We start from the raw sequence: 72089 nt of genomic DNA on the forward strand, positions 1-72089 counted from the left end.
GAAGTTTTAAAATAAGTATCTTATTGAGCCAAGATTTACGTTCATTTTTTATATTTTATTTTGAAAAGTAAGACAGATAGTGAACGAACATTATGAGCATGTCTATCATTTAATGTCGTCCCGATATCGGGGCGATTTATATTTGCATATCGGTCCTATATCACTGTTTACATCGAGATCGGACTTGTACCACGGCGTGATGTCTGTCCGACATAAACTACGGCATTCTGCCGTCGTTCCCCCGCAGGTATCTCAGTTCAACCAAACATCGCGTCGATATAATTAAGTTCGTACATCGGTTCGATATTCGAGTTTTGCTACGGCCCGGATCACGGCGCGATTATTACTTAAATAGAATAATACTATTTCAATGAATCGTGAGAATTGTAATTGCGGAAGTTACTAGATACGAGCTGTAATTGGACTCAAATTTCCGCTCGCGTCGAAATGTCGAAATAATAACATGTGAGCCATACTAAAATGTTTTCTCCCTGATGAAAACAGTAAACAAACGCAGCTTAATTTCATCGTTGTATTGGGTTCATGATGTATTTTTTATCTGTTGTTGTTATTCTCCTTGTTAAGCATGCTATTGTTGTCTAATACGCTTCACTGCTTCGTTACAAAAAAAAACACGTGTATCAATGTGCTTTTTAGCATTTAAGATCGCCTCCAATATTTCCGGCAGATAACACAAACTATTTAAATTTATGTTCCTTATTTGCTTTAGCTCTCTACCAACAGTTTCACTATGTAAAGGAAAGAAACAATTACAGAACACTACGTTGTGTTGTAACTGGGTGTTTATTTTAAATGCCATAAAACAAATTCCACTGTAACTAACCAGCAACCTCTTGTTAGCCGAACATGTAAAGTAACATCAGTTGTTTTACCTTATCTGGGCTGCCTGTAGCGCCCACAATAAGAGTATGAAAAAGCAAAGCCAACCAATGACAGAGTATTTTTTTCCAGAAACCAGGGGAGGAGGAGGGGTGGCGGTGGATTTTCGAGTAAACAATAAACATGTCTCTCCTCCAGAATTTTTCAACAATGATGCTAATGCTGTGCTCCGATTTATTAAAAACCGTCATGTGACAAATATCCTGTCATTGATTGGCTGTGCCTCTCTCGACTACTTAATTAAGGTCAGCGAACACTAAATTCAATCCGCAAAACATCCACATAAAACTTTTATGAAATCATAAAATACATTTATGTTCCTTATTTGCTTTAGCTCTCTACCAACAGTTTCACTATGTAAGGGAAAGAAACAATAACAGAACACTATGTTGTGTTGTAATTGGGCATTTTATTTTAAATGCCATAAAACAAATACCACTGTAACTAACCAGCAACCTCTGGTTAGCCGAACATGTAAAGTAACATCAGTTGTTTTCCCTTTTCTGGGCTGCCTGTAGCGTCACAAGTGACAACGACCGCCAGACCAGATGAAACTGTAGGTAGAGCTTTAAGGATAGAGTATCAATAACGACTAGACTAGACGGTGTTCAAATTATAACCAAATAAATTTTGACTAAATGTAAAGGGTTGTGCTCAGTATTACGGCAACTGGCAACTGTTTGATGTAAAAATAAAATGCACATGACAAGGGTAATACTGAAGACTTCGTACCCTATATACAAACATGTCTGTTATAAATTGACATGTTAAGGCTATATTTTAGCATGCATAAACTAGTGAAATGAATGCAACAGCTTTAACAGAATATATTCATTAACTTTGATTTCACTTTAATCAATTAAAGCTTTCCTTTTGTATATATAACATTTTGGCTCTTATCTACGGGTTCGGCGCATGCCCACTGTAAGACTCCAGATAAATAAAGAAGGACACGTTTAAAGGCTATTTGAGTATCAACTGATTCATAGAGCAATCCATATCGCTTCTACCATGTCGGAGTATTATACCGTCTCAACAAAGCTGGCGAAAGTTCTGGTAATTGTTTTCCTTTTTGGGACTATTCCATCAATAAGTGCTTCGGGTTTATGCTACGTTTTGGAAACGAACCAGACGTTACAACATTATTGCGAATGGAGCAACTGGTTTCCATGGAATTGTTTGTTTTGCGGCCGAGGCATACCTGGCAGTTTCTCCCTGGCCTCCCGGACACGAAGCATCTGCTGCGACCAGAAACTTCTACCGGAATCCTGTCGCGATTCGTGTAAAGTAACAAACGATGACGTCAAGCAAACGGGCATATGTGAAACCGAATGCCCACATTTATACTATACTACGGCAAAGCTGATTTTGCCTAGTACAACGAACGCACGCACTTCGACTTCAACAGTCACCAGTAAAGCGGATTTACATAGGATCACAAGTCCGAGTACTACGCTTCATCGCGAAATTCAACCAATTTCGACGCTGCCTCGTCTGATACGATCATCTTCAACAAACTTGGTGGTGTCAACGTCTGTCGGTGTGTCTACTTCACACAAAGACACTACGCTTCACATCGAAATCCAATCAACTTCGACGCTGCCCCGTCTGATAAGATCATCTACAACTAACTTAGTGATGTCCACATCTAACAATATGTCTACGTCAAAAGTAATTTTAGAAGAGACCTCTGCAAAAACGTCAACAATAAGATCAACGACGTTTAATGAAACATGTGTACCAAACAAAACAACGTTACCTATTTCAAATGCAAGTTCGCGATTAGCGCAAACAATTTTATTTCGATCTACAATACCAAACGTGGCGACAACGGACTTAAACGTACATTCAATTAACCAAACTTCATCTATTTTCATTAGCCGGAAAACAACCAATCCGATTCGTTATATAACTTCATTAAATTCGTCGACGAAATCAACCCCGGTAACAACTCGGAAATCTAAAGGATCTCAGAACATATTGTCTTCTAATTCGACTACCACGGCGCCCTATGATGCCACATTAAACTCACTCTATACGCCAACGGCATTATCACCGCTTCTTAATGTTTCCGTACCAGTGTCAGAGACGGCGTCAAAGTCGCATGGCGCTGCACAAAGACTTCCTGAGATGGCCACCAACTATGGCACGACATTCCCAAAAGACATAACGCATGAAAGTCCTACTTTCAATGCAGGCTTAGCATCGCCCCAGAGCAAGGTAACGGCTGTCAGCCAGTCTACTGTAAATCGGGGCTTAGCATTAGATCAGAGCACTCTAACGGTTGACAACAAGTATTATGTCAATAATGGCCAGGTATCATCCCAGACAAACACAACAGCTTCGAACCAGTATACGCAGCATGGAGGCTTAGCTGAAAACATTGCTGGTCACGGAAATTCGAGTATTTTATGGGCAGTGGTTCATACGCACGGAATGTCTAGCGATGATCAGTGTTGCTATCTTTGGTCTTGGAGGTTGTACAGTAGGGGAAGTTTAAGATGTAAGATATTTTACTATTTTATTAAACGCATGCCACTAATAAATGAATTAATGCATATTACACGCATCTTAATCGTTGTTTTTTTGGAAAAGAAGTTACGATTTTCATCAGAATGCATTATTTTAATACACAGTTGAAGCATATACGTACGTATTTTAAACGTATGCATAAGCAAATGTTGTCATTATTATATGCAAAAATATATCAAATTCTTGATCACCATATTTCTCTTCTTATATCAATATGTATGTGTGGTTTTTTTCAGTATGTCTGTTTATTCTGGTGTCCTTCTATGTAACCATAGCCACCACAGGGTTTCTGGTCGTCCTGCGTATAGTCATGGGTTACAATAACCGGAAGTCACGTGTGCATACAAACGCTTAACCGCAATTCAACGACAGTGTGTGGTAAAACGACTAAACATTCACACGGTAGAAAACGATCTGTTTTAGTGTGTCGTTAAAGGGGCCTTTTCACGTTTTGGTTAATTGACAATATTGAAAAAAAGTTGTTTCAGATTCGCAAATTTTCGTTTAAGTTATGATATTTGTGAGGAAACAGTAATACTGAACATTTACCATGGTCTAAAATAGCCATCATATGCATCTTTTGACGAGTTATCAAGTGTTGCAACGCGAAACGATTGAATAATTTGGAGAGTTCTGTTGTTGTCGTTATATTTTGTGAAACTACGAGGATTACTTATATATAGTATAAAATACATCTGTCATTGTATCCGGAAGCATGGCCGAGTAGTCTAAGTAGTAGACTTTTTACTCCAGGGGTCAGTGGTTCGAGCCCTGCTGAGGGTTACCTTTTTTCTTTTTTAAATTTTATTCTTGATTTTTTACTGGAGCTTTTAAGATCAAATGTTTACAATTATCAATATAAAGCATTTAATGACAAACTTCAAAACATGCCAAAATCGGTGAAAAGGTTCCTTTAAAGGTGCCTTTTCACAGATTTTGGCATTTTTTAACTTATTCATTAAATGCTTTATATCGATAAATGTAAACATTGGATCGTAAAAGCTCCAGTAAAAAATCAAGAATAAAATTAAAAAAAGGAAAAGAACATGGCCCGGACCAGGTTTCGAACCAGTGACCCCTGGAGTCCTGCCAGAGTCCTGAAGTAAAAACGCGTTAGCCTACTGAGCTATTCCGCCGAGTACACTTAGTAAACGTATTTTATACATTATATAAGCAATCTTCGTAGTTTCACAAAACTTGACGACAAAAACAGAACTCTCCAAATTATTCAATCGTTTCGCGTTGCAACGCTTTATAATTTTTAGGTTTTAAAATCGTCAAAAGATGCATATAATGGCTATATTAGACCATGGTAAATGTTCAGTATTACTGTTTCCTCACAAATATCATAACTAAAACGAAAATTTGCGAATCTGAAACAACTTTTTTCAATTTTGTCAATTTACCAAAGCGTGAAAAGATCCCTTTAAAGTTATAAAATTTAATTTTGGACCCGAAAAATTAACTCAACAAAACACTTTAATGACCCTGCTAGGACAGTTGCTATACTGGTAACAACTTTACTCTCCGTTACGAATGCTATGTAATTGCTGTTGTTTGTCTGTTCTCGTTTATAAGAAGTTCTTTGTTTGTTTGCCTCATTTTTAAGAACATATATAGCATTTATAATGGTTTTAAGAACGACCAAATAACACGCTCCGCCACAATTTATACAAGTTCAGTTTTCAGTATTTATGATAGAGTGTTGGTGAAGTTCATGACGTTAGGATTGATGACCTGTTAACTTTGTTGCGATGGCAAGGGGATCAACCTGCGTAATCTGTATGCCTTCAGTTGATATATATTGATGGGGTCTAAACACTACATTTCATTAACATGACAGAGTGTCATCCATGAAAAGCATGTGCAGATTGCTTTACGCGCCTAGTGCATATGGCCGTGTTTCCGAAAATAAGTCTCCTTTTTTCGCACTTTTCATGATATATACTTTGTAGAATATATGAATTTAATATCAGATATCGATTAGTTAATATAAGAGATGTGTTGCTTATGATACTGGACTCTCAATAATATATTATAATTTATTTATACTTGATATAATTTTTGTATATATTAATTTATGTTACCGAGCATTTTGTAAGTGTACTTGTACTTGTGTAAATTTGTTTTTTGTACGCGACCCAGCGAATTAATGGATACAACCGTCGCAATTCAATTGATTCTGAGTATATGACTCAAACATCAGCGGTCATAAGCAATGCCCGCAAGCTGAATAGGGGAATAAGTCTACAAATAATTCCGTTTGAATAGAAATACAGTGCACTGCAATTGACAACTGAACCCATCTATCCATTACATATTTATGAAATATTACTTGACTGCCTTTTTCCGTCGGCATTTATCGAACGTGTTCATCGTGTATTCGACGAGCCATAAGAGTGAAATGATGTAATAAAATCAATTATTGCGAGACACCACGCCGGAACGCAACACGCAGGTAGTATTCCATTTTGTTTTGTACTTTCTTACGAAAAAAAAACTTTTTTCGAAACCTAACAGTTTATTTGAAAGAGTTTTTCTTTCAAAATCAATCACAAGTTTGCACCGATAAGCATTCATACTTCGATTGACGTGCTCAGTCTGGTGCCGTGTCTAAAAATATAACACTGGAAACAAAGGGTTTTTTACCAAGGGGGCATGTGTATACGTGAGTTTACCGGGTAAAAGTTAGGTTACTTGAAACATACTTCTAAGATGGCGTCGTTTTTGTGTTTTTTTCGTGAATGAGTAGCGGAAATTTTCACCCGGTACGTCACTTTGTATTTATATTGATTTTTGACGATGCTGTGAAGCAGCTCGTCTAAGTTATCATACCATGAAAAAAATTCACAATTGGGACCTATGTGAAAGACCGAGCAAGTCCGATTGAGATGATTATCATTGATAAAGGAAAATATTAATAGAACAGCATATTCTGGGAAAACAGATTGAATAATTGTATCAAAACGTTGATTTTAAATTAGTAATTTTACATCCATTTTATCTTAATGGACCAATGAAACAACTATATATTTGCTCTATTGTGTTTTATATTTGTTCTCGATTTTGAAAATAAATTGCGAATGAAAACATGTAAAATAACTTTTTACGCGATCACAATTCTTAAGAATACGAACAATTTCGAACCTGCAAATTGTAAACTCTGCACTGCTATGATATATATATTAAAAACAACATTTCTTTGAGCTGTTGTCCGTCCCGCTTGCGCAGTTGACGTACGCTTTTTCACCTCTACGACACCGTTCGATTCCCGCTCCGGGCGCAATGTTTTTTTGTGTTTGTTTTGTGGTCACAATACCGGAAAGGTGGGGTTTTCTCCGGAAAATCCTATCCCCCCCCCCCCCCCCGCAGCACAAAACCATATCTAAAATTAAAAAGTATTTCAGTAAAGAAATAAATAGCTGGAAATTGCAGCTATCATTTTAAATTCGTCCCAACTGTCGTCAGTCTAAGCTTATTAGGTAGGAGTGCTGGACACACTCCGGGTCCCAACATTATGCAGCCTTAGGCGCGGATGTAACTTATAACCTTGGAAATACACAAATACACACTCTGGGTGCAGCCTAGGCGCGTATAGACTTAAAAAAAGAAACAAACTTACGTGCGGGCACAATCATTTTAAATGTACATATTTAATACGATATTCTAACAGAAATTACACAACCACCTAAGTGTACATAACATGTTTGATAATTCGTTCGTTTGTTAGATTTCAGCATATATAAGGTCATATCGCTTTGGTTAGTTAACTTATCCATATGTTCCTGGGCGAACTCGGGTAGTCAAATGCTCTTACGATTGAGCTCACTTGGGCCGGCTATGTGCGCATACCTACTTTCGAGAATCGTCATGAAAGTATTGCCATACTCAATGAACAAACATGACTATGCGTATTGAACTTAAATTAAAAACAATATTCAACATAAAAAAGCATATATCCATACCCATGGGCATGTGAAATCACGTCCGTACATATAAAATTATTAAATTAAGAACGTAAACAACGAAATAAAGGTAGGATATGATGTACAGGTGTTATTAACGATCATGCCATTTTTTGTATATATCTGCTGAAACGTAATTTTAATAACCCACAAACATTTAATTGTAATAGAAAGTTTTTACGAAAAGTATTACAGAACAAGAGCTGTTTGTAAAACATGCATGCCCCCCATATGGGCTGTCAGTTGTAGTTGCAGCCATTGTGTGAATATGTTTTTTGTCACTGTGACCTTGACCTTTGACCTATTGACATGAAAATCAATAGGGGTCATCTGCTAGTCATGATCAATGTACCTATGAAGTTTCATGATCCTAGGCCTAAGCGTTCTTGAGCTATCATCCAGAAACCATTTTACTGTTTCGAGTCACTGTGACCTTGACCTTTGACCTAGTGACCTGAAAACCAATAGGGGTCAATGTACCTATGAAGTTTCATGATCCTAGGCCTAAGCGTTCTTGAGTTATCATCCGGAAACCATCTGGTGGACGGACCGACGGACCGACGGACCAACGGACCGACGGACCGTCGGACCGACAGACCGACGGACCGACATGAGCAAAACAATATACCCGCTCTTCTTCGAAAGGGGGCATAAAAATACACACCGATTATCTTTTTAAAGATATTTCTTGTTAGATTTGATCGATAATGTAACCCGCCTCCCAGTTTCGTACCCACATTTTTTTGTCGTACCCAAAATGTTCGTACCCACAAACACAATTGTGGTGATATAGATATACTTAAATTGATGCTTTTATATTTATCCTCTTCAAAAGCATCGTCACACCAGTACTGTCAGTACTTTGATTAATGAATACCGGTACGCTCTGAGGTGTTTGTTCTTCCCTCGGTTGTTTGTTTCAAGATCGCCGACGTCGGAATAAATTAGTTGTTAACGGAAAACCGTCCACGAACATGTGGTCTACTTTCGTGACATTCGAGACATTGGGTGTACATATATCAGTTATCGTTAAAAACACAGTATTGACGCACGTGTACAGTAAAATATAAATGCAGTCACGATTATTTCTTTTTTCCGACGCCGTTTCATTTATGAATACTAATTTATTGCAAAAAAAATGGTTTAACCCCCATTTTTGGACTGACTTCCAAATGACAAACAGCTCTTTCCCATGTGTCGCCCTTTAAAGATGTTTCCTTCAGCTACTGACAGAGTTATGTGTTATGACAATATTTAACATGAAGATTCTCACATTGTAATATGCAATGATAACATTAAGACCAGTTCATTTCGTGGAGTAAATCCAGTACTCATTGTGAGCACTGGTTCTCACATACACATGGAGGATTAGCATTAACCCAGAGCAAGGTAACGGCTGTAAGAAAGTCTACTTTAAATGATAATGACGTTAGCGATAGTTATACAGGCCTGTTAGGGGTATACTCATGTGCTTATTGTCTACTGCATTATCAAATAAACTTAAGTAAACTTGTCCAATATGAAAGTGTCCAATAGCATTTATTGTTTAACGTCGATCTGTCAATTTAAGACTTGTATTGCTTTTTTAACTGAAGTCTGTAAATTCATTTACAGACTTGTTTGTTAGTGTTGTTTTTTAACTTTGTGTAATAGTCGAAAATCAACAAACGCAAGGATGAAATCGTCGCAATACAATTTATTGGGATACGTTAAGTATAATTGAACCAAAACCTAACCCGTCATGCGCAATTTAATTCCCGCATTCCAATTTGTGACAAGTTTACTGGTGCAAGTATAGATTGGGGTGAAATATTTTTAAATGTATTACTTGTGCTTGTGGACATATTTATAATAACAATAACTACATCATTAGAGCAGTGGGCAGTTCTGCGACCTTCACTCAAAATGTCAATCATCTATGTGTGTGTAAAGTTTAAGAAAAATCACTTATGTAGTTTTGATAACATGGCCAATAAACACTGAAAAGGGGCGAATTATATAAGTAATGCCGTGGTCATATGAATTAAGTGCACTGCAATTTGCCACCAGAAACCATATATACATTAAATATATAGGGAATATATATGACTGCGTTTTTTCCGTCGAGTTGGAACGCATGAGTTGATCGTGTTTCTGAAAAGTACACATGGTGATACGATGTCAAAAAATAAATTGATTTGAAACACAACACACCGGAACCTCATAGCCGTTTTGTATTTCATTTGTTTTAAACTTTCTAACGATAATAAAAACTTGAATACTTTCTCGAAAGCTACAATTGTATTTGAAATAATAACACTTTCATTCGAAAAGTATTAAACTTGTTCGTGTCATTTTATTTGGCGACTATTAATAACAACTTATTATTTAATGGTATGTTATGTTGTGATATGATCAGAACAGAACGGGATTGTATAGCGTTTAACCTTAAGAGTTCATTGAACAGATATTTATAACAAACTAGTTTTACCGCAAATGGTAGAAGTGTTTCTACAACATATTTATATAATGAAGCGTTTTAGTAGGTTGTTTAATAACGGAATATGGAGGGTTTGGGCGGCGACAGCGCTATAATTAGCGCCTTCCGTGCAAAGTACGAACGGTTTCAATAAAGATGACAAAATTTAAGTATTCACGAAGCAAAACACTTTTTTTATTCTATATACCCGGTACCACTTAAGATAGTTCATTGTATAATTATCCATTAAAAGTAATGTTTTTCCTGGAGATATTGACAGAGATAAAGTGAAATGACAATGTTTTACGTGCAGAAAATCAAATGGTAACCTGCGCTGATAACGGTAAGACCAGGTCGTTAAGTGGATTAAATCCAATACTCCTGTTGAAAACTTGTTCTCACATCCCCGTGTGAAAAGAAAGGCATACGTACTATCAGAAGAAATTGAGCGACATGATGTACCATTACTAAATCATTTAAGAACCTAGTTGGGAAAACCAGATTAAGTGTTGATTCTATGTTTTTATGGGTTCCATTATGTTGGTTAAAAGCAATACTGAAATTTTCATTAATATTTATTTTTAGATTACAACAAAAACGAAGTCGTTGAAAATACACTTGCATGGGAACATGCATGGCGTGAAGTGTGATAACCTGTTAACGAAGAAACTTTTCGGGGCACGATCATTCTGCGACACCCGGCAGCCACATTCTAGAGACTCGCATTAGTGCGTTTCCACTAAACGTTTTACCTTCAAAATGTTGAAACGTATATTTCTTTGTGAAAAAACTATAAAACATGACACTACATATTATATTAATTTACCGTTATTGCCTTGTATCAGTTATAGGGGAAGTACTGCTATTCCTCTGTCAAACTGTTTCGTGATGTGTGTAATTAACAAATTCATTATGCACAGTGCAATAAACGTGCTTTCTTATTTAAGTACATTTTATTTATTAGCTATTTTTTTGTTGATCATTATACAATTTATATAGTGTCTTATAAGGACGTTTGACGAAAATCTAACAAAACGTGCACATAAAACATTCTCACGTTCCAAAACTTGATAGTTCGACGTGGTGTAATGGATATGGTGTCCGCCTAGCGACCGGGATATCACGGGTTCGATCCCCACAGTGAGAGCGTTCTTAAGATCTCCCCCAAAAGCACATAGTACTGGTTCTAGGCCCAGGAAACGGACTCGAGAGCGTTTATAAAAGTATCAGGCTTTCGATGCATTCGAGCTAAAATAAATAGGTTTAAACTAAAACTTGATGCTTTTGAATATTGGTTTGTGTGATTCCTCTGGGTTACGCATTTAAACGTCAACGACACTAATACGGACTATGAGTCTCGAAATTATGAAATTCCGGGATAAGGTTATATATCCTTAATACTAACTATTGACATATAGTGTTGAAATTGTTTGATTTTGAATTGTCTATTGAGGCATTCTCTATGTCATACTCTATTTACAAACGGTCGCTGTATGGTTAATCTCGAGTGGTAATGTTTTATCCGTTCTTTAAATCACACATGCCAGTACAAAATAGGCAAAAGCTGTTGCGTTCTGTTTTCAATATGAATAAAGCGTTAGCCCAGCTATTTCCCGCGATATTATTAAACTATAAATCATTTCATAATATATACTAGAGCTTTGAATTCAATTGTTCGGTTTGACATTGCGTATTTAATTTCTGTGTTGGTACACTATAAAAAATGATTTTATTTGAACTGACTTTCAATAGCGCTTGAGATAACACAATAACTGGATGAGTTAACAATATTGAAAGACTCATCCTTATACCTCTTTATCCGTTATTGTCAATTTCTGGCAGTTGCGAACTTGCCGTTTATTTTCATAAGATTGTTTGTGACTTGAGTATGGTAAGACAATTAGACAAGAAAATACAACGGTTTATTGTACATACGTCACCAGCCCTTGATACAAGTGATGATGCCTAATTTTATACATGCAACGCATTTTGTCACTGCACATAACATGATAAAGCACGAATAAGGTTAGATTCAACATATTGGTAGGGTAATTGACAAGGAATAAATCGTACCATTAAATCTCATATTGAATCAAAACTTAAGATATTCTTTCTTGGTTTGGAAAATAAGAATATCGACCCCTTGCATTTTCAAGTTCACGTACAGAAGACCCAATGCATGACGACACATTGCATGCGACCATATCACATCCTGACTTATAGGCTTGACAACATAGCACATCAAAAATATCATGAAATATCACATTACTACATATCACATGACAAAGCACAAAATGACATATCACATCACGATGCAACACATGATGATACAAAATAACGATGATAGGCTCTTGAGAGATGTTGAAATAACAAAGTTTTATGAATGTAAACTATGAAGTAAAACTACATAGATGATATATTTACATGTTGCATGAAAAAGAGGTATTTTTCGAAAATTGAATAAAAATAAACGAATCTATTTTTTTAGTTGTTCGCTTGCGAACAACTATGGTAAATTCCGCGTTTTTCAAGCCAGTTTTCTTAGATACGATAAATCTGATAACTGTCGCATCCGCATCCGCTCCGAGACAGAGTTGAATAATTTATATCAGAGGTTTCAGTTTTCTTCAACTATATTCATTCACAAATGGGAACATAATGTGACTATCGTGTTAAATGGAATATTTTTTAACAGAGTGTATATAGAACAAATCAATAAACAATTTTTGAAGTAAACGTGTCGCGGAAGAGAATGTTTATGAATTATTAAAATAGCCCAGTATTTACTGCGTCTTAATCACGTGGTATTTTTTCGCAGCACAGGTCATTCAAAATCTGAGGCTTTTAATAGATACGGGAAAAAAAACTGCTGCTGATTAACAATTATAGTGGAATATCGAGAGTCCAATACACTGTCTGTTGCGTAACCTTGTTGATAGTGCTTGCTAGTACAGCGGGGTTAAATTTGATATGTCTGGGAAACGTTCTTTTGTTCTCAACAGGTAGCAGCGATACTTCATGTATTCTCAATTGCACGGGTGATAACAACGCAATAGTATAAGGTCAAGCATGTTTATATTTGTAATTCTCATTTATAAAACGTTGAACATGAGTTCACCAATAACTACAGGTATACTATAGACAACAAGAAACCGCCGAAGACGGGTGATGCTCCCTAAGTTTTTTTTGTCACAATATTGCACTATATATTCAGATAAAAGGAAACGTCTTGAGGGCACAGTAGTTGGGGACAATAATTTTTTTATAGAAAATTTCAAAGGGCCATAATTCTGTGAAAAATCATCCGACCAGAACCCGCTGATAATATGAACATCTCCTCTTGGTAGTAAAGCTTCCCATAAAAATTCATTGAATTCCGGTTATTAATTGTTGAGAAATAGCCCGGACAAAAATTGTGCACGGACGGACACACGGACACACGGACGGACAGACGAAGCGGCGACTATATGCACAACAAAAAACTTTATAATCGCTAAAACCGAAAATAAAAAAAAACTCAATATAACAAGAAATATATTTTAAAAAGGTATTTGGTGTAAATGCTGACTTTGAAATAAAGTTTGAAATTTACGCTTCTAATTTAATTGATATTTGTTCTTACTCTTTTCACTTGTTAGTCGCATATTTACCGCATTAAATATGTGTTATTATAGTCAAACCACACATTAGTGTAAGTAGATAAAAATCATACTACGGGAAAGCACATCATATGTGTCGTCACATGGCTTATCATGAGTTTATTTCTTCACCATCGAAATATATCGTATGTTAATATTTGATTAACACGCAGTTTTCTTTCGACACATTTCAATCACACTTTCATAGCCTCATCGTGCGAAAATGGGTCTTATGGCTTTTCGGCCAGCGTAGCTCAAGCCCAACCTATGCATTTGCACAGTCTGATCAGATGCGATGTTGTTCGCTATAAAATCACTCAAGGTGTTATGGTTTCATTACGTATCTACTGACCAGACAGAGAGATGCGCAGACTGGGTGGGCTATATATATATGATGGGCGCATATGACATAAGATCAATTTTCGCATGACGATGGTATTTAAAAATCTCATTGCGAATTGTAAATGGCACATTTTAGCACAATGCTTTTCGATACAAAATTGATTTCAAAATAGCAAACTGGTAAATAAGAGTAGACGATCCAGGTGTTCAGGAACAATTCCAGCGTGCTGACCTAATTTAGCTAGCGTTTGTGGTTAGATAATTAAACGATTTTGCTCTTATCGTGACACTATACTATTTTGGTAGTGTTCTTTTTCTCATCTTGAAAGCAAACTGTGTTTATCGATAGTCAAATATGTCTTCCCGGACGATTAAGTGACCGAGTACAAACCCTGAAATTCAACGAGATGGATTTTAACGCGTAATTGTAACTGGGCCAGAATTTGTGTCGTTTGAACATGCAGAGAGTAGTACGGAATTCCTTACACTGAACATTGCTATATCCTTTACGCTGTGCACAGACACAGTGATGTAGCCCAAGTTCAGGGGATTTATCTCGAATTAGCGTATGGAATACTCGAATATATTCATTCGTGTCTGCGTTATGTAATGTTCATTTAAGGCGAAAAGCCAGGTAAAACAGCTATGCCTAAAAAGGGCATTAGTGGTCTATATGTTACGGTCAGGGACCGGTTGACACCGTGTGAACTGCTAGGGTAACAAGTAATGCATAAGCGACAAAGTACGGGTCAACAGGTCTGTCTTTATGACTACCTAATTCGTGAGTAAAAAGTATTGCTCGCAGGTTTATTTTTTATTGAATTTCATTAATATTCGTATTGTATATTTTGAATTTGTATATGGTGTCAAAAATTAAAAGTTTTGTACATCGAATTTCCATCATGAAATTATATTATTAGTGTGATCGGTTTTCGATATTCCAAAAATATCAAATCAAATCAAATCAAATAAATTTGATTTTGAGTCGGCAAGACATATAACAAGTAACATAATTTGCAAAGCTTTTGAACCGACTACACAACAAATGTATACAGTAAAACATGAGTAAAACAGCTAAAGAGAAAAGTCATATACATGTTTAAGGGTAAAACACAGATAAGAACAATAATTACATGCAGCATTGAACTGAATTTGACAATATTTGACTTTCCTGCTGGTATTGCACATGTGGGGCGGAGAAAGACTGTGGCATGCATATAGGCAAAGACCTAGAATATATTCTAGGTCTTTGATATAGGGGCTAACTGTTTTATCAAAAATTAATGCACAAAAAGCTTTACCAGCAGCAGAGTCAGTGTATGACATAATATAATTTCAATAAAATACAAAAGCATATCAAAATCATATCAAAGCATAAATAAAATTGAAAAAATAGAATAAAATAGGAGGCAATTAAAAACTGTGTAGGAAGCTGCTGGTCTAGACATGCAAGTAGGTCTAAAAACTGCAATAAGACGGCAACGTAAGAAACTGAATTCAAAAAGAAACACAAAAGTGCGACAGATAAAAAAAAGTGCTAAAGACATATATCACCACGGATCAGATTCGAGATGAACTGATCAGCAGCTTTCTCACAACAAAAATAGAATAAAAGCATGGAACAAACTATAAGCAAGCAACAAAATAGGAGCAAGAAACAACTAGAAGCAAGCACGTGCAACCAAAAATATATACATAAGCAAAGAAAAGACAGCAAAAGCAACTAATCACAGTGTGGCATACAGCTCCAGAGAGAATTGTTCCTAAGTAACTTTACAGGCAGAACATTTACATTCTTTGCCATTCCAGTGCATCATTAAGCTTTTGAATTGGTTAAAGTTACTAGCTTTTCTGTTGCTTTCTTAGTAGTCTTGACTTGGGGAATCTCAAGAAGATTGGTATATCTGAAATGATAACGAGATTCACGTTTGATAACCAGGTCATTTAGAGCAGGTGGAGATATACTATTTATAATTTTGAATGCTTCAAGAGCCATAACTCTGGTTCTTCTAAAATATAGACTAGGCAAATAAGCTTTTGTCAGTAATTGTTCATACGAACTATTGTAATCGTCGTATACAAAGCGAAGAGCTCTCTCTTGTATTTTTTCAATTTTGTCTGTGTTGCTTTTAGAGCAGAAATGCCAAGTTAGAGGGCAGAAACTGAAATCTGAGAGGATAAATGAATGGAAAATGGTCAATCTACTGAGACGACAGAGGTTTTTACCTATTATTTTCAAAATGTTAAGCTGCTGTGCTGCCTTACTACAGATGTTACTTATGTGGTTATCAAAATTTAGGTTTAAGTCTAAGTTTACTCCAAGAAGATTGACAATATCGTCACATTTGCGTGGATGCAGTAGCGTGTATCCCCGTACATATCTTCGATGTTGTTATATTTTCAGCCTTCAGAGGCTGGTAGCGGTATTGTTTTTTTATTATTTTTAGAAACCTTGTACTGTTTGGGCAATCGGTCACTTGCCTTAAATAAAGGACCTACTAATTGTTTGTAATAATAATTCAATACTACTCCAGCAGCTTGATTTTCACTTATTTATATTGAATTGCACAACAGTTTGATGTGTGCTGCGTGGATGCAATAGCGTGAACACCGTACACATCTTCGATGTTGTTATTTTTTCAGCCTTCAGAGGCTGGTAGCGGTATTGTTTTTTTATTTTATTTTTTATAAACCGGGTACTGTTTGGGCAATCGGTCACTTGCCTTAATACTACTCCAGCAGCTGGAGTTTCACTTCTTTATATTATATTGTGTTTCTTATATCGAAAGAGGTTTTTTTTCCAATAGCTATAGCTTGAAACTTGTCGGATTAGCTTGGATACAGTTAAAAATAAACCAGTCTGTTAGGACATTGCTTTCTTCTTGAAGAACTTTAACAATGTCGTCAAAATTTGTGGAACAATAGGAAAGTGTGTTATCATCTGCATAATTATAGAGTGTGCCCTTGTGAATAAAATAGAATATATCATTAATGAAGACATTAAATAGGAGAAGCCCGAGTATGGAGCCTTGAGGCACGCCTTTGATAATATGAGCCCAGGAGCTTACAGAACTACCTATTTTTATTTGTTGTTGCCTATGGGATGGATAAGAAGTTAAAAGATCAATAGAGGTTTTAGAAAGACCGTAACATTTAAGTTTGCATAAGAGGGTGTCATGGGGTAGGCAGTCGAACGCCTTAGATAGGTCCATCAGAACCGCAGCAACATATTGGTTGGAGTCGAATGCAGATTTCCAATCCTCGAAAAGTCAATGGTTAGTTGATTAGCCAAAGCCTTTTCGAAAAATTTTGAGGGAGCAGGTAATATACTCACAGGTCTATAGTTAGACTTAACTAGGGGATCATCTTTCTTGTAGACTAGGGTTACCTGTGCTTGCTTTAGTCGATCAGGGAAAATACCAGAGTCAACAGAATTGTTTACAAAGTATTATAGAAAGGGACCAGTGTCTGTGAACCTAATTTTAAGAGTTTTATTGATATTTTGTCAATTCCAGTAGCTTTTTTCGCATTAAACTTCTGTAAAATATTTGAGACAGTTCATTGTTTAACATGTGAAAAATTAAATGAATCTGGGAAAATATTTTGTCCTTCTATTTTTTCTATACTTGGATGGCTACGTTCATCAAAGGTAAAATCTTTTCCAATGTCTTTCGCAACATTTACATAGAAACCATACGTCACTATTATCCGAAATTGTCTTTTGATTTTCATTGAGTATGATTTTGCTCTGATTATTTTTTGACTTGTTAAACATATAAGGTTTTATTGTTTTCCAAAAATCTTTAGACTTACAGCCACCAGTACACCTTTCCTGAAAGATATTCATAGATTTACGTTTAAGTTTATTTACTATATTTCTATTTTTACGATACTGTTCCCAGATTTTCGAATTTTTAATTTTGGTATACTTGTTATAAGACATTTTTTAGTGTAAATAGCTTTTCTGAATTCCTTATTCATATAAGGTAACTGTGCAGGCTTTCTGTATTTTTGTTTAAATGGAGCATGCTTGTTCATAATTTCTACAACATCGTTTCAAAAGGGTTATACACCAAATCTTAGTTATCGGGAATACATGAATAATTTTCAACATTCAGTTTGCACAGGTCTTCATTATATGAATCAATATTGAAATTTTTAAAGCTTCTGTAAGTAATTTTCTGTTTCTCATTCCTCGAAACAGTATTGTTAATAACAGTACTAATCATATTGTGACAGTCACTAATGCCGGAAGAGAAATTTAGAGTTCTGATACATAATGTTTTACTATTTGTCAAGAAGACATCCAGTATGGATGGTGAACAACCCTTCTTAAAACATGATGGATTCTTAATAATGTTGGGCAGATTAAAAATTTCTAAAATATCTATTAAAATTTTGCTTTTAGTTTCACAAAGGAGATCATATTTCAGTGCTCCAATGACAGCATAATAATCAAAAACACTTATACATTTGTCTAAAGTTTTGCAAAAGCTATCAGAAAATGAAATATTGTTCATGCTTGGTGGCCAATAGACACAGATCGAAGAAACACCATTTTGATTTATTTTGATTGACCTCATATATGATATTTTCGAAGTTGTCCGACTCAAGGTATTTACGTCTTTTAGACGGGATGTCATTTCTTATGTATGATGCTACACCACCCCCATTACTGTCTCTGTCTCTACGTTCAAATTTGTAGCCGGGAACCTCAAAGATAGTACTGCGATATGAGTTGTCAATTTTATTTTCAGATATATATAACAGGTCAACAAGTTTATTGTTCACTTCTTCGTGAAGTTTGACAAATTTTGATTTTAGGCTGTTTATGTTCAAATGCGCTACAATAGAATTGTTCGGATATGTTTTGCGCACATCTTCAAGTTCTTCGAAGACTGAAGTTATTGAGTTTGAGCCAAAGGATGAATTTATATCACTATTTATAGTGTAATCGCTGAAAAAGGAGTCCGAGAAATGGAACCTTGGGCAATCGGCACATATCCATGAGTCTGGTGATTCCTTAAGTTTATTGTATTCAGCCGCAGATATGTTGGCACAATTTATGTGGAACCACTGGTTACGCCTCACAGAGGACGGCTCTATGATTTGCTGCAACAGTTCTAGTTTTCTGCTTACAAGTTGTACTACCACACAAGTGCTTTAGCTTGGCATTCGGACCTGGGTTTTGCGCAATGTCGCCTGCTAAGATCAGAAGGTAGAACCTGTAGCAAGCCCGAAGCTTAACGGCCTTTGATGGGACCCGCCGTGTGTGCGATAGGTGGAAATATATCACACTGTCAATATTTATTATTGAGTTCAGATTTGGAGCTTTTTTATATTGATACTCATTGATTATGCTGGTCATACTCACAGAGTGGTTGCTTACGTCTCTCAAAACCATAACACGTATCGGTGAACATGCCAAGATATATAAATGTTACTTGTGAAAACAGTATGGATGTTATTTTCATGGAGGCTGCCATATTGGATTTCTTCCTATTCCGAAAAACGCTCGTATTCATTTAATTTGATGGTGATTGCAAATTTCCTTTATATTGGGTTATCATTACAGCGAACAACTACGGTGCTTTCAGCGCTTTGATTTATACATGTTATCTTCTTCTTCTTCCGATACAGCACTCCTTCTAAATTTGTATCATCCGTTTTGCGGGTTTTGCATTTAATCTCAACAAATATAAATACATAAATACATGTTTAACCTTTAACTAACGAGTAAAAGAAAGCATAAATACGATTATTTAAGAGACATTGTGTAGACAAAAGTGTTCTACAATTATATAAACCCGTTTTTTTCTGGTCCGACTTACCAAATTAGTTGCATGCAACCAAACGCGCAGCTACAACAACAACAACAAGATGGGAAAGTGAAAATGATTTTTTTTATTATTATTTAATCGCGTTCATGTAAAATACGTGGTATAATTATGGAGTTGGTTTACAGTATTGATACTCTGCAAAAACCGTTCTTCCAGGACTGGATTTCTGAGGAGAGAGCATGTCTTTGTCTGTCCTGCAAAAACATCCTCGCAATTTGCAAACATTCGGAAAATGAAATCAGGTAATTATACTCAAACCCGGTTAACTCGCAGATCGAGTTATCTTGGGGTATTTCATTAGCCTCTCTTGATTTTGTTCATAAACAAACCTGCGTGACCTACTTATCAAATCTGACAGAAAAGATCTCTCGCTATGAATGGAATCGATTTTTGGTAATTTACTCATTTATCCTCCAAGGCCCGAACATAATCCTTCTTTCTAATATCGCGATTTTATCACGTGATTTTGTGCAGTGAGGTCACACACACTACTGTTTATTGACATACAGTGAAACACAAATGCAAAAACGAAAAAATTCGTAAAAAAAACAGGTAATACATGTATTTAAATCCATTGAACACTCAGTAAATACATTGTTTGGTAAATAATTTAAGCTATAGTATGCTTTCAAATCCAATGGTAACATTTTTTTACCCACATTCGTGTTGACTGGTTTTTGTAAGTCACATGATCAAGATGATGCAAAAGCTCATGATATATTTGGGTCCCTCATGGGGTATTTGTATTGTGCTCATCGCCTTTAACAGCGACGCAGTTAATTAAAATCGAATTCAAGTGCTAAGACAGCGTCAATTCATTTCATCTTAGATTTTGGAGAAACCCAAGGTATTGTCATAGCCAGCTCGTCGTGTTGTGTCTGTCGTCGTGTCCGCCGTCCGCATTATGCTAAAACCTTAACATTTTGTCAAAGTTTTGTACATTGGCTCTAAAATCAAAGTGCTTCAATCTACAACTTTGAAACTTCATATGTAGCTGCAGCTTGATGAGTTCTACATGCCACACCCATTTTTGGGTCATTAGGTCAAAGGTCAAGGTCGCTGTAACTTCTATAAAAAAAATAATTCTGACAAGCTTTCATTTATTAAAAACTGCACCCGCAGCCGAGTCTGGCACCCGTTATGCGGTGCTCTTGTTTATCTTTAATAATTGTGCCCTTCAAGGAAATTCCATTCCAAATGCAAGAATTATTTGCCAAAAAACTTACTAAAAGCTGAGGTTGAGGTAAAGAGAAAAAAACGATCGATCCGTCGGGCTGCCCAAGAATATGGCATTCCATGCAAATGTAAGGAATAATTAATCATTAACCCATATGTTTGGGTTTTTTGTTATGTGTTTTAATATTAGGTTTAAAGTTAACAATTTTTGACATTTGAAACAATAAATACTTAACTTAATTTTATAGTGTGGCCTGAACTACTTGTGTTAAGCTTCTTTGAAATTTGATTGGCCCGTTCAAGTCATGTGATGATGTTTGGACTCTGCAAATGGCAAATGAATATTCTTAAAGTTCCGTGAGTCAGTCCTGATGCAGTATATATCACCAAATTGTACGCATAGCATTAACAAAGTGCTTTCATACAAAACTGTGTTGTGGTTTAAATTAAATAATGGCAAATATACAGAGAGGCTTATTATCCCCACGCTTTTTCGGAGGAAAAGAGTGGTTATGTGGTTATCTCCGCCCTCTGTTCGTCTTTTTGTCCTGGCCACTATCTCCTCCTACACTATTAGCACTAGAACCTTGAAACTTACACACATGGTAGCTGTGAGCATATGTGCCATGGTGCACTATTTGGAATTTTGATCTGACTTCTGGGTCAAAAGTTATGGGGGTTGGGGTTGAAGTCAGAGATTTTCCTGCGACCGCAAATCGAAAAAGGCTCATAACTACTGTGTCCCTTGAGATATTGCTTTTATATTTGTTATGCATCGCCATGTGTATCTGGACAACACCTTTCCATGCGCATGAAATTTTTTAACTTGGGGTCCGCGTTCAGGTTTCGAGATTTTCTCTCATTTAATTAGGTTATGTTACATTAACTTCTTCATTTCTACACCAATTTACTTCAAAGTGATACTGAACACTTCTTATGACAATACGGTCAATCTCAACTATGCATGGAACCTTTACCAACCCTGGGACACCCCTGGGTCAAACGTGGCGTGGGGATACGTGTCGGCCTCTGCTGCGCCATTTCTAGTTTTTTATTGCTGTTAATTATCTTTTATGATAAAAATATTGAAATTGAATGTTAAGATCGAGCATTTACAGTAATCAGGTGACGGAGAATAGCTGTTGGAAGTCTTCACTAAGAATAAAGCCAGGTCTTTCAATTTTATTTTTCAATTTTCCTATGTCAATATTTGCATGCTATAAATACAGTACACTCCACGCGTTTTCCCCAAAAAACGTCCTCCGCGGGTTTTTTCTGCTAGCGAGTGTTCACGCGGCGTTGGAAGAGCGAGGTGAACTCGATAAAACGCTCGGCGTTACGCCGCGTTCGCTAATTCCCGCGGCGTGTATTACTTTAGGCTAGGCGGTAAATGCAGACACCTTCCGTTCTAATCAGTGATCGCCGCGCAACGCCGCGTTAGCAGTGTGCTACTGGGCATGCCAAAAAATAAAAACATTGTTATAATAAATTGTTTAAATACTGTAGTACAAAGATAATTGTATAGAAAATTAATACGTATAAAAATTATGTTTTTTAATTCACAGGTACGTTTACAATATGAATTAGTCTAATATAATACATTTGACAAATTGATATTTAAATCATAACACATAAGACACAAGAATAAATGTTCCGTAAAATTTCCAAATGAGAATAATAATTAGTAATCCGAAACACACTACGATTTTTAATTGTTAACACGACGTTTACAAATGCTTCCAATATACAGTCATGTATATTTCCCGACAAAAGCGCGCGAAAATTATGCTGCAATGTACAAGGTCAAGGTACAATGTATACTCCTGCAAAGCGTGCGTGTATTGATTTTTTTGATACAAACTTTGTAGCGCAGAGAACATTGTTGATTTCGGTTAAAAGTTTCTTTGGTATTTATTTACAAAATTATATCGCGAATAAGTTGATATTTCCTCTAAAATAATTTCAAATCGAACAAGCCGAATCTTTATCGTTACGGTATTTTAGTAGAGTAATTATTTTAACACTAATTGTACTGTAAACTGATTACAGAAGACATTTGGGCGGAACTGGATTTTAAGTGTTTGACGTTATGAAAACACGCAAAGCTTGTCTACTGACCTATTGTGTAGACTGCTGTATTCGGTGTTTTGACAAAAGGGATTAACATGTGTGAATGTCACTCTGCCGATTTGGTCCATAATTACTGGTAAACATTGTTTAGAATGTCGACGCAACAAGAATACAACTGTGAATATTAAATGCAATTATCAACTCAATAGTTACCACCTTTTAGCAATCAATGGAATAACCTACAAACAAAGAGAAAATCAATGCATTAGCGAGCAGAGAATAGACTTTGTTCCGACAATTAAAACCATTCCTTATGCATTCGTTGAACGTGTTTACTTGAGTAAGTTATGCCTTTAGACAGGAAGCGGCTTTTCTTTGATTACGTCAAACTGTCAATTCACACAGATTTGCGAGATTTTTAGGGTCCTTGGTCATTTGTATACATGTTCATTATAGAAAATCACCTGCTAACATGAAAACTTTGGATTAAATTATCAAAATAAAAACAATGTTGCAAACTGTAATTTATATTAATTGGTAAGTATTAGTTAAAAGACGACGTTTTGTGTGTCGTAAATCAACGAGTTTTCTATACAACCACAACTACTTCTACAACCACGTCGGGATCGATCTATCTTGGTTGTTTTTTTTAATTGTAAATATTATACTACATGTACATGTATGTACTTGTAATAAATGTAATTTTATTTGAAAATCAGGAAGTCAAACAAAATTAAATTGATCGTTATCTCGTAAAACGCGGAGTTTCCCCCGCGTTTCCAACGTCGAGGGCCGCCGCGTCGGTTTATCAGTTTTGCCGATCGTTAACCGCCGCGTCCAAAATCATGCAAACGCCGCGTATAGCGGGATTTTCTTAATCTCCCTCCAGGTCGAAACCCGCGGAGTATGGAGGGAAATTGGGGAAAACGCGTGGAGTGTACTGTACTCTTAAAACTGACATTGCAGGGGAGGTTACTTTATTAAGAAAAACAAGAAATATCTTTTAAAAAGATATACGGCGTTGATGTGGTTGTGGTTGATGAAAGATTAAGAGTTATATCAATGAGACAGCAAATTCCTTTTTCTACGCAGTTCTTAGCAGCATCACATGCAAATCAATAACCTTGCGCCAGCTATCGTGGTTTACTTCTCATTATTAGATATTGTTGACCATATATCTATAGATATAGAACAAAAATGTACAAGAAGAATAGAAATTAAATGAAGATATACGAGTATATGGCCAAACACGAATCAACCGTACATATTTGAAATATTAATACGCGCGTTCTTCTGACATGTATTGTTGTAGTGGTTTTTCGGACATAGTTATTTGATTGTTTGTTAATAGTATTGTGAATCATGCTTAGTAAATTGGTCGCTATGGTGGAATAAGTCTTATTAAATTAATCAAAACTAGTACCTATCATGGAATTATTGAAAAACAATCATACCATACTCAGAGTGATGTAGGGAATTTGAAACATATAAAACCCAAACAATATAACAGCTTTGTTAAAAAATCATTGGAGTAGGGACAATTTTATTGGGTGGGTAGGTAATGGCAAACAAAGACATTTTTATTGTTGGCTTAAGGTGTTGCTTTTAATATTGCCTCTTAAAAATTCGTCATGTAAGTGTGCATATTTGATTTTAACTTAAATTAATGACCTTTTCATTGAGAGCTAAATATAATAGCTCAAATTTTCTAATCTCTCTCAAAGAAAATGGTAGCTTTCTGAATATAAAATGTTAAATAAAATAAAAAATTGTTCTCTCTTATACAGAGTAGGAATTTAAAGCTGCTACAATGCTGGTTTTTGCTATTATTAAACATTTGATGTAGGAACTCTTTCAAATAAAAATACAATAAACATGTCATAAAAAATTGTTGACATATGCACTGCACACAAAATTTTCATATCCTTATTGAAAATTAGATTTAATTGGAAACATATGTTTTTCTTAAAGGTCTTTTACATTACTTTACTGGATTTGCTGAATTTTATTGGTAAGATTCGAAATTCCCAACTTTATGCCTTTTATTTTGTACAATTTTGACTTTATTCTTAACAGTAAATGTGTTTTATCTCAGCTCTCATTTCAACCGCCACTATGAGGTGGTTGTGATTGACATTGACAAGCCCTGGGAGCCTCATCTCGTTACCACAATAACCCAGCAGCTCCTCCATATAGCATGGGACACGACGGGGCGACAGCTGCTGCTTATAGACACAGAGGGGCAGTGTCATCTTTGGAACATGAAGGTTGGAGTTCAGATTGTAAATGATGATTTAGTTGAATATGCAGGTGTTGTTTGTGTCATTGTGTGACATGTCTTGGTTCCAACACACTATGAACTTTATGCACATAAAAGTAAATGAAGAATTTATTCCTGTGTGTGCATGATGTTCTTTTAGTTTGATTCATCATTACTAGAAATTTATTTTTCAAATGTATACTAGATACCAAACGGGGAATACACGTTGAACAAACATTATCACAATTCTATTGGGTAAAATAATGGACATTATATGCAAATAGGCAACTCACTATTCAATCAAAAAGTAATCATTTTACATTAGATGTGTTTTTATTTCATCATGATTATGTGTTCAGTGTTTTTTTTTTATCAGTTTTGGAGTGGGGCTGGGTCCCTTTGCATTGGTAAAAATTGCGCCATTTTGGCTAACATTGCAAAATTAGCGTTTTTGATATTTTGCTAACAAATACTATAATACTGTGAATAAAATTGATTTCAATATTATTTTCACTAAGGTTCAACTTATATAGCTTTATTTGAGATGAATTAAATATTGAAATTTACATTATTTATTTTTGAAAACCCTCAATGGGGAATGTTTAGGTCCCATTTTGGAAAAATATATACTTATTTTCATAGGGAATTGGTCCCAGATCTATCTGACCTTAAAGGCCCTATAAAGGTGACAAATTAAATTATTATGCATATAAACTTGCCTAATTTTTACCGGATTTCAGTTACTCTTGCATAAAAAATGCTAAGAACACAGCTGAGGTGCAACGTTGTCAAGAAGTATTGAAGATATACCCGTTTCATAATTGGAAGAAATGTTTACAACTTTGCAACTAGCGTGATGTGTAGCCCCAAAGCAGTGACATATGCTAAAATAGCCAAAAGAACATTCACTTTTAATTCTATTTAAAACAACTTTTTTACCAGCAAAAAGTAACTAATTAGATCACTACAAACTTTTTGACCATTATTAGAAGAGACATACTTTATGAGTGATACCGGAAAACATTGAAAATCAACGATATATTTTGGGTGACCTGAGTCACTTTCACTTTCCCGAGTAAACAGCGATGTAAATATACTGATTGTTTGTAAACACGATTGACTTGGAGGACACTGTATTTTGAGCTCAAAACAAGTTGTATTGCTCATATTTTTATGGTAATGTCAAATAGCATATACATATTGTTTTTTGATAACCTTTATCAGCGATTTTCCTCCTTCTTTATAAAGTACTGGTAAACGGCACTTTCCCAATGACGGAAAAAATACAAATTTCTCAATTGCTGTCCTTAAATTCCCAATTAAAGTTAAAAAAAAAAAAAAAAAAAAAATTTTTTTTTTTTTTTTTTTTTTAAAGCAACATTTAGTTAGTTTCCCTTTGCAGCTCTATAGCTTGAACCTAGGTTTATATAATATTGACAGCTTGAAAACACTTGTTTATCAATTTTAAAGTATTTGGGAGCAAAAAATCGAATACACCAATTTCCCAATTTGAGGTTTTCAGGACTCGATTTTTCCCAACTTTGAGGTTTTCACGACTCGATTTTTCCCAATTGGACCGGTACGGGTACTTTTCCCAATTGGACAAGGAAAATCGCTGCCTTTATATATAAAATACGGAAAAAATATTTAAAAATAGGTAAATAATTACGGATCTTCACCTTTATAGAGCCTTTAATTCGAATGAACAAAAACACAAGTGTTATATCATCTCTGTAAAAGAAGACATGCAATATTTCAACTGTGAGAATAACAGTACATGTATTGACTTTCTATCTCATGAGTGCTGATAATAAAATAACAAAACTCATTTTCTTGTATGTTCTGCCATTGAATATTCCAGGATAGTGTGAGTGATAGAAGGATTTATTTCACTGATATATTTCTCTGTTAATAAAATGACATTCCCAAATCAGGGAAAGTAATATCTTGTATTGTTTACGATAGTAATGTATGAGCTTTGTTATGGAAGAACTGGGCTTTATGCATGTGCGTTTAGTGTTGTCCCAGATCAGCCTGTGCAGTCTTCACCGGCTAATCAGGGAAGGCACTTCCCCTTAAACTGGATTTTTGCTTGATAGAGACTTCATATAAAGAAAATATTCCATAAAAGCAGAAAGTGTTGTCCCTGATCAGCCTGTGCAGATTGTGCATGCATTTAGCCCTGTATTCTCAATACAGTGTCCGACAAATCCATTGCCCGGAGCCCGGGGGCTACCGAAATTTTTCATCGGGCTACTGAAATTTTCCAGCTGACGCCCGCCGGGCTACTATAAATCTATAAGAGCGGTAGCCCGGTTTATTGACAGACATACGTAGAATAAACACGCTGACCATGTGTTTGTACACTGTGTATTGCTTATAATCCGATAACAAAGTGCAATCAATTTTTTAATCAGTCACCGATCACTTGCGGTAATGTCTTAAACAGTAACAGTGTATTTTAATCATCCAATCAGAATCAACATTTGTCGTCTGCTAATAATATAATGAGAGCCGGTTGGATAGTTGGCGCACATGCTGCAACATCATTTCGCAGTTTGGAATTCTTTGTTAACCGCAACAATGAGTAATAGCGGCAACATTTTTGATGTCGTTAAATATCCAAGGACGCCAAACATTAAATAAATCAAAACAATAGAGGATTCTTCAAAACGGTAACGAAACCGAAAATGAATATTAATGACAACTTTGTTAACGCGGTTAACACCTGCTAATTAGTTTGCATTGTCAATTAATTATTAGATTAATCGACTGTTAATCAATAATCCCATATATGCCCGATTTATATTTTTAAAACCAAATTATGGGTGGGTAATATAGACGATAAGAGTCATAAACACAAACGTTTGAAATTTTCTAAAGTGTCAAATGAATTTCGGCATATGGTTCTATTTAAAGATATGATGAAATAAGCTCCCAATCAGGACCGTTGTATTGCAACATACGTACATAACCTGCCACGGTTTGCACGCGTTGTGTACGGCTATTTTAGGTCACAAAATTCTACATTAAAAAAAATGAATTTCTTTGTCCTGATAAAAAGCGCGCGAAAATTGGCGTGGGTGTATTTATTTGTAAATAAAAATTTCGTAGCGGGCACAACATTGAGATCATATAATTTCCATTAAAAGTTTCGTTGTGAATTTCACCTAAAGTACCGGGGTATCTCGCGAATTATTTGGCATTGACATTTTCTCTTAATAAAATATCATGTAAACACGCTGTATAGTTACCGTTACGCTGTATCAGTTCCTTCATTATTGAAACAATTATTGTATTGTATACTGACTGCACACAAGTGTCGTAACATACGGATGCAATACGTAAATTCGGACAGTACTTAAAGTCGGACACAAGTAAATAAATGATTTAATACTCTTGATTTCTTGAAACTCGGTATTTGTTGTTAAAAAGGGCAATTGCATTGATTAACACCATACGAGTCAATCCTATTGATCATCTAAACGCTTTATTTACGTTTACGACTTAACGTGCTGTCCGAATTTAAGTACACATACATGTGCACATACATGTAATATCTACATGTAGTATATGATTTTGTTTGGTACATTTACATTTGCGTACACGGTGCCTGTACTGTAACATTAATTTACGATATTGACTGTGTACATCAGACTACTTGCTGTTTTATGTATATGTATGTATACATATTATGTATATGTTAATGAAGAAATAAAATAAAGATGAAAACCTGCCTTTTATCATTTTGTAGGAAAATTTTATGGGCTACCAAATATTTTTATTGGTAGCCCAGTGGGCTACCTGAAAAATAAGAAATTTGTCAGACACTGCTCAATACGAAGCCCATATATAACCTTTTTCTTATTATTCCCCCCCCTGTATGACCCCATTATCCCACTGTATGCAGGACCACCTGTTGAACCAGTGGGAGTGTGTGGGCTCCTTGCCAGCTGCAGGAGAGGAGGTCCTGGCAGTCATGTGGTTCCACAACGGACTGCAGGTACATCTGGTAGAATTTAGTGATTTAAGGATACACAAATAGACAGTGTCTTTTAAAATAAATAAACAATAGAGGATTTTTTTTTCTATATTTTTCATTTCAGAGAAAAAATTAATTGACTGTGATCACTTCTTGATGAAATTGACAATCAATGAATAATAACTTCAAAATAGTTACATGATTTTATATTAGAGTTTCAAATATCTTTTCATTTTCTCCATTGATTATCAATTATGGATAATTTTAACTGTTTGAAACAATTTATTTTCAATTTGTATTCGTGAAATTATATTTTCCTATAAACCAAAAAAAACATTTTAATAAAAAGCAATGCCTGTTTGCAATAATTTTTCTAAAAAATGAGGTTGATCATGAGCTTTGTTATGAAGACTTTATGCAGAAAGTATCAACATTTTGGAACCACATTGTTATTCTCTTTTATAGCTTGTATATTTCCTTCAATTTGCCAAGCAGTGGTCAGGATTTTTAAAATTATCATTTATTATAAATGTTGCTAAAAGTGTTGTTAGTAAATAATAATAATAATAATGTTTTTCTTTGCTTTTAAGAGAATGCTTATGATAATATAAATTGGTATAATTATCAAATCAAGAGATCAAAAGTCAAGATCATAGAAACATTGCTGCATGCTGAGGAGTCTTATTTGTTTTACATACATCTCTTGTTGCAGATCATATTTGATCCTGACAAACGCAACGAAACTCAATATGTTGAGAAGTATGTAAGGAACATGCGCTTCACGCCCTCCCTATCACAGTTTGGGGGAAGTTTTGTGGAGGGATTTGTGTATGTCACTGCTTCTGGAATGGTGAGTTGTGTTGGCAGTTAAAACAATTCAGGTACTAGTCATTAGTTAAATATTGTCATTGTAGGTATTGATTTTTTATAAGCCCACCTGCGCACAACGTGCTCATGGTGAGCTTTTGTGATCGCCTTTTGTCTGTCGTGCGTTGTGCGGCGTCAACATTTGCCTTGTTAACTCTCTAGAAGCCACATTTATTGTCCAATCTTCATGAAATTTGGTCAGAAGATTGGCCTCAATGATATCTTGGATGAGTTAAAAAATGGTTACGTTTGCTTGAAAAAAAATGGCTGCCAAGGGGCTGGACATTTTTCCTTATATGGCTATACTAAAATCTTGTTAACACTCTAGAGGCCACATTTATTGTCTGATCTTCATGAAACTTGGTCAGAAAATTCATCCTAATAATATCTTGGACGAGATCGAAAATGATGCCGCTTGGTGAAAAACATGGCCGCCAGGGGGCAGGGCATTTTTCCTTATATGGCTATAGTAAAACCTTGTTAACACTCTAGAGGCCACATTTATTTTCTAATCTTCATGAAACTTGCTCAGAAGATGTGTCTTAATGATATCTGGGATGAGTTCAAAAATGGTAACTTGCTTGAAGAACATGGCTGCCAAGGGGCGGGGAATTTTTCCTAATATGGCTATAGTAAAATCTTGTTAACACTCTAGAGGCCACACTTATAGTCCAATCTTCATGAAACTTGGTCAGAAGATTCATCCCAATAATATCTTGGACGAGTTCAAAAATGATGCCGATTGGTTGAAAAACATGGCCCCCAGGGGGCGGGGCATTTTTCCTTATATGGCTATAGTAAAACCTTGTTAACACTCTAGAGGCCACACTTATTTTCCGATCTTCATGAAACTTGGTCAGAAGATTTGTCCCATTAATATCTTGGATGAGTTGGAAAATGGTAGCCTTTGCTTGTAAAACATGGCTGCCAAGGGGCGGGGCATTTTTCCTTATATGGCTAAATATGGCTATAGTAAAATCTTGTTAACACTCTAGAGGCCACATTTATAGTCCGATCTTCATGAAACTTGGTCAGAAGATTCCTCCCAATAAATATCTTGGACGAGTTAAAAAATGATGACGGTTGGTTGAAAAACATGGCCACCACAGGGGAGGGGCATTTTTTCGTATATGGCTATAGTAAAACCTTGTTAACACTAGAGGTCACATTTATTTTCTGATCATCATGAAACTTGGTCAGAAGATTTGTCCCAATGATATCTTGGATGAGTTTGAAAATGGTTTTGGTTGCTAAAAAACATGGCCACCAGGGGCGGGGCATTTTTCCTTATATGGCTATAGTAAAACCTTGTTAACACTCTAGAGGCCACATTTATAGGCCAATCTTCATGAAATTTGGTCAGAAGATTGGTCTCAATGATCTCTTTGATGAATTCGAAAATAATTATGTTTGCTTGAAAAACATGGCTTCCAAGGGGTGGGGCATTTTTCCTTATATGGCTATGGTAAAATTGTGTTAACACTCTAGAGGCCACATTTACTGTCCTATCTTCATGAAACTTGGTCAGAAGATTCATCCCGATAATATCTTGAATGAGTTCAAAAATGATGCCGGTTGGTTGAAAAACATGGCGCTCAGGGGGCGGGGCATTTTTCCTAATATGGCTATAGTAAAACCTTGTTAACATTCTAGAGGCCACATTTATTTTCCGTTCTTCATGAAACTTGGTCAGAAGATTTGTCCCAATCATATCTTGTTATCTCAGGTGAGGGACTTTGGGTCTTTCAGGCCCTCTTGTTATTTTTTTAGCATAACTTGCTTTTGTTCTAATTTAATTTCAATAAGTATTTACAATAAAGTGTAAGTTTTGCCAAATGTGCAAGGTATACATTTCATTTAAATATCAAAATTGCTAAAGTAACAACTCAACCTTTATTTGAAATTTTGTTAATGAAGTAAAATATCAGTTTATACAGTCAATCTTGTGGATGCGACCACTTGTATTAAGCCACCTTTTTCTTATGCGACCATTTTGAAATCCCACGGAGCTTTTTCGCTATATAATGATATTGGATTAAGCGACTTTTGTCTTCCGCGACCAGCGACCGCTGATTTTTGTGTATTTTGATGTCCGAATCTTGAATTAAGCGACCACTTGGAGGTAAAAGTGGTTAATCTATTGATCTTTTAGGGACAAATCCGTGTTAATTCTTTATCTAAGCCGATAAGATGTACTGTTACACCTCTGCTTTGTTTTCACACCAACCATTATGCTTTGTCTCGTTGACCGGTTCTGACCGGTATTGTTGTAGACTGCGTATCAATTTATTGAGTTGAATAATAGAGGAACGTATTGCGCACAGTCTACAGCTTAAATAATTTACTATGTGGAACGTTAAGAGACAATGCCGATTTTTCTCGAGTATAGATAACAGGTGCAGAAACAATGCACTGTACGCGACAAACATTTCCTGAGAAGTGCGGAAAATAAACTATTAATCGGCAACATCTGTCAATATCCGTACATTACCAATTTGTAATTATACTAATTAGTAGATATTTGTTAGCCAATCACATTGTTATTTACTTAATAAATTTTCCAATCAGGTCTGTTTGTTTGTTTTCAATTGACTTGTTTTAATTTTTTCAGCTCATTATGTATCAAAATCGAGTCAGATTTCCTTAAGCGTACATGCAGAAATTAAAATGTCAAAACAAAAAGTGTTAACGTTGAACGAGAAAATTCGGGTTTTGGAATTGTCAAAGAGTAAAAGTGCACGTAAAATCGCAGATGAGTTTGGAGTCGGTAAAACTCAAATTCAGAACATTCTTTAGCGTAAAGGCGAGTGAAGACGTGGAAAATAATGTGTCAGGTGAAAAAAATGCGAAAAATATTTCCTTGTCTATGGTGTTTTTGCAAATAAATATGTAATACAATTCATTTATAATAAATGATAATTTATAATAAGTGAAAAAATAAAACAAATTATAAGTTAAATATTGTTTATGTATCGTGTTTATATTCATTTTATTATAAAAGTTAAAATAATTGTTGACAAAAGAGATTATCCTTCATATAGATTAAAATTGAGGGTAAGCATTCTTCCAGAATGGCCTTTTTTTATTTAAAGACCATTTTATTAAGAGACCACTTTTGATAACTCCCTTGAGTGGTCTCTTAATACAAGATTGACTGTATATGGAAATAATCTCCCTTTATTGTTTTCAACCAGGCCTTTTCCGCTCCATTTTGGGAAAACGCCACACTGGAATGTTTGGGACTTTCTTGTCGTGAAAAACCCCATTTTGGGGAAAAAAAATTATCGCAAAACTGGCTCAATTGGGAAAAATAATTGCCTGTTAATAGTGTTTCTAATATTTCAAAGAAGCCGTTAACTGGTAAATAACGGCTATTTTGATAACATGTTATTAAAATTTTACAAAATATTATGAACATGCGTGATAAGTGCATGTTTTTTTAAATCTGATTTTAGGGAAAGTGCCTGGCCTTTTTTGAGGGGAAAAAATTCGCACGAAATGCCGGATTTTGGGGAAAATAAGGAAAGTCTAAAATAATCAATTTAACATATTTTACTGTTTTTAAAACACATTAAAAGCAACAGATAATTCAATTATGCAATATTTTTCTATTTTCTACACTGGATCAAGTTAACTTATATATTTTAAGGTTTCCAAAAAAAAAAAATTTTTTATTTTGGAATTGGGAATTTTTTTTATTTTGGGAAAAAAACAACAGATTTGCATTGGGAATGGGGCGGATATTCGGACCCGTGGCATAGGGCAGAAAAGGCCTGTCAACTTAATTGTGCACCTAGCTCAGTGGGAAGAGCACTGGACAGCAGCTCAGTGGGTAGAGCACTGGACAGCAGCTCAGTGGGTAGAGCACTGGACAGCAGCTCAGTGGGTAGAGCACTGGACAGCAGCTCAGTGGGTAGAGCACTGGACAGCAGCTCAGTGGGTAGAGCACTGGACAGCAGCTCAGTGGGTACAGCACTGGACAGCAATTCCAAGGATTGTTTTTTTCGATTCCGACCCAGCCACTAAACTTGTGTGTTGATTGTCTTGAAATAATTATTATGGTTATTTCCCCCACACACACACACCCCTCATACCACTGATTCAAATAGACTAGTTTTCATTTACTGGTTTGAGTTTGTGCTCTTTATATTGGTAAACCAGCTTACCAGGAAATCTGACTGCAATGATATGACTATAATATTATTGAAAACAGGAAAAATCTAAAGAAACAGACTCCTAGGTCGTACTACTCGGCTTAATTAGTGCCCTACCGGTTTCACCAGAAGGGACTTATGGTTTTCGCTCTGTGTGTCTGTCACACTTTTCTGGATCCTGCGATAACTTTAAAAGTTCTTAATATTTTTTCATGAAACTTGAAACATGGATAGATGGCAAGATGGACATTATGCAAGTCACTTCATTTTGTTCCTACGTCAATAATTCTGGTTGCTATGGCAACAAATAGACTAGAAATACTGCTGAAAATTGTGATTTTTTCTGGATCCTGCGATAACTTTAAAAGTTCTTAATATTTTTTCATGAAACTTGAAACATGGATAGATGGCAAAATGGACATCATGCAAGTCACTTCATTTTGTTCCTATGTCAAAAATTCTGGTTGCTATGGCAACAAATAGACTAGAAATACTGCTGAAAATGGTGATTTTTTCTGGATCCTGCGATAACTTTAAAAGTTCTTAATATTTTTTCATGAAACTTGAAACATGGATAGATGGCAATATGGACATTATGCAAGTCACTTCATTTTGTTCCTACGTCAAAAATTCTGGTTGCTATGGCAACAAATAGACTAGAAATATGGCTGAAAATGGTGTTTTTTCTGGATCCTGCGATAACTTTAAAAGTTCTAAATATTTTTTCATGAAACTTGAAACATGGATAGATGGCAATATGGACATTATGCACGTCATTTTATTTTGTTCCTCCGTCAAAAATTCTGGTTGCTATGGCAACAAATAGACTATAAATACTGCTGAAAATAGTGTGTTTTTTCTGGATCCTGCGATAACTTTAAAAGTTCTTCATATTTATGCCCCCCCTTCGAAGAAGAGGTGGTATATTGTTTTGCACATGTCGGTCGGTCCACCAGATGGTTTCCGGATGATAACTCAAGAACGCTTAGGCCTAGGATCATGAAACTTCATAGGTACATTGATCATGACTGGCAGATGACCCCTATTGATTTTCAGGTCACTAGGTCAAAGGTCAAGGTCACAGTGACTCGAAATAGTAAAATGGTTTCCAGATGATAACTCAAGAATGCTTACGCTTAGGATCATGAAACTTCATAGGTACATTGATCATGACCGGCAGATGACCCCTATTGATTTTCAGGTCACTAGGTCAAAGGTCAAGGTCACAGTGACTCGAAATAGTAAAATGATTTCCGAATGATAACTCAAGAATGCTTATGCCTAGGATTATGAAACTTCATAGGTACATTGATCATGACTGGCAAATGAACCCTATTTATTTTCAGGTCACTAGGTCAAAGGTCAAGGTTACAGTGACTTGAAAGAGTAAACTGGTTTCAGGATGATAACTCAAGAATGCTTATGCCTAAGATCATGAAACTTCATAGGAACATTGATCATGACTGGCAGATGACCCCTATTGATTTTCAGGTCACTAGGTCAAAGGTCAAGGTCACAGTGACTTGAAACAGTGAAATGGTTTCCTGATGATAACTCAAGAATAATTAGGCCTAGGATCATGAAACTTCATAGGTACATTGATCATGACTGGCAGATGACCCCTATTGATTTTCAGGTCACAAGGTCAAGGTCACAGTGACAAAATACGTATTCACACAATGGCTGCCACTACAACTGACAGCCCATATGGGGGGCATGCATGTTTTACAAACAGCCCTTGTTTTTTAATGAAACTTCCAACTTGGATAGATGGCAATATGGACATTATGCACGTCATTTCATTTTGTTCCTACGTCAAAAATTCTGGTTGCTATGGCAACCAAAAAAAATATTCTGACAATGGTGGAATTTCTGACAATGGTGGAACCGGTAGGTGACTTATTGCTTGGCAATAGTCTTGTTATCTCCCTTTTTCCCTCTGTACGTGCAGGTGCGTGTAGGTGTTAAGCAGCCAGATGGCGCCCTGATATCTATGACAGAGAACCTAGCGCCCAGCCATCTCCGACAAGTGACGGCCGACATCGCCAACACAGAGAACGGTGAGATCATGATAGCTACCAGTGATGGCCAGCTGTCCTCAGGCATCCAGTGCTTCCTGGTGACCGTGAAGTTGTCTGGCAGCAACATCAGCATCCAGAGCCGGAATGGAGCCAGTCTGTACACGAAAACCCAGCAGGAGAGCAGCTCTGACGTATCCCATACAAGGTATCCATGTATACTGTGCTTAACATTCATTTATCCTTACATCAGAAATCCAGATGAGACACCTCCTACACCCTTAACCCTTTACCACTCAGATATGCTGTTTTACCTGTTTGTAGTCCCTTAGAAAATCAAATTAAATGAAAGATCTTTCTTAATAGATTAAAAGGCCTTTTTACAAACCCCATATTACCGATGAACAGCAAACAGCATAAAACCTGAACAGTTACTTGCAGGCTGTTTTGATTTTATGCCGTTTTCATAAAGCCCATTTCAAAGTGTTAAATTATGCGCACAGAATTACCTCAGGAAAAACAAATTTGAAAATTAATTTGTTGAATGTTAACATAAAGGCCTAGAAGACAGAAACAGAATCAGATTTGACCAGCCTGTCTTCTTTAATGTGCAGTAAATATGTTTTGTAGGAAGAAAAGTAGAAGTAAAATGTTTTGTTGGACCATTGTTAGATGTATATCTGTTCCAAAATCCCCCCCCCCCCAAAAAAAATTCCTCAACCCAAACTCGTTTAAATAAAGCGTATTCCTAATGTTTCTTGTGCATAGATAGCTCTAAAACCTATGATAACTCAAACAAAGTCCCGTTGAAATTGTTAATACTTAGATTCAAATTACCACCTCTGTTTAACAGTCATGTTATTGCTTTTTCTGATCGTGAATTGCCGGTGTCTTGATTAGTTTACCTTGATAACTCACAACATTTTAATTAATCATGCTTTTCTGAAACAATTGTCAAATTACTTTTAGTGTTCTTTCATGAGTTCATTTATGTACTGTACAAGTATTGATCTAGGGCATTGCCCACAAGTTAACCCAATCACAGATAACAACCCAGTGTACAATTATGAAACTTTGTTCCACCTGTCCAGTGAGTTTCTAGACTTATAAACTAAAATTGTTACTTCTGACTCCTTATGATCCAAACATACAATAGAGCCTTGCTCTGAAAACTCATGAATGTGCAATAATTGCTGTCCCAAGTAAGCATGTACAGTCTGCAAAGGCTTAACATTTGCTGTTATGCATACATGCCATACGTCCCGGATTGTCTGGGAGAGTCCCGGAAATGAAGAACTTGTCCCGCTGTCCCGGAAATCTGTCAAATGTCCCGGAATTTACAAAATCCATATATACATGTACCTTATCTAAGGCTTAACTGCACCTCGAATCTGTGTATATTTGCAGCGTCTCCATGACAATGCCTACCCGAATAGGCAGACTACGCTACGTGTCAAAATCGATCAATTAACAGGGGTCCTGTTATCATATCGATTGTCTCACGTTCTCGGTAAAACCGAAAAGGCGGCATTGTTTAATGTGGTTGTTAATTGACTTTAATCTACTACGTCATTATTTCCCGCTGCGTAAGGGCAAATGATAGTTGTTCACACATCTGAAGTCCAACATCGCTGATTAAAAAATTAAAAGCAGTTTATGTTCGCACGTTTAACCGACAAAGAAGTTGAGTAAAAAAGTAAGCATATAAAAACGTCATCCTATCCGGATTTTAAGTTGACGATCTACCGGTACTGTTTTGTTGTATTTGTTTTATTGTGATTGGTTGTATGTATTGTGAATTGATTTGAGTTGACGATCTAACGGTACTGTATTGATGTATTTTTTATTATATAAATGTTATAAATGAATATAGGCGTATCAACAACTACGCGTTACACACCGGTCTTAATAACAATAACGCAGTGACGTAACCATCTATGTTTAGAACGCTTACACTGAAAACACGTGGCTTGTATCTAGTAACGGAAGTAGTAATGTTTAATTTGACGTAATCGATCAAGTGTATTTCGGATAGGCTTTCGAACTTTTGCAATTAACGATGCGAAATAAAAAAAAAACGTACCAAAAATGCATATGTCTGCAAATATCGCTACATTTTATACATGTCCCGGAAAATCCGCAAAAGTCCCGGACAATTTAACTCAATGTCCCGGAATTGGTCTGAAAAATTATGGCATGTATGTTTTATGAAATTTTTCTTTTGAAGAAATACTCTTTTAAGTGCAAATCCAGTTTTGATGGAAAGTGCCGTCCCTGATCAGCCTATGCATTAAACCCTGTTTTCCCAGAGTGAGCTGAATATAATTTTTAATTCATAGAATCAGCAAAGTGATGTTCATGAACTCTGAGAGCAGTGACACACTGTTTGTGAGCAGCGGGTCCTCAAGCCAAAGCAGTCTGGAGGTATGGCAGCTCCTGGAGCAAATGTTGCCACAGCACAAGATGTTCTCCCTAAACTCAGGCCCCTACGCAACCATCAAGACCCACAAGTGGATGCACAAGGCCACCCTGCCCCACCCCTCCCAGCTGTCATGCCTGGCCGGTCCCAGGTTGCCCATGTCCCGCAACGTGGGAGAGATGAGTGGTTTCCTACCTTATATAGCCACAGCATATAGGGATGGAACCATACAGCTGATTCATAGATACACTTTTCAGGTGAGCGAAAGATTAAGAGGAAAATACCACGCTTATCACAGAAATTGTAAATTTCTTTTGAATTTCATTTTATTTTAATATTAACAAGACTATTGCCAAGCAATATATGTCCCCTACCGGCTCCATCATTGTCAGAATTATTTTTATATTGTTGCCATAGCAACCATAATTTTTGACGTAGGAAGAAAATGAATTGATGTGCATAATGTCCGTATTGCCATCTATTTATGTTTCAAGCTTCATGAAAAAATATGAAGAACTTTTAAAGTTATTGCAGGATCCAGAAAAGTGTGCAGGATCCACCATTTTCAGCAGTATTTCTAGTCTATATGTTGCCATAGCAACCAGAATTCTTGACGTAGGAACAAAATGAAATGACATGCATAATCTCCATATTGCCATCTGTCCATGTTTCAAGTTTCATGAAAAAATATGAAGATCTTTCAAAGTTATCGCAGGATCAAGAAAAGTGTTACAGACTGACGGACAGACGGACACACTGAGCGAAAACCATCAGTCCCCTCCGGTGAAACTGGTAGGGGACAATAATAAAATCAATTCATTGATACAAATGTACAAAAATTTAATTAAATTCTTTACAGAAAGACCTATCTTACTGTCTTTATGACCAAGTTTTCAGTGCTGTTTTCCAATTCAGTTTAAATCCTGGTAACTAGATTGGGTTATCACTGGCACAGGGGCAGCATTAAACAGGTGGTTCCATATGAATAACTTAAATTTGCATTGATCTTGATTAAATGTTTGATATCAAAAACTTCCATTGACTCTGCTTGGGATTTTAATGGGGCTTGTTGGGTCAAGGAAAATATTCCTAATTATAGAAAAACCTTTTTTCTTTTTAAAGACGACTGCCTGATTTTGTCAAATATTTATGACTTTATATAAAATGTGTAAAAAAAACTTATTTAACATATATTTCAATATAAATAAAAATAAAAGTTAAGAAGAATATGTGTAGAAAAATGCGAAATTAGCCAGATATTTAATTCTGAAATCGAAAATGTCTGTACAGTCGAATTCGCCAGCATGTATATCATGCATGTACGATGTGAATCTAAATTTTGTTTTACGGATCATTTTAATTTCCTGCAACAATATCTATTCATATGACACTTAAACTGACTCTGATCCTAATAAAAAAACAAATGCTTGGGTTATTGTAGGAAAATATGAACAAAATATCTTCGTCACAATCTGCCTGGGGCGCTAATTTGTATTTGCTACATTTTATGAAATTTGTCTTCAATGTTTAACTTGTCTTGCCTATTTTGTGTTATTGTAACATATTTGTATCAATATATTACAATTTAACACACATAAAAATTGTGCAGTCCCGCTTTAAAAACTTTTTGGGTTGGAAGTATTGCACTGATATTGTGTAGGTAGCAAACCTGAAGACCAAGCATGGGATTGCCCTTGGGGCCAGTTGCATCAAGGTCAAGTTCTTTTTTTAATAATATTTGAAAAGCAGCAACAAAAGGTTTCCAGTTCATAACTTTATTTTGCATTTATCCATCTTGATTAAACTAAGGATGTAGCGAACTTGCATGGATACCTAGCTTGGGATATTCTTATAAACTTCATTTTAGATAGAAGAACTGTTTCTGCTCAATAGCCTGAGTTTGTTCTGATTTTTGTTTCTGACTTGAATGCAGACCTAGCTGTGGATTGCATTTTGTACCTGTTGGATCAAATTCAAGGTCACTTATCTTGAAAATAAAAAACTATTTTTCGGTCGATAACTTGAGTGTGGATGGAGTTATTGGGCTTACATTTTGTGTTTAGGTAGCTGACATGAAGACCTAGTCTTTGGTTTGCAGAAGTATTTTAAGTAAAATAATTGCTAAAACATTAAACATTTATTAACATTGCCATGTTTCTTTGTCACTTTATAAATAAAATAATAATCTTTTTGATTTAAAGCAGTGTCATCCATAACTGAAGCGCCACTGAACTCAACAATTACTTGTTTTTGCCCCTGAGGTTATTGATTTGAAAGTGCAGTTTCTCTGTGTTAAATTTATTATGCTCCCCATATATATCTTCTGTGGCCACTAATGTTGTATGAGATCCCAACATCGACGGTTGATAGCTTGGAAAGCATGATAAACAAGAGCCTGAGACGATGGTTCTGACTTCCATCATGTATGACAAGTATTGGACTCTACAACAGAACCGGAATGTTGCAGCTCCCTCTTTCATCAATTGTAGAGGAGTACAAAGTTAGTAAGGCAAGGCTCGTGTTGACCCTACAAGACTCTAGTGACATGAGCATTAGAAATGCAGGGATAGAGGTCAGAACTGGAAGAAGATGGTCAGCATCGAATGCAGTTGAGCAGGCAGAGAGTCGACTGAGACATCAAGACATAGTGGGAACAAGTTGTCAAGGTAGACAGGGACTCGGCTTGAACACTAGACAACCGTGGAGTTCAGCCACAACAGTCCAAAGAAGAGAACTTGTTCAGAGCGAAATCCGAAAGGAAGAAGAAGAGATAAGAAAGGTGAAAGCAGTCCAGATGGGGAGCCAGGGAAGCTGGACAAAGTGGCAGACAACAGGGAGGAAACTGTCATGGACAGATATCTGGAAGTACCAGTTTTTTCAACTGCAGTTCCTGATCCGGGCAGTTTATGATGTCTTGCCAACACCGGCGAATCTCCAGAGATGGGGGCTGATAGAAACAGCAGAATGCACCCTATGTGGAGGAAGAGCTACCCTGGACCACATCTTGTCCTCGTGTAAGGAAGCACTTGCCCAGGGGAGATACCGCTGGAGACATGACCAGGTACTCCGAGAGGTAGCGGATACACTTGAGAGACACAAGAAGAAGGCACGAGTACATGCAGGGGCAAAGCACATCAACTTTGTACCAGCAGGGACAGTAATGAAGGGTACAAAGGGAGGACATCCGAGTATCCTAGACGGCACAAATGACTGGGAACTACGGGCAGATCTTATGAAACAGCTGCAGTTTCCAGACATTGTCCACACTACCCTACGCCCAGACATTGTGATGGTCTCCGGAAAGACAAAGAAGATCATCCTGGTAGAGCTGACTGTCCCGTGGGAAGAAAGATGTACGCAGGCACATGAGAGAAAGAAGGCCAAGTACGAAGATCTCGTCCAGGAATGTAGAGAGGCCGGGTGGAGAGCATGGAACTACCCGATTGAAGTGGGATGCAGAGGGTTTCCTGCACCATCGCTGGGAAAGATGTTCCAGGATATGGGAATAGAGGGACAGGCGAGAAAGCTAGCCATTAAGAAGGTATCACAGGCAGCAGAAAGAAGCTCCAGCTGGCTGTGGCTAAGGAGGAACGCCAGTAGCTGGAAGCCATCCACTAATGGGTAGTGTCTGATCAACACTGCCGCCCGCCACTTAGAGCTTGTCCTAGGTTTAAAAGGGCGAAACAAGCAATGACAAGTGGTACCTAGCTGATGACATAAGTGGAAAGCAGTTTATCTGTATTTTACAACATGACTTCTGAGGAATCAGTGACTTCCAGGAAAGACTGGATGACAACCAGGAATAGATTGGTGACAACTGGAGAGACAGTGGACATCCAGGAGAGACTGGAATTGGGCATCAAGGGCCGGCACCCCAAGATGATGACTCCGTAAGGAGTAACCCACAGAACAGCTACAACAAGACATACAAAAAGATACCCCCAGGGTCTTCCGAGAGGGGGGGTGGAAGAGAGATCCAATAGGACGGACACAACGGAATCGACACGGCTAGTACAACGGACATTGACAGGTGAGGCCTATACAGAGACAGCTCAGTGTGTTTGCGGGAAAATCTGTAAGAATGCCAGGGGTCTCAAGATACACCGGTCTAGGAAGGGTTGTCAGCCTGATCCGGAGCAGAGACAGTGCACAGACTTGTCTGGTGAGACACAGGAGGACCACAGCCAGGAAGAACACCACAGTGCTGAGGATCTCCACGAATCTGAGGTGGAACAGGTGGATAAGCCTACAAGACCAGAACATGATCTTGGTAGCCAGGGCAGTCGTACAGATGACAGACTAGAGCGCATCAAATGGCCAGCTATGAACGAGAAACAGTGGAAGGAGTTTGATGAGGATGTAGATGGCATCGTGGAAAAGGTGTTACTTGGAACAGTAGAAAGGAAACTGCGGAGTATGTGTAGACTGATATATGCAGTCGGGAAGGAAAGATTTGGGGTGACACCATCGGAAAGGAAGCAGACTACAGTCGCCAAGAACAGACGGCAGATAGAAATAGAGAAGTTGAGGAAGGACCTTCGCAACTTGGGGAACCAGTACAGACAGGCATCAGAGCTAGAGAAAATTGGTCTACAGGAACTACGAGACCACACCAGACGCAGACTTCAAGACCTGAGGAAAGCGGAAAGGATACGAAAAGCCAGAAGGGAGAAGGCCAGACAAAGATCACGATTTCTTTCCAATCCCTATGGTTTTAGCAAGGAAATCCTTGAAGAGAAGAAAGCGGGACAGCTGAATTGTTCTAAAGAGGAGGTTGAAGAGCATCTGAAGAACACGCACTCTGATCAGGCGAGACATATGCGGATGGAGGGACATGAACGCATAGCCCCAGTACCCATGCCCATTGTTGCATTTACTGAGGGAGAACCAACCTTCAAGGAGGTCCAAGATATAATCAAGAAGGCTAGATCCAAGTCAGCACCAGGCCCAAATGGAATACCTTACAAGGTGTACAAGTCATGCCCAAAACTGCTGAGACGGTTGTGGAAACTATTGAAGGTGGTCTGGCGTAAAGGAGATGTACCTGTGGAGTGGCAGCGAGCAGAAGGCATCTTCGTCCCAAAGGAGGAGGTTTCCAAGGATATTGGACAGTTCCGGACAATATCATTGTTGAATGTGGAGGGCAAGATCTTCATGTCAGTGGTTGCCAGGCGTCTTACAACATTCATGACCAGTAATGGGTACATTGACACATCAGCACAGAAGGGAGGTGTTCCAGGATTCTCTGGCTGCATTGAACACACATGCGCTATTAGCCAGTTAATCAGGGAAGCTAAGATCAACAAGACAGATCTCACAGTTGTATGGCTGGATCTAGCAAATGCGTATGGCACGGTACCCCACCAGGTAATAGAGTTTGCTCTGAAACACCACCATGTACCAGAACATATTCAGAGCATTGTCAGAAGCTACTACAGAAACATCAACATGCGCTTCACAACAAAGAACTTTACAACATCCTGGATACAGCTTCAGAAGGGGATTGTAACCGGCTGCACAGTGTCAGTAGTACTGTTCATCGCCGCTATGAATCTCATCATCAAAGCCGGAGACAGGGAGTCAAGGGGACCGAAGACCCAGACAGATATCAGACTTCCACCACAGAGGGGATTTATGGATGATCTGACTATCACAACAGAGTCCCACATACAAGCTCGATGGATCCTATCAGCCCTTGAAGATGTTGTGTCATGGGCTAGAATGGCCTTCAAACCAAGGAAGTCAAGATTTCTTATCTTGAGAAGAGGTAAAGTCTGGCAGAAGACAACACTCAGGGTACAGGGCGAGGATATCCCATCACTTATTGACAACCCCGTCAAGTGCTTGGGTAAATGGTTTGACACCACACTGGGTGATAGCAGAAATAACACAGAGCGCATCAGGCAGCAACTGAGGAATGGGCTTGCAAAGATCGAGGGAACAGGCCTACCAGGGAAGTTCAAGGCATGGCTTTTCCAGCATGGCCTCCTGCCCCGTCTTCTGTGGCCACTAATGTTGTATGAGATCCCAACATCGACGGTTGATAGCTTGGAAAGCATGATAAACAAGAGCCTGAGACGATGGTTCGGACTTCCATCATGTATGACAAGTATTGGACTCTACAACAGAACCGGAATGTTGCAGCTCCCTCTTTCATCAATTGTAGAGGAGTACAAAGTTAGTAAGGCAAGGCTCGTGTTGACCCTACGAGACTCTAGTGACATGAGCATTAGAAATGCAGGGATAGAGGTCAGAACTGGAAGAAGATGGTCAGCATCGAATGCAGTTGAGCAGGCAGAGAGTCGACTGAGACATCAAGACATAGTGGGAACAAGTTGTCAAGGTAGACAGGGACTCGGCTTGAACACTAGACAACAGTGGAGTTCAGCCACAACAGTCCAAAGAAGAGAACTTGTTCAGAGCGAAATCCGAAAGGAAGAAGAAGAGATAAGAAAGGTGAAAGCAGTCCAGATGGGGAGCCAGGGAAGCTGGACAAAGTGGCAGACAACAGGGAGGAAACTGTCATGGACAGATATCTGGAAGTACCAGTTTTTTCAACTGCAGTTCCTGATCCGGACAGTTTATGATGTCTTGCCAACACCGGTGAATCTCCAGAGATGGGGGCTGATAGAAACAGCAGAATGCACCCTATGTGGAGGAAGAGCTACCCTGGACCACATCTTGTCCTCGTGTAAGGAAGCACTTGCCCAGGGGAGATACCGCTGGAGACATGACCAGGTACTCCGAGAGGTAGCGGATACACTTGAGAGACACAAGAAGAAGGCACGAGTACATGCAGGGGCAAAGCACATCAACTTTGTACCAGCAGGGACAGTAATGAAGGGTACAAAGGGAGGACATCCGAGTATCCTAGACGGCACAAATGACTGGGAACTACGGGCAGATCTTATGAAACAGCTGCAGTTTCCAGACATTGTCCACACTACCCTACGCCCAGACATTGTGATGGTCTCCGGAAAGACAAAGAAGATCATCCTGGTAGAGCTGACTGTCCCGTGGGAAGAAAGATGTACTCAGGCACATGAGAGAAAGAAGGCCAAGTACGAAGATCTCGTCCAGGAATGTAGAGAGGCCGGGTGGAGAGCATGGAACTACCCGATTGAAGTGGGATGCAGAGGGTTTCCTGCACCATCGCTGGGAAAGATGTTCCAGGATATGGGAATAGAGGGACAGGCGAGAAAGCTGGCCATTAAGAAGGTATCACAGGCAGCAGAAAGAAGCTCCAGCTGGCTGTGGCTAAGGAGGAACGCCAGTAGCTGGAAGCCATCCACTAATGGGTAGTGTCTGATCAACACTGCCGCCCGCCACTTAGAGCTTGTCCTAGGTTAAAAAGGGCGAAACAAGCAATGACAAGTGGTACCTAGCTGATGACATTAGTGGAAAGCAGTTTATCTGTATTTTGCAACAATATATATATATATATATATGGGGAGCATAAGGTGCCAGTTTGTCCTTCCGCACTTCCGTTCTTCCGTACGGTCACACTTTTGTTACAGTTTCTCATATCACCTTCAATACTTTACCGATCTCTTTCATATTTTGCATGTAGATACCTTGCATGGACCTCTACCTATTGATGATGTTTCAGGTCACTGGGGTCAAGGTCACCAAGGCTAATAGTAGACTTTTGTTACAGTTTCTCATAGCACCTTCAAAACTTTACCAATCTCTTTCATATTTGGCATGTAGATACTGTGCATGGAACTCTACCTTTTGATGACGTTTGAGGTCACTGGGGTCAAGGTCACCAAGGCTAATAATAGATTTTTCCGTCACACTTTTGTTACAGTTGCTCATAGCATCTTCAATACTTTACCGATCTTTTTTATATTTGGCATGTAGATACCTTGCATGGACCTCTACCTTATGATGACGTTTGAGGTCACTGGGGTCAAGGTCACCAAGGCTAATAATAGACTTTTGATACAGTTTCTCATAGCACCTTCAATACTTTACAGATCTCTTCCATATTTGACATGTAGATACCTTGCATGGACCTCTACCTTTTGATGACGTTTGAGGTCACTGGGGTCAAGGTCACCAAGGCTAATAATAGATTTTTTCGTCACGCTTTTGTTACAGTTTCTCATACCACCTTCAATACTCTTTCATATTTGGCATGTAGATACCTTGCATGGACCTCTACCTTTTGATGACGTTTGAGGTCACTGGGGTCAAGGGCACCAAATCTAATAATAGATTTTTCCGTCAGACTTTTGTTACAGTTTCTCATAGCACCTTCAATACTTTACCGATCTCTTTCATATTTGGCATGTCAGTACCTTGCATGGACCTCTACCTTTTGATGAGGTTTGAGGTCACTGGGGTCAAGGTCACTGAGGTTAATATTAGATGTTCTCAAGGTTTCACTTTTTTCCACACTATTAACCCATATATCGACAAAGCATCATTGGGGAGCATCCATCAGTTTCACTGATATCCTTGTTATATTGGTTCTGGAACATGTTTATGGTTTCCATCAGTGAGGCAAGAGTTTATGCACTTATTTATAATATTCCGAACCAGAAAAAAATTGCCCTGCCAGTCAACTTATAAAAAAAAAATCTCTCATAAGACTTCCAACCTCACTCATACATTTGAGTGGGTAAGTGAAATTTTTATATCATAAGAAGGACTCAAGCCTGGTTGATCCTAGATGTGTCCCATTTCCAGGTCATTTCTACGGCCAGCATGGATCAGCTGTGTCAGCAGTTGCAGAGCTCTCCCAGGAAGGAGGAGAAGAAGTTGAAGCTCTCTCTGCATTTGTCTGCCCTTCAGCAGACAGGAAGTGGCTGTGGCATTGTGGGATTGCATGATGGGCGTGTGTACTTGTTCCGGACATATAACGGGACTCGAGACAGTGTGATGCAGTTGCCGCCTACTAGCGTTGTGCTACTGCTGGAGTACGCCATGATCACTGGGCAGGACTGGTGGGATGTGTTTCTAGCTGTCAGGCAAGGTACGGCTTACTTGGTGCTTAATGCCTAAGCCTCTACCACTTTAAAGCATTTGTAGTCCCTTACAAAAATCACATTTAATTTAAGACCTTTTTAATAGATTTTAAGTGTTAAAGGCTTCATTTCCAACCCTAGGATACTGATAAGGAACAAACAGCATTATATCTGAACATAAGGCGAGTTACTCGCAGTCTGTTTTGGTTTTATGCTGTTTGCATATATCCGATTTCACTTTGATTCTTAGCAATTAAGGGTTAACTGTAGCTTAACATTTACGCCTTCATGATTGTATTGTATATTGATCTTCTACAAGTTTTGATTTTATATTACAGTAAAACTGCGATAACTCGAGGTAGCGCGGGACTAACCTCGATGCTCGAGTCATCGCAGGTTTCGAGTAATCCATGGTATACTGTGAAACCATTTATTTTCGTCGGCACAAAATTTCGCCCTTTTCATAAAAATGACTTTTTCGTCCGCTCTTAAATTCGTCCATTTCTGGTTTTGAAAAAAAAACAACGTCCGATTTGTTTGTAATACATGTAATACGCTTGGTAGTCACTTGCAGGAGGTGGGCCTTGTTTGGCATATGCCAATTAACAAGTCTGTTATTTTAGGTGATAGTAACTGTCCCTTATTATTTTATGTTATTGACACGTTCTTTGGTATGATAGCGGATAAGTGGGACTGAATAATCGTTAACGAGTGTTTTAAACAATTTTTACAATCACGGACAACCAAACACAAATCAATATGTTCTTTATTTATTTGTAATAAAAGCGCAGAATATATTTCAGTCAGGTGTTGATCACACATCGTCATATTTTAATTGCGTTTAATAGTATTGTCTTTAGTCCGGATTCGCCGCGTGTAGGCTGTATAATCTGCAACACCCCTGAAAAACACAATACACACAATGGGCAATAAAGTTGTTAACAATTAGCGCTAATCAACACTATTATACCTAAACGAAGTCGACGCATTCGATACAGCCTTATTGCATTCGCGTTTTACAGGAAATGTCAGTTGTCAGTACACTGTATAATGAACATCCCTTTGTGTCAAAACCGGATTTAAATTGAGTGTGAATAGTCGACTGTTTCATGTTCTTTGTATCAATACCATCTGTGTATCTGTATTATAAGTATACCAGTCAACAAACAAGGTGCGCGCTTCCGCATATGGGTATTCGGACGTTCAAAAAATTGACATACGGTTTAGCGTTTACGCCTTCGAACGCATTAAGCAATATAACTCGTTTTTTTTCCACTATTTATTTATTTGCAAAAAAAATACTAGTGGCTTATAACTTACCTTGCAATCTTTTTTTCTCGCATTTTGCGAGTGTGCGGGTGTTAATTTCGAGCCATGTGTATATGCGTGGATTACGCTGGATTTAAATGCCTCATGCCTACGGTAATTCAGTCTTATTTGTTTCAAATATGGGACATGATTGTTCGTTAGGATCTTGAAAAAGGCGAAAATTAATGTCGGACGAATAATAATGGTTTCACAGTAATTTATTTTCACTGTTTCGGTTGGTGATGCTAAACTTCTGACCGCAAACGTTTTATTTACATGTAAGACGGTGCTTGGAAAAGAAAAGTATTTGTAAAAATCGCAATACTAAACTAAACAATAAGAATGATCGTTCATTCATTTAATTTAATTTAATCAACATACACACAAACACATATATAATGTATAATATTCAAACAATATTCAATGTACATGTAGCTTATTTAAAACAAGACTATTGCCAAGCAATATAGTCCCCTACCGGCTCCACCATTGTCAGAAATTCCACCATTGTCGGATTTTTTTTATATTTGTTGCCATGGCAACCAGAATTTTTTGCGTAGGAACAAAATGGAATGACGTGCATAATGTCCATATTGCCATCTATCCATATTTCAAGTTTCATGAAAAAATATTAAGAACTTTTAAAGTTATCGCAGGATCTAGAAAACCACCATTTTCAGCAGTATTTCTAGTCTAATTGTTGCCATAGCAACCAGATTTTTTGACATAGAAACAAAATGAAATGACGTGCATAATGTCCATATTGCCATCTATCCATGTTTCAAGTTTCATGAAAAAATATTAAGAAGTTTTAAAGTTACCGCAGGATCCAGAAAAGTGTGACGGACTGACAGACAGACAGAGCGCAAACTATAAGTCCCCTCCGGTGAAACTGGTAGGGGACAAAAAGCACACAAGGTACTAGAGCTGTAACGATTCACCTCTCATTCGATTTGATTTCGATACCGAATGGTACGATTCGATTATTTTCGATTTGATTCCAATTGAACTATTTGCTGCTTATTTTGCAAACTATTTCATGTTTGGTTGGTCCAGGGCATGAATTAATATGTTTGGTATTTGTTATTAACTTATTATGTTGTACATTTAAAGTGTTTAATTTAAAAAAAAAAATAAAAACGCAACATTGTTTAATAATTAACAAATTTATTTAACAAAATTTCCTGTTGAGTTATTCTTAAATAACATAAAATGCACATATCACATGTGTTTAACAGGAAAAAAAAAACAGAAAAAAACATGAAAGTATATAAACAACTTCAAGTTGACTTTGTAACAGAATGCACACAGTTTAGTTAACAAACCATATGTATTGAGGAAAAAAATTAGATCAAAACAACTTTCAATTGACCTGTTGTCTCAGATTGTTTTGCTAACGTGTTAAAGGAGCTTGTCGTGGGAGATGAAGATTTCACATTTGAAATATCCACCAAGTGTTTCCTCTTTAAATGTTGCCTCAAATTTGTTGTGCCTCCAGATTTAGGGTAACTTAAGTCAACAAAGCACGTTTTGCAAGTTGCCTTTGCATCAGAACCTTCGTGAAACCCGAAATGTTCCCGTACTTTTGGTTTCAATTTTGACTGTGCGTCTTTCAGCGTGGTTAAAGAAGCCATTTGATGTAATGCTCAGCATGTTATTCATTCAATCATTGGATTCCATACTGGCTATTGACCAATCACAAGACGTATTACAAATTACAAGGTAGTTTAGACGACAGATTTGGAAAGTAAGGTTTAAAATGCGGATTAACGGGATTGCAGTGAATCGAAGCGAAATTGGCCGTATTGGTATTGAAATCGAATCGGCGGCTTTGAACCCGTTTTTCGATGCATCGAACGGAATCGTTACAGCTCTCCAAGGTACGTAGAAAAACAACATGATCACTACACAGTGTGTATTTAATTTACATTCAGTCAGACTGGTGTTGTGCAAAGTCTAAGATTGAAGACTGTCGCAACCCAATTGCTTCCCGAAACTGATGCCGTAAGATGTTTTGCAATAGATACCAGAGCATATGTAGTTCCCTGGTCTATGCGTCTCAAAGGATGACAATTTGCAGTGTTTCTCAAACTGCGACTAACTTCACACCTAATAAAGCGTTTTTTGTCTGTTTGATTGTGCTGTTTTCACAACTCGAATATTTTTAGCGCCGACCAGACAAGAAAATGACTTCCAATAATTGCCAGTTAATTAGGTGTGAAATGCCTTTCAGGGACCAGCACACATGCTCGAGTTTTCAAAAATCCCATGTTTGAGTTATTGTGGGTATTTGTATAAAGAAATTAAAGAAAAATGTTCGGGACTTCTATAAATGCTCGAGTAATCGCCAGTTTTCGAGAAATTGCCAGCTCGAGTTATTGCAATTCTACTGAAGATATCATCAGGAATTGTGTATATTAGTGCGCCGTTTTGTCAAGTGTTTTCAAGTTACATCAAAGAATATGTATCAAATAAAAACACTAAAATTGTTATCTTTTAAATGCTTAAATGATCATATGCAGCGCTAATACTGTATATTTTTTTAGAACAAAATAAGTAACTCATAAATGAAGCTTTTAGTGCAGGTTATTTTTTTAAATATGGCCAGTAAAATAAAAACAAAAACCTCAAGAATACTTTACTTAAGTCTGGACAATGAGTAGTAGCACTGATAGTACATGTTGTATATGAGTACAAAAATTGCAAAGTTGATGTTTAATGTTTTAATTTTAAGGGGAATACTGTCAAAATGCCTACTTTTAATAAAAAATAAATCATAAAAATTGTATTTTATGGAATACAAATTATAAGCATGTGCATAACAACAAACTATGAAGACCTGCAAAGGTTAAGGTACAAGTTTAACCCCCCCACTTAGCTTTGCATATACTGTTTGCTGGTGAACATCCCAGCTTTAGACAATTGTATGTATGTTTATTATGCACATTTGTGTGGTGTTTTGTTTTATAAAGTTTGTTATTTGTATTAAATAAAGATAATAAGACTTCACACCTTTCATTATTTTTAAATAGACATCTTGGAACTGGATGTTTTAATTTGGTTACACATGCATTTTCTTTTATTATTCAAGTATGTGTTATGTATGTGTCAAGGGAATGAATGTGTACTCTTGAAGTTGATAAAATCATCCTGTGCAAAGAAACATTTACAATCTAACTCCAATTGCTTGAGTGGATCTGCAATGTACCCATCTATATCCTGACTGTGTTTCAGGCATGACAATGAATATCTGTCAGATGTTGACAGACAACTTCAACAAGCAGGTGCACGTGATGCAGGACTATGTGTTCATGAGGCTGCTCAGCATGAGAATGGGACTCTTCTGTATATACAGGTAGGTACAGAGTAGGGGTTGTTTCATTTCAAGCAAAATAACAACATATTTTCATTTTTAGCTCATCTATTTTTTGAAAAAAAATTATGAGCTATTGTCATTACCTTGGCGTCGGCGTCGGCGTTGGCGTCCGGTTTATGTTTTGCGTTTAGGTCCACTATTCTCAGAAAGTATCAATGCTATTGCATTCAAACTTGGTACACTTACTATCATGAGGGGACTGGGCAGGCAAAGTTAGATAACTCTGGCATGCATTTTGACAGAATTATGTGCCCTTTTTATACTTGAAAATTTTGGTTAAGTTTTGTGTTTAGGTCAATTTTATTCCTTAAGTATCAAAGCTATTGCTTTCATACTTGCAACACTTACTAACTATCATAAGGGGACTGTGCAGGCAAAGTTATGTAACTCTGACTGGCATTTTGACAGAATTATGTGCCCTTTTTTATACTTAGAAAATTGAAAATTTGGTAAAGTTTTGTGTTTATGTCCACTTTATTCTTCAGTATCAAAGCTATTGCTTTCATACTTGCAACACTTATTAACTATCATAAGGGGACTGTGCAGGCAAAGTTATGTAACTCTGACTGGCATTTGGACGGAATTATGGGCCCTTTATACTTAGAAAATTGAACATTTGGTTAAGTTTTGTGTTTTGGTCCACTTTACCCCTAAAGTATCATAGATATTGCTTTCATACTTGGTACACTCGCAAACTATCAGAAGGGTACAGTAAAAGGAACAGTTGCATAACTCTGGTTGTCATTTATACGGAATTATGGCCCTTTTTTGACTTAGTTACTTTGAATATATGGTTAAATTCTGTGTTTCGATCCACTTTACTTCTAAAGTATCAAGGCTATTGCTTTCAAACTTCAAATACTTTCATGCTATCACGAGGTTACTGTACCTGGCAAGTTGAATTTTACCTTGACCTTTGAATGACCTTGACTCTCAAGGTCAAATTATTAAATTTTGCTAAAATTGACATAACTTCTTTATTTATGATTAGATTTGATTGATACTTTGACAAAACTACTCTTACCTGACATACCACAAAACTCCACCCAAACCATACCCCGTGCCCCCCCCCCCCCCCGAATCCCCCCCCCCCTAATTTTTTTATTTTTTTTTAAGATCATCTCACAAATGACCACCACACCCTCACACTATACCCCCCCACCCCACCCCCCCCCCCTTTTTTTTTTGAAACGGTTAAAAAACACAAATATTTATTTTTATTATTTTCTTTTTGAAATACCGTCCAACGATCGCATCCAAGAATCCCCTCTCCCCCACCCATACCCCCCCCCACCCAAATTTGTTTTTTTTTGCATTTTTTTCGCATTTTTGGAAGATAATGTGATAAATGTCCACACCCCCATACTATACACCCCTCTTCACTCCACCCCTCCCTCCTTTGTGATTGAAATTGAGAGTCTCTTGACCTTTAAAAAAAAAATAGATGAGCGGTCTGCACCCGCAAGGCGGTGCTCTTGTTATTCATTTATACTTACCTTTGACAGAACTCCTGCATTATGCCCATTTTTCAGCCCCGGCCATCAGAAGGCGGTGGACTTCCACACTCAGCTGGTTCTGCATTCTATCGCTAACATGATCAAGGGAATTCTTAAACCTCGCTATGTCACAGCCAATGACAAGGTATGCTTTTTTCCATCGCTAACATTATCAAGGGAATTCTCAAACCTCGCTATGTCACAGCCAATGACAAGGTATGCTTTGTTTTATAGCTAACATGATCAAGGGAATTCCCAAACCTCGCTATATCACAGCCAATGACAAGGTATGCTTTGTTTTATAGCTAACATGATCAAGGGAATTCCCAAACCTCGCTATATCACAGCCAATGACAAGGTATGCTTTGTTTTATAGCTAACATGATCAAGGGAATTCCCAAACCTCGCTATGTCACAGCCAATGACAAGGTATGCTTTGTTTTATAGCTAACATGATCAAGGGAATTCCCAAACATCGCTATGTCACAGCCAATGATAAGGTATGCTTTGTTTTATAGCTAACATGATCAAGGGAATTCCCAAACCTCGCTATGTCACAGCCAATTACAAGGTATGCTTTGTTCCATTGCTAACATGATCAAGGGAATTCCCTAACCTCGCTATGTCACAGCCAATTACAAGGTATGCTTTGTTCCATTGCTAACATGATCAAGGGAATTCCCTAACCTTGCTATGTCACAGCCAATTACAAGGTATGCTTTGTTCCATCGCTAACATGATTAAGGTTATACTCTTACTGTGGTATGTCACAGCCAATGACACGCCAAAGAGTTGTGACCATGATGGCCTTTAATGGCACCTTTTCCCAAGAACAGCGTAAGAAGTTATTTTTAACCCCTGTAAATGTAGCTTTATGCTACTTACACAAAAGCTGTGAGGTGTAGTGCTGAGAGCGGACTTTAGAACATATAGAACAGTGTAGCCCCAGATAAGCCTGCGCAGGCGTATATTCTGGTGAGGAGTAATAATGTCCCTTATACTACCACGAAACCTTGCGTGACTTTAAAGCCAGCAGGGAAGCTCCTTACAGGACTGATCTGGAGCTACTCAGGACAGTATTGTATAATACCCATGTTCACATGACAGGGATCATATGGCCAGGTCTGATTAGGGAAAGTATTTTTGGCCAATGGACACAATTTTAGTTTGTAAAATCAGGGATTTGAGGAAGTCCAGGCTGTGTGGAATAGCACACAGTTCGCAGAATCAAATCCTGCACCCTTCATAACAACACAATTAAGGAAAACCAAGACACACACTTATCGATATTGCATGGCTTAAATTTAATTTGATAGTGACAATAGTGATATGTATAAAGAAATATGGAATTTATCATGTAATCTACATAATTGTAAAACTATATTACATTTAAAATGAGTTGACCCTCGCTCTGGAAAAAACGGGGCTTGGTGGATGTGCGTAAACTGTTGTCCCAGATTAGCCAGTGATGTCCACGCAGGCTAAGCAGGGACGTCACTTTCCGCCTAAACTGGATATCCCTAGCAAGAGACCTCTCTTACACAAAAAATACTATTTAAGTGAAAAGTGTTGTTCCAGGGGTAGTATTCCAGAAACATCTTAAGTCATTTCTTAAATAATTTCAATTAAGTTAAAATTACAATGTTTTGTATTTCTTTACTAAATTAGGAAACACATGTTTTTTTGGTATTTCTAAAATAACATTGGCATAATGATGTTATTTAAATGTATATCTTGATGCCAATCTATTGCAATATGAAATGAAACACTTAAGAAAATATCCGAATTTAAGGTTAAGAACAAAATTTAACTTAAGATGCTGCTGGAATACGCCCCCTGATTAGCCTGCACAGACTGCACAGTCTTATCTGGTACCACACTGAACACACAAGCATTAAGCCCCATTTTTTAAGAGCCCTGCTTATTTATAAAAAATATTTCCCATTTAAGTCCATTCTATCTTGATGGTTGAATGTTGTTGTTGTGATAGGGCCCTGCTGAAAAGATTGCGGCCCTGGTGAACAAGCAGACTGACGGAGACATAGAGCAGGTGCTCACGAAGATGGACACTGACGAATTCCATGTGGACGCCAAGCGCAGGGATCAGGCAGAATGTATGTGCTTGTTGGAGGGAACTGAGTTTAAGTGTTTTTTTGCTTGATGGCACACAAAGCCTTAAAGTTTTATTGTGACAGTTCAGGTCTGTTTTCTTGAATCAGTACTTTTTGTATTATTAAGTGAAGAGCTTGAGGATTATAATGGGCATCAAGCCTTTGACTATTTTTGATGGCAAGGCAGACACTATGACCATTAAGGTACTTTGACCCCAAATGTAGTTTATAAATGAGACTTTGAGAGCGGATATAGTGTCTGATTTACCTTTTTTTCTTTTACAGAATTTTTATTTTAAAGAAAGTCTCTTTTAAAATCACAATCCAGGCTAGGTTTGATAGTGTCATCCCAGATTAGCTTGTGCAGGATTTTTCCTGATTTTCCCAGATATTGGCTCATATGAAAATTTGTCTCTATTAATTTTCAATCAAAGCACTTAAATGTCACATCTTCGTGCAATATATAATCAGCAGTGTCCATTGTCTGGATTATTCCAAAAATCTGGATTGGACCTGTCTAGAGCTGATTTTGAGATCAATATAAATCTGATCAAAAAATAATAACTTGGGGTGGGTTAGGGACAAATTTGTTTGAGTGTGTTATCATTTGATTAACCTGTACAGACAGCACAGGCAAATCTGGAAAATCACTACGCACATGAATTAAGCCCCATTTTCTTAGAGCGATGCTTATATATATATATAATACATATCTAACTGCCATATAACTGCTTGCAGTGCTGCTGTGCAGCATTCAGCCCCTGATCCAGTGGGTGTCAGACCTGTGTCTGCTGCTGCTCAGCTCGGCCCCATTGTTCCAGACCATGACCGTGTTCCCTGGCTCCTCCCTCCTACAGGACTCCACCTCCCTGAACCAGCTGAGGGAGCTCCTTGTGATCTTCAAGGTCAGTTTAAACTATTTGGTATTGTATATCTGCTTATTATGTTGTTTGCAATCTATTTGCTTGAATACGTGTCAGAGTAATATCTTACATAATGAAAAATCATTGTTTGATTATAATTATTTATTGTGTAATCTTAGGTTTCATATTTAAAACACCTTAAGGAAGGATCATTCCCACAAACTCTTGTTTTTTTTCAAGATGTGGAGCCTGCTACACCCAGCCTGCGCACCCGTGTTCACCACAATGTCCTCAAATATTGACATCCTGAAGCTCCTCTACAAGCTGCTGACAAGGGCCTGGCTGCTGAGGAAGGAGGGGAGGAGTGTGGAGTTTGAGGATGGGCTGTTAGACGAGTGCAGTGTGCTGCCCAGTAAGGTCCTCATTCCCAGCTTGAGTCAGAGTTTCCGTATGGACAGCAGCGGTTTTACTGTCTTCACTCAGAATTTGCCGGTCTCATTCAAGTTTGACGAAGAGCCAGCATATTTGTATCAGAAGAAAGTCAGTGACGGGAATCGTAACACTGTGGATGTCGGTTTCTCGAATCGCCAACATCATGACATAGTGCGACAGATACATCTCGGCACGCAGATGTCTGGCAAGATGCGTCAGTGTACACGGTGTGGCAGCAAGTCTCTGCTGCAGACTATTGGCAAGACTCAGATAGTGAAGTCGTGGGAGGCTCGATGGACCAGCAACTGTCTCTGCATGGGCCACTGGAAACTGAGCCAGACATAAACATGGGGACTTACGTAATTGAAAAATGAATATGTGGGTTGCTGGTTTTGCAGCTGCAGTGGTCAACATGAACACATGCCTGAAAGATCTGCATTAAAAAATGTTGAACCTGCTTGCTCATTTTCTCAGTTTTTTTTAGACAGGTTGATAACATGTTCTTACTTAGCAGAAATAGAGAATTGTGGTTGTCTTGTTCAGATGACTATGTTAGAAAATGCAATTGTGTTAAATATTTTTGCCAGCTGTTTTTGGGCATTAAAGGGGCCTTTTCACAGATTTTGGCATATTTTGAAGTTTGTCATTAAATGCTTTATATTGATAAATGTAAACATAGGATCTTTAAAGCTCCAGTAAAAAATCAAGAATAAAATTAAAAAAAGGAAAAAAAAGTAGCCGGTACCAGGGCTCGAACCAGTGACCCCCGGAGTCCTGGAGTTATTCTGAAGTAAAAATGCATTAGCCCTCTCGGCTATTCCGCCGGGTATACACAGATTAAGTATTTTATACCTTATATAAGCAATCTTCGTAGTTTCGTAAATTTAAACGACAACAACAGAACTCTCCAAATTATTCAATCGTTTCGCGTTGCGACGCTTTATACCTTTTAGGTTTTCAAATCGTCAAAAGATACATATAATGGCTATATTGGACTATGGTAAATGTTCAGTAATACTGTTTCCTCACTAATATCATAACTAAAACGAAAATTTGCGAATCTGAAACAACTTTCAATTTTGTCAATTTACCAAACCGTGAAAAGATCCCTTTAATGATTGAAAAGGTTTGTCATTTGAACTTGTTGATGACGATTGTGGTCTCATTACCTGAACATCAGTATGTCTGAATGTTATACCACTGTATCAATAGAATAAAGAGCAGGTTCAATAAGATGATAATCAGTTTTTAGCTCACCTGAGCGATAGCTCGGGGTGAGCTATTGTGATCACTCAGCGTCCGGCGTCCGTCCGTCCGTCTGTAAACAATTTGTAAACATCTTCTTCTACTAAACCATTGAGCCAATTTCAACTAAATTTCATGTGGAGCATCCCTAGGTCATGGGACAAAAGAATTGTTAAAAAAAAATTGATCACATAACCAAGATGGCCGCCATGACCATATATGGTAAAAACCTTAAAAAATCTTCTTGTCAGAAACCGCTCATCAGATTTTCAAAAAATTTCACAGGGATGACCTTTGAAGGCTCCCCTGAAAAAGTTGTTCAAAGAAATTTGATTCGTCAAAAAACATGGCCGCAGGAGCTCGTTGAACTTTGCATGTTTATTCGTTTTTGCCTATTTTGTGAAAACTTTCATTTGAATGGTAATTTAAGAATGCATACGCGGACAACAGGGCACACTCTGAACAATATTACTGAAGCAACTGGTCTGTAATCCTAAATCTATAATTATCAGTCCAATGAAACATCATCCTTTTAGTAAAATACAGTGAATCAGTAAAAATATTATCAGAATATGAGATTTTTTGTATATTTTGTATGTTAAATATTGTGTTAATGTTTAATTTTGTTAATTAATATAAATATAAGCAGGACAAGGGAGGTAATACACTACAGGGGAAACAAATGCAATAAGTTTAAATTTATTGTTACAGATTTGCCTCCCTTGTAATATATTTAAATTTTACCAAATGTAAGGCTAACTGCATTTTTGTAATGCATACTACTACTACTACTACTACTACTACTACTACTACTACTACTGCTACTACTGCTGCTGCTGCTGCTGCTGCTGCAGCTGCTGCTGCTGCTGCTGCTGCTACTACTACTACTTCTACTTCTACTACTACTACTACTACTACTACTACTACTACTACTACTTCTACTGCTACTACTACTACTACTACTACTACTACTACTACTACTACTACTACTACTGCTCTACTACTACTACTACTTCTACTACTACTACTACTACTACTACTACTACTACTACTACTACTACTACTACTACTACTACTTCTTCTTCTTCTACTACTACTACTACTACTACTACTACTACTACTACTACTACTACTACTACTACTACTACTATTTCTTCTGCTACCCTCACCGCCACCACCTACTACTACTACTACTCTATTACTACTACTACTACTACTACTAAAACTACTACTACTACTACTACTACTACTACTACTACTATTTCTTCTTTCACCACCACCACCACCACCACCATTCACAGTGACAAAAAACGTATTCACAAAATGGCTGCTACTACAACTTATAGCCCATATAGGGGGGCATGCATGTTTTACAAACAGCCCTTGTTATTTTGAACTCCACCTTCCCAGAATAGTTTAGTTCCTTTGGGTCTCAGGTGAGCGCCTTAGGGCCCATGGCCCTCTTGTTTATTAAAACAACCACTTTTTTACAATCTTATTGCAGAAACAAAGTGGGTTTTATTGTTGAATCTGCTTGCAATCAGCTGAATATTGCTGTGAAAATGGCAGTTTCATGTATTTGGATGCATGTGTTGGTGCGATCTTGTTTGGACTTATTCAGGCTATTATGAAAAAACTTAACATAAACAATCACCATTCGTGAATGAGTTGCAGTGTGCAAAACTTGTGTCCTTTCTCAAGGTCAAGGTCACACGGGTTATTAATAAAATGGGGGTTATTTAGTACATTTTACAATAATTGGTCAAAACTAATCACCTTATGAAGATGTGTGGCATAAAACCCAAAGCATGCTTATAGATGACAGTCACACTTCCTGATCAAATATGTGTAAGTCTTGTTCCATTAGAATTGTTTATTTTAAGAAATGTGTTGATTTTCAATTATGAGTTACTTAAGTCAGCTTGTATGTGAGGTCAAATATGCCTTTAAGTCAATAAAAGATTTTAAAAGTGGTTTCCTGTGTTTTTATTCCCTCATAAGTAGGATGCATCTGTCCGTACATACATCCATAGATAATATTTTATACATTTTTATGCCCTGAAGGGTGGCATATAGTTTTTTAACTGTCCGTCAATCCGAAAACTTTAACATTGCTCATAATTTGTGCAATATTGAAGATAGCTACTTGATATTTGGCATGCATGTGTATCCCATGGGGCTGCACATTTTGAGTGGTGAAAGGTCAAGGTCAATCCTTCAAGGTAAATCAGTCCATCTGTCTGTCTGTTGGAAAACTTAGATTGCCCATAACTTTTGCAATATTGAAGATAGCAACTTAATATTTGTCATGCACGTGTATCTCCTGGAGCTGCACATTTTGAGTGGTGAAAGGTCAAAGTAATCCTTCAAGGTCAAAGGTATGGCTTCAAAGGGGCGCAGTAGGGGGCATTGTGTTTCTGACAAACACATCTCTTGTTAGCTCCACTGGCCAGAGGCCAGCGATGCTTATGTCATGGTCCTGTGTCCGTCGTGCGTGCGTGGGTCCGTGTGTTAACTTTTTCTTTATACATCTTCTCCTAAAGTACTGGTCCAATTCTGATGAAATTTCTCAGGAATGTTCCTTGGGTGAACCTCTTTCAAATTTGTTCAAATTATGCCCCTGGGGTCAAATTTGACCCTGCCCCGGGGAACACAAAATTGAAAATTTGCTTATATAAGGCCTATTTTGTGAAAACTTTCAAAATCTTCTTGTCCATAACCATTGGGCCTAGGGTTATCAAATTGGGTATGTAGAGACATCTAATAGTCCTGTACCAAATTTCTTCAAATTATGCCCCTGGTGTCAAATTTGACCCTGCCCCTCGGGTCACAAAATTGAACAAATGCTTATATAAGGCCTATTTTGTGCAATCTTTAAAAATCTTCTTGTCCATAACCGTAGGGCCTAGGGCTACCAAATTCAGTATGTAGTGACATCTAATAGTTCTCTACATAGTTTGTTCAAATTATGCCCCTGGGGTCAAATTTGACCCTGCCCCGGGGGTCACAAAAATGAACATATGCTTAATAGACCAGTTGACGAGTGACGTCACGCGCACCTGCAAACTTTATACTCTGCCCAATGGTTGGCAAAAAGAGGTGAATTTCATATAAGCGCGTATAGAGGTTGACAAAATCGTTTTTATTGATAATCACGCACAATATCAAATATAATTTTGCTTATTATGTCTGAATAATGTCTGAATAAAACCTTAGCATGCAAGGACATTCATTTTTGGAATGATTATATTGTTGTTAATATTTGTTTTTACTAACAACGCAATCGGGAGTGGAATACACATGTATATCTAATAGCTCGGTATATGGTGACCACGAAGAGAACTTTAAATTATTTCAAAATATAATAAATTTAATGAACAAAAAACAATTCAGGATGAAAACAAACAACAAATAGATCGAGTTTATGTACGCAACATAAATACTGATTCGAACCATTATATTTCTTAAGAAACTTACCTTGTTACACATTAAATAAATTCTCTTGATAAATGTAATTGTTTTATTTAATTGTTCTCACCAATTTTGACACTCTTTGTTGCAGCATTTTAACCCGGTGTTTAATTGCACCTTTGTTCATCACAAACGAATTATCTCGTTATGATCGGATACTGTCCAGACAAAGAAAACATGGTGTCATAAAACCAGGCATTTTATACTGAACAGTGGATCTAGTAATGATCATGCCACATACAACTGAACAGTATGTGTTTTTCATCACCTTTACTTATAAAAATTGGGCTATTCTCCTCCTTCTCTCTCTTTTCAACACAAACAACATACATATAATAATAATAATAATAGCAATGATATTAATATAACATCTTCAATTCTTCATAATAGTTTAATAACAGATACCAATCATATTAGATTCAAATAGATTCAAGTATTAATGGATGTAATTATTCCTTCTTGTTTCATACATTTCCTAATGAAATTCTGCTTTGTTTACATTTTAAAAGTGCAAAAGAGCAGACGCCATACAATATGATTGGTTGTCTCTTTCACGTCCGTGCAAAGAGCTGACGCCATGTCAAGGTCAAACGACTAATGGGGTTGTTTACCCTCCGGACTTCGGTTGATAAACCATTGCCCGAGCACACTGCTTAACATAAAATTCTGCATTAAAAGGTGGAAAACGGCCATAAAATGGACAGCCCGATTTTACTGGGCTGTACCATTGATAAAAATAGAAAACTTTGCAGTGTTGGTGCGGTGCTTTCATAAAAATCTAGTAATTTAAAAAATAGCTTTACTTATAATTAAATTAGATGGGATATAAATGCAATACTCATTATAAACTGCATATTGGCTGAGCCTAACGCTGTTTAAAAGCGGCGTTTGTATTGGTTAATAGGCTTATATAACCATGGCGCTGATTGGCCGAATTTTCTTATTAAAAATTACAAGTAGGTCAATCCGTTTTAAAATAGAAATTTTCCCACGGCGGACGACCTTGACATTGCACTTTACAGAATGTAAACAATAAGAATTTCTATGCAGAAAATATAGAAATGAAAGAAAAAGGATAATTACATCCAAAAGAACTTGGATTTTAAAGAAATTCGTGACTTGTTTTATAGTAATAAATTACTATGTTTATGTTATGTTGTTATACTTCTTGATATTGTTATTGGATGTTTTTTAAAAGGAAAGAGAGAGAATAGCCCAATTTTTATAAGTAAAGATGGTGAAAACACATACTGTTGTATGTGGCATCATCAGTACTAGACCCACTGTTCAGTATATACTGCAATGGGTTTGTTTGAGTCTTTAGACTTTGTGATCTGTGATTTTATTGTTAAAATTAACATAATAATACTTTTAATTCTATGTTTCTAGGGAGAAAAAGGATTACACGAATGTGTGATATGTATAAAATAAGCAAAAATTATTAATATTTTAGGTTTTTTTAGATCACAAAGTGGTTTAACATTGCCACTATATATCTTCATACATAATAAACTTATAGATAGATGTAATTTGTTGCTTGAGTTATATGTTATGCTAGGAACTCTAAGCGATGGGAAGATATAGAGATTTATAAACCTTAATTAATAGGGAAGGTAGAGCCTGTTTTAATAGCTCTCATAAGAAAAAAGAAGGGGATTTGCATGTAAACATGCAATTATATAGAATTATAACAAACAATTGAAATTGGTAATGCAATATAGTTCTAAATTATATTTAGTATTAAAATTAGCATGTATTTGTAAGTGTGACACAATGTTGAACACTTGCAGACAGGGAATATAGCCGTGATGCTCCAACCCAAGACCCTGTCTGTATGGAACTTATACAGAGGATTGGGCTATGAAGAAAGGACGTCCCCCCAGAGTGGTGTTAAGACAATATTTAAAAGAAATTTAATGATAATATTTATATATTTAAAGGTAATAACTTGCGTGTCGCCAAACGGTTACCTCTTTAGGGCCACATAAAAATCAAAGGTAAAACAATGTACTTTACAGTTAAAAATTATACAAAACAATGTTTATACATAAAAGCAGATTATGTACAGAATGTAAAATATTATATGCACTTATTGATAGGTAAAAAACAAGTTGCCACCCTGGGGGGTTAAAAGAGGCAGTTTGGAAGTGTAGGCAAGTGTGGTAGGGTGGGGGGTTTCCAGCAGGTGCAAATCAACTTGGGTTTGTGTAGACGAGATAATTTTGTATGGAGAAGTATTGATGATTTTGTCCCCTAGACCAGAGGGAGTGCACGGTAAATGGAACTATGAGAACTACACATGGTAATTAATAAATAAAAAGAAAGAAATAATACACTCTAATGTTTAATATACTGAAATATTCTAGTAATATATGGGATTGGTAAGGACCAACTCATACAACAATGCAGGAAATAACCCACGAAAAGCTAGCATCCATACTACAGAAATTAATATATAGGGGATGATGCAAATTAAAAGAAAAGGTACAAGAACACCTAATTTACTAACTATACAAAATTAGCAAGTTTCTCAAAATTAAGATAAAAATTGTACAACAGTGCTTTATTTGCTATGATTGTTAATATACCGCTTATAGGAAGTTACAATAATCCCAAAAGTTGGAAATACCCTTAAAAGCTAAAATGGGTTTGCAAGGTGTACATGACCCTGCACCGTGCACTCCTGTCTGACATGGCCTTGAGTTTGAAAGAGAAGGGGGGTGTCAGAAGGGAAGGAAGGGGTGCAATGCAGCCAACATACCCGGGTTACTGGACAGCCTCGTCCTTTCTTTTAAATAAAAACTGCCATTAAATATAAATATATAAAGAAACTGAATAATGTAAATGGTGGACTAACGTCATACTCTTATAAAAAATGTTTTTAAAATAAGGAATACCAGGTCAATACCATTGGCCTGATTTAGAAAGGGCAAGGTGGAACAATATCCCATTAAAAAAAAACAAAGTTGTGTCGAAATGACACAAATCCAACACAGTTACAAAGACTAGGTCAGATTTGTGTAAAAAAATACACAGTTTAAAAACAAACAGTCATAAGACTGAATAATTGGGTGGGTGTTGGCTGCTCTCCCTCCCCCAATGACCTAGATCTGGTCAGTTATCTGGCAGTCTAGGAGGTATTTGGCGAGGGCAGAGAAGACCGGGCCCCTAGCTGCTCCCTTGGGGTCTAGCACGTTGGAAAGGTTTAAAACTAGTCCATGGGAGTGCAATGAAGCTTCAAGGTGGTCCCTCTGCGCCTTATAGTTTTGGCAGTGTAGCAGCATGTGGGGCGCAGTGAGGGGTTCCTGGCACCTATGACATGCAGGGTCTATACCGAGGACATACTTTCCCACGCCACCGGGTAATAGGGTGGTTCCCATCCTCAGGCGCGTGATGGCTCTGTCAAGCCCAATGCTAGCTGAGTATCTGTCAGGCGGCCTGAGGGTTTTCACGGGTCTGTTAAAAGTATGTTGACGGGAGACCAAATTGTCTGTCCGGAGATTCCACTGACCCACGACAAATTTCTTTGCCAGGGAGTAGATCTCAGTAGGCGCCAGGGGTTCCCCAGCATCTACGGCCCCCCTCAAGAGGCCCTCCTTGGCCCCCCTGTCAGCCTGTTCATTCCCACTGATGATGACATGTGCTGGACACCATACTAATGTGACCTTAAAAGATTTATCTAGGCACTGTTGATGAAGTTCCAAAATGCTAGTTAAAATATCAGGCCTACAACTGCTATTTCTGTTTTTTAAAGACTCAAGAGATGACATTGAGTCTGATAAAATAGCATTTTTAGTAGGTTTATTGACCAATATCCAGCACAAATCGTATTTAATTGCCAAAAGTTCTGCTGAGAAAATAGAGAGATTGTTGCTGAGCCTGTGCGTTTTGGTAATATTTTTGGAAGGAATTACAAAAGAGTTGGCTACCAAACCAGAGTTGGGGCATTTGGAGCCGTCTGCATAGATTTTTAGATGCTCCGCAAACTTATTGTCTATGAGTGAGAGAGCTTCTGACTTGAGTTGTGGCAAGTCAGTTTTCGTTATTTTATCAGAGAGTGATAGGTCAACATCAATGGGTCCAAGCGTCCAGGGGAGGGTCTTGGAGGGCCTCAGGTCTGCTACAGCTACCTTGTCGAGGCCGGCATCTTCAACAAGGATCTTAATACTCGCACCAAATGGTAGGGCGACATGCTTACTCTTAAGTATTTTCCCCTTGATGAAGGTGCCAGTCCCAACAAGTTTGTTTACAGGGTTTGAGTCATGCTGAGACTTAGCCCTGGCCCAGAATTTGAGGGACTGTTGTTTTCTGCGCAAGTCAAGAGGTAGCATACCGGCCTCCTCTTCAAGCAGTGCACCCGATGTACAGTTTAAGGCTCTCAGAGCTAGCCTCAGGGCCTTGTGTTGAATGGCATCAACCATTTTTAGGGCGTTTGGCTTTGCACATGCATAGATCTGGGCTCCATAATCTAGCTTTGGACGTATAAGGGACTTATAGAGAGTTAAGAGGCTATTTTTATCTGATCTGAAACCTGTGCCTCTTAACATTCTCATTAAGTTTAGGTCCCTTTCGCACCTTTCTGCCAAATATTTGAAGTGGTCAGTAAAGGTTAACTGTTTATCTAGGTACATACCTAGAAATTTCACCACTTTTTCAAAAATAATTTTGGTGCCGCCTAAATTTAAGTCCAAAGAGTGCTAAATTTGGTCGCCAAATAATACTCCTAATGTTTTGGTTGAAGAAATTTTAAATCCCCATTCAATACACCATTTCCAAATGGAGTCTAAGCCTGCTTGAGCCCTCTTCTGCAGGCGTAACATTTTAAACCCTTTAACCAAGTGCCTGAATCGTCGGCAAACTGGGAGATAACCATTCCTGAGTCTTTTACGGCATCAGGTAGGCCGTTTACGATGAGGGAGAACAGAGTTGGGGATATTAAGGACCCCTGAGGGGTGCCGCGGTCGGTTATGGCTTCCTCTGATAACTCCCCATCGACCCAGACCTGGATTTTGCGACCCTCTAGGAAAGCTCTGAGGTAGTGACAACAGTATCCAGTGATTCCATAGTCAGCTAGCTTTTTTAATATGCCAAAGGTCCATGTTAAAACAAAGACGGCCTGAAGGTCCAAAAAAATTGCTAGTACTGATTGCCCTTGATTTTTTTCAGAAAGAATATCATGTTGTAGTCTAATTTGTTGTAGTCTAGCTAGCTGATCAAGAGTGGAACGTCCCTTCCTAAAGCCAGACTGGAAGGGGTTTAGTATGTTTTTAGATTCCAATAAGTGTTCTAATCTGTTTTTTACCATCATTTCTAGTAATTTGCCTGCGTGAGATGTTAAACTTATTGGACGATATGAGTTTGGATTGTTTTTGTCCTTGCCGGGTTTAGGAATAGGAATCACTGTGGCCTGCTTCCACTCGGGTGGTACTGTGCCTGTTCTATACACCTGATTGAATAGGTTCAGCCATATTTTAAGAGTTATGGTTGGCATATTTTTAAACATTAAATATGCTATTTTGTCAGGCCCTGTGGCAGTATTGCTCCTGGTGTTAATGGCGCTAATAATTCAGTTAAAGTAAAAAGGTAAATTAAGAGGCGTGCTGTTGTCCCCATGCTCATTTAAAATGTTTTGATGCTCCGTCTCAAACCGCTTTTGATAGTTCAAAGTTTCAACGGGAAGGTTTGAGTCACTGGAGACAGATTTGAAGTGCTGTACTAAAATTGAGCCTTTTCCCTTGGGGTTGTTGCAAATTCGCCTTTGTATTTAAGTAGCGGTACAGGGGTGAAAGATTTTCCTTTAATTCTGTGAATTTTTTGCCAAAAATCCCTAGTATTTTTCTTATTAATAATTGCTTAGTCACAGAATTCTTTCCAATTTTGTGATTTTGCGTCTAAAATGACCCGCTTTGCTGGATTTTCGAGGGACCTATAACTAAGAAGATTATGCTCAGCGGGGTTCTTTTTAAGAATTTTTAATGCTTTTTTACGATCTTGTACCGCCTTGTAGCACGCCTCATTCCACCACGGGACCTTATTTCTGGCCTTAACCTTGCCAGATGAGACCGGTATGCTACATTCCGCTATGGACAGTATCTTACTAGTTAAAATGTTACAAAACTGATTGGAGTCCTGAGAGTGTACATCTGCAAGGGAGAGATCTGAACAGAGGTCCCTAAACTGAGCCCAGTTAGCTTTTTCCAAAAGAAACTTTTGCTCTCCTGAGCATTGAGCATCAGTTCCCTGTGCAATATAGTTGTGCAGGGTAACCTGTTGTGGGAGGTGATCAGATCCCATTGTATCATTAACGGTTGCCCATGCAGACGCACTGGCTATCCTGGCATTAACAGCAGTAAGGTCAATGTGAGAGTTTAAACCAGTGGGGTTAAGTCTGGTTGGAGAACCGTCATTGAGCAGTATAAGGTCTTGCTCGTCCAACCATTCTATAACCGCCCGACCTTCTGCATCTGAATTGTTGGAACCCCAAGCAGGGTGATGTGCATTAAAGTCCCCTGTGAATATTACGTCATAGGGTCCTTTAATGGTCCTTAATTCCTTAAAGAGGCTGTTCAAAGTTTCAAGATCACATCCTCTTGAGTAAATATTGACCAAAATAAGAGGCCGGTTCTTATCAATAACCAATTAAATTGCTAATGCCTCAATAGCCATGCTGCCATCCAGTTTTAATTGGTTGTTCACTCCCAGGTATTCGTAATTAATAGTATTTTTAATATAAATGGCAAGACCACCAGCAATATGGTGGTTTTAAAATACCAAAATGTTGAACTTCACAGTAAAAGCCAGGAATCTGCTTAACATTATTATTGGAAAATCTAGTTTCCTGGAGGCATAATATATGTTTATTTGGATTACTATCAAGAAAATACTTCAGCTCTGTATGTTTGTTGGATGTAAGGCCACCAACATTAAAAGAAATGATTTGCAGATTACTGTCCATATTGGAGCGAGATAAACTTGCATTTAAACTGGTTGAGGTTGTGGTGTGGAGATTTAACTCCTAATTTATGACCAGCACAGGCCCCTTTGAGTTTCGCGGGGGTCCTGGCCGGCCGGACAGGTTTCTTGTTGACAGAGGAGGGACCGCTGGCCGGAGGGGGGGCATCCTGGATCTGCTCTTATTGGAGGGTCCCCAGTTCCAGAATGGATTTTATTAGATAGGGATTTGTCAGGGGGGATGACCTTTGTTAGAGATTCTCTGCAATTTTTGAACCAAAAATCAATTTTATTATAAATGTAGGAAATAACACGACACCCAGTGGGCCTATTTCGGTCCTTTAATATCTCAGCTATCAGATCCGTCAGATCGCCGAGATGTATGTTCCTATATGTGTGACCTGTTGCTGGCGGATCCTTGATTTTGATGAATGAATCCCCAGCAAACGAGTTACGTCTGCTGGTGTTAACGGTAGGGGAGCTCATTGGGGATGCCTGGGTGTCGACCATTCTGGGATGGTTAGGAGGGACACTAACTTGGGGCTCCTCCTCTATTTCGCAGACGCCAGAGATTGTAAGGTTCTCCAATATATGTACTGGAGTGCAGCGACACCAGAGAGTCGTGCCCCGTCACGTTGAACATCAAGTTGTCTGAAAGTGTAGTGTCACTACAAGTAGTGTCACTAGCACCATCAGACAACGTGGAGGACGGGGAAGACCCCCTGGTAGCCACAGGAGGGCTCCTCTGTGTAGGTGAATCCCCCTGGATAGGCGATACAGGGGGGGTGGTGCGAATTTCCGGTGTGTGGTTGGAGACCGGTTCCACAGGTATAACCTTGGGGGGGGGGGTCCCTATTTATGGGTTGAGTGGGGGGTACTCTTACCCGCTAGCCCCTCAACAATGGTGCATGTCCTCCCAGCTTGCGGGGAGATAGTACCGGAAGAGGTATGTTTCACAGTGTCAGGTGCAAGTAGCCTGCTCTCCGCTTCCGACCAGGTGACCCCATAAAAACTGGCAAAGGTGGCTATATGGATAGCCCTCTTATAGGAGGGGCACCCCTGGTAGGATGCGGAGTGCTGGCCGCCACAGTTGATGCACGCACGAGACTTGTTGGTGCACCTTCTTTGGTCAGTAGGGCCGACGCAGCGGCAGCAAGAATTGATATAAGGGCATTTACCCCTGCTGGCTATATGTCCAAAGCCCTGGCAATTGAAACAACGGGCAAGTGTGACCGGGCAGGGACGAATGTCGAGGGCTATGCTAGTGTCCTTGACAAAAATGTTATTTGGGACTGGTATGAACATTAAGAGATTTTGACCAGTCTCGGAAAGCCAGGTGGGGCAGGGCGATAAGGTTCAACCCTTTCCAAATTGGTGATAAGAAGATCAGAAACAGGAATCGCAGGATTGATAGAAAGAGATGTCTGAAGTTCCATCAAGTCCTGGCTTTCCGGGATCCCTGCTACGTGACCTGAAACCGACCTCATGTTCGACGGGGATAAGGCCCGGACTGCGACTTTGCCAAGGAAAAAAGTACCCCTAGAAAGAAGGTGGCAAGCGCTTCGAGCGGACTTGAGCTGCAAGAGCACGCAGCCAGACGCAAAGGGCACCGTCCGCTCAACAAGTCCGGGGAGTACCTTTGTCAAACACGAGGGCCAGTTGAAAAATAGAGAGGATGGACATGATGGGGTCTACACTTCCGGCTGATTGGAGGAGGCACTTAAAGGGCATGGTATTGTGGGATAGATGATGCCTATCCGACCCTGAACGTGCCTCCCCCAGTAAAGGAGTCAGGTTTTGACTCTGCCCCTTGGATGATTTGTTGTAAGAAGACATTTGAGAGGATTAGACAAGTTTGGTTGGAAAAGAAAGGAATAATAATGAATTAAGTGGCAATCCTAAGTGTATACAATAACATTCAACTGGTCTATATATGTGCGGCCCGCGAAATCTCTCCGCATTTTACACTGGTAGATTCTGCCTAAGCATTTTTAAAACAAGCGATATAATTGGTTGTCGTTTTCCAATCTTCCAATTAAAATCGGTTTCATAAAATGTGTTTGGTATATGATAGTGGATCTGTGTAGAATCAGATTCATATGCATATTCTGCTTTATTATGTTTGTCACGCTGTTCAGTTAATTGAAATAGCATTGAACTAAAGATGTGAAATGCAAGATATTGAAAGGTAAACAAATTATATATATTAATTTAACTCGGTTTAATACATCATTAACACAAGAAGAACACTCAAGTGTGTTTGTTTAATTTTAGTCCATTAACCTTGTTTGTATATAACATTTTATAAAAAATTGTATTGTTTTGTTTGTTTTCACCAAATGGTTAGTATTATTCTTTTTTATGTTAACATTCTCAAAATTCTTGTTTTATTATAGGCCCTATTATCAAAAATAATTTTGAATTACATCATTTTATGATTTATAAACAGATTGCAAAAAATATTTGTTCAAGATAAACTTAACAACAAATTGTTACATTGAAATTTAGTGATTTTAATATTCAGTAGCAAAAAAGTAAGGAGAATCCAACTTAAAAAAGATGTATCTATTAAAAGTATATTCTACCAATGCCGTGAACAATCCCCTTGTTTATAACATGATTGCCGCTTAGTCTATTACTAGCAACCTATCAGAGAATAGGTCAGATATCTTATTTCAATATATGGCAATCCTAGTATTTTTCAAAAACAAACATGACAGGTAACCAATGTCAGATGGAAAAAGTAAAGGAAAGTTATGTCAAGCTAATTGTTTGTCATGATATCTCTTTAAACCTCACGCCATATGCAAGTAGTGTTGCCATGATCGCAATATCTTGATGAATTATAATTCAATTTTTTTGTCTTCATAAACATTTACTTAGTTTAACAACAAACCCCTACCAAAGTGATCATTTCCTAATGCCTTTCGGGCAGCCCCTCATGGAACCTGAACAAACTCGTTTACTTTTGTTTTCCTCAGGCAAATACCTTCTGTGTTACAATAAACAATTTCTTCATCACGTTAACAATCCTGCTACACTCACTAATGCCTCAAAAATGAAGTAAAGTTCCAGGTGCTCTACGTCATTAGGTATTTTGCATATGTCACGAACTATTATAGTAACAGAAACTTGAACCTGAAACAGAAACTTCGAATTTTGAAAAAGAGATTCATGACTTTTGAATGAAGGAACTTCATTAATATTGTAGTAACATGCGTTTAGATTAGATCTTCAACCATC

At 37.6% G+C, this 72089-nt stretch overlaps 2 protein-coding genes across 2 annotated transcripts; both read left to right on the plus strand.

Annotated features, from left to right (window-relative positions):
- Positions 1 to 1830: 1830 nt before the first annotated feature.
- LOC127879211 (mucin-5AC-like) lies at positions 1831 to 4418 on the plus strand. The gene is made up of 2 exons (XM_052425919.1): positions 1831 to 3403; positions 3669 to 4418. The coding sequence occupies exons 1-2, from the start codon at positions 1912 to 1914 to the stop codon at positions 3785 to 3787; spliced, it is 1611 nt and encodes a 536-aa protein (XP_052281879.1). The 5' UTR covers positions 1831 to 1911; the 3' UTR covers positions 3788 to 4418.
- A 15251-nt stretch (positions 4419 to 19669) lies between these two features.
- LOC127879206 (mediator of RNA polymerase II transcription subunit 16-like) lies at positions 19670 to 60397 on the plus strand. The gene is made up of 12 exons (XM_052425911.1): positions 19670 to 19917; positions 25017 to 25188; positions 29092 to 29184; positions 29876 to 30013; positions 36136 to 36410; positions 38542 to 38878; positions 47316 to 47601; positions 52136 to 52256; positions 53810 to 53918; positions 55764 to 55887; positions 56623 to 56789; positions 56988 to 60397. Exons 1-12 carry the CDS (start codon positions 19784 to 19786, stop codon positions 57522 to 57524), a joined length of 2493 nt encoding a protein of 830 aa, XP_052281871.1. The 5' UTR covers positions 19670 to 19783; the 3' UTR covers positions 57525 to 60397.
- The last annotated feature ends 11692 nt before the right edge of the window (positions 60398 to 72089 follow it).

The sequence above is a fragment of the Dreissena polymorpha genome, chromosome 4 (assembly GCF_020536995.1).
Source record: "Dreissena polymorpha isolate Duluth1 chromosome 4, UMN_Dpol_1.0, whole genome shotgun sequence".
NCBI lineage: Eukaryota > Metazoa > Mollusca > Bivalvia > Myida > Dreissenidae > Dreissena > Dreissena polymorpha.

Coding starts and splice junctions, on each gene's coding strand:
- LOC127879211 (XM_052425919.1), top strand. CDS start 1,912: ATGTCGGAGTATTATACCGTCTCAACAAAGCTGGCGAAAGTTCTGGTA. Junction 3,404..3,668: donor CAGTAGGGGAAGTTTAAGAT/GTAAGATATTTT, acceptor GGTTTTTTTCAG/TATGTCTGTTTATTCTGGTG.
- LOC127879206 (XM_052425911.1), top strand. CDS start 19,784: ATGGAGTTGGTTTACAGTATTGATACTCTGCAAAAACCGTTCTTCCAG. Junction 30,014..36,135: donor ATGTCACTGCTTCTGGAATG/GTGAGTTGTGTT, acceptor CTGTACGTGCAG/GTGCGTGTAGGTGTTAAGCA. Junction 55,888..56,622: donor GCGCAGGGATCAGGCAGAAT/GTATGTGCTTGT, acceptor AACTGCTTGCAG/TGCTGCTGTGCAGCATTCAG.